The following is a 58,122-nucleotide window of genomic DNA, read 5'->3' on the forward strand; positions in this document are numbered from 1 at the left end:
TCTCATTTCAAACCCAACCTATTTGCATCCCTACAGTTACTTGTGCTTCATAGTTTATTTTTAATCTGGGTAAAAGATATTTTGGAACTTGAAAGGTTCATTGAAGGCTTCAGGGGCAAAATTGGAGATCAAAATTGTCAAATTCCAAGTACCTAGAAATTGATTCAATAGAGAAAATGAAAAATCTGATTACAAGTCAATTTTGCTAAATCTCCCATCAATCTTTGACTAAGATTTACTTACATTCTCTTAATAGTGTTATTTAATACAGGATTATAATGTTGCTATAACTAATAGAATATTGCAAAATTTTGCATAAAACCTGGGTTATTAGGTTTTACTTTTACCTGTAGCAAATTTTCATTAACACCTATTTATATTTTTAAAAGAATGGATATACAAAGCTCCTTTTAGTATGAGAATGAGTGTTATGCTTTATCATGCAAAATTGTTATGCCTATTTTCTAAAGATCAAAGCATGATCGTAGAACTTAAATTCATAAACTAAATCCAAGTTTAAGTGAACAATCATAATATATAGTTAAGATGGATTGAATTTTTGTTAAATTTAATTTGTTTATTATAACTTTAGTGTTATTTGAGACTGCAAACAGATCTTTGACTTTTGTGGGTGGTGTAGGTATTGGCTCGAGCTTCACAATATTGTTACTACTGCTTGGTAGTTTCTGGCTATACCAACTACATAAGAAAATAAAAAGTAGAAAAATGAAAGAGAATTTCTTCAAACAAAATGGTGGTTTGTTACTACAACACCAAATATCTTCAGAGGAAAGTAACGTTGAGAAAACAAAGATTTTCCTTGCAGAAGAGTTGGAGAAGGCCACAGATCACTATAACATAAACCGGATTCTTGGTCAGGGAGGGCAGGGTACTGTTTACAAAGGTATGTTAGTAGATGGAAAAATTGTGGCAGTTAAAAAGTCCAAAAAGTTGGATGAAGAGGTGGATAAAGATCAAGTTGAGCAATTCATTAATGAGGTTGTCATACTTTCCCAAATCAATCACAGAAATGTGGTTAAATTGTTAGGTTGTTGCTTGGAAACTGAAGTTCCTCTACTAGTATATGAGTTCATCTCAAAAGGAACCCTTTTCCAGTATATCCATAACCAAAGTGAAGACTTCATATTTACATGGGAGAATCGATTAAGAATTGCTATAGAAGTTGCTGGAGCATTGTCTTATTTGCATTCATCAGCTGCTACACCAATTTATCATAGAGATATCAAATCCACAAACATACTGTTAGATGATAAATATAGAGCTAAAGTTTCTGATTTTGGAACTTCAAAGTCGATTGCAATTGATAAAACTCATTTAACAACTAGAGTGCAGGGCACTTTTGGTTATTTGGATCCCGAGTACTTCCAAACAAACCAATTCACTGACAAGAGCGATGTTTATAGCTTTGGAGTGGTTCTTGTAGAGCTCTTAACTGGAGAGAAGCCAATATCATCAACTAGATCAGGAGAAGGGAAAAACTTGGCCAATTACTTTATCTCTTCAATAAAAGAGAACCGTCTCTTTGAAATCCTTGATGTACAGGTTGTCAAAGGTGGCAAAAAAGATGATATTGAGGTTGTTGCTAACCTTGCCAAAAGGTGCTTGAATTTGAATAGCAAGAAAAGGCCCACAATGAGAGAAGTTTCCATTGAGTTAGAGGGATTGAGAATGTCTGCAGGGCATACAATGATTCAACAAAACCTTCAACAGGTGGAATCCTTCATAACTGTACCGTCCAGCATATGGAATGGCGCTTCAACTTCAAATGGATTCAGAAGTTTAGAGAGTAGTGTCACAGTGCCACTAGATGACCAACCACTATTGTTTAACACTTCATCTTATTCATGCTGACTCGGTATTATATTTATTCTCTTTCGACTTCAATATCTCAATAAGTTGTTACAACATGGACAATTAGGAATGATTTTAGTAGTTTTTATTCATGAAATTCTACATTTACCATGTGCACGTGATATTCGGTTTTTTGTACTCACCAGCAAGCATTTGTGGGGATTCAAGGGTGGGGACAGAGTCGGGTGCACCTATGGCACTGGCCATACCACAGAGAGTCACAGTAGTTCAGTAGGTTTGATCCAGCTCACCTGTTACAATTTTTTGGAGTGAGTTCATTAAAACCAAGTGACTACGTACCTCAAGTACTGGGTCATTGACAAGCATGAGATTCGTTTAATCAACAGTTGTCCTCGTTTCTCTCATATGTTCTTCATATTCTTTCTTCAAATTCCCAACTTCCCAAAACCCGAATCTCTAAAAATTCTTCACCCAAATCTGTACCCTAAGCAACTCTGTAAATCCATTCAATTTCAAACAACCATGATTTGTTGGGTATCTTAATTAAGCAAAAAGGTTTGGTAATCCTCCTCCGATACTTTCGCTTTTTTTTTGGTCTCTTTTTTGTGTAAAAGCCAGATTAAAAAATAAGCTCTAAAGCACTACTATTTCAATTGTGGTCTCAGATATAGAATTTCCAAAGCAGCTGACCTCGTCAAACCTTATGAAAAAATTCCTCATATGTTAATTAATATCCAGCGAGTTAGACATCAAAACCCAGAAAGACAGAACCACTGGGCTTTGACGCTGTATTAGTATATACAATGAGTCACTGGGTTGGCTTAGCTAATCGTTGTACACTACATTCAAGGGGAAAACAATATAGTCGAAAGAATTGGAGACGTAGGAATATAGAATTTTGAAGAATCAAGCTGGCTTAGCTGCTCCTAGCTTTTTTCCATTGAAAAATATGCAAGTGCATTGCACATGATAATTTGAAATGATGATGGTAAAAACAACAACAATATATCAATAATAATTTAAGGGTTTTTATCATAGCCTATGTAACAAGGACAAATAATTTAAACATTGGGGTAATGTTAGATTTGTTGATTGTCAACCAAAAAAAAAAAAAAAACTAGCCTCAAATCTTCTTACTTGTAGTTTATATAAATGTTTTTTATCTTGCTTTTGAACCAATTTGTCAGATTGTTTAATCAATTAACCTATCACCCAAACAAATCTCTGAGTATGTTTCATTCCAATTCCCAAACCATTGTTGCAAAAAGTCATAGACTTGGTCAACAATCAACTGACCTTACTACTTAAACCATGGGCCTTTTTGATCCCAAGTCAATTAGACGTGGATAAGACATTAGTTCTTTTATTCTCTTATTTTATTTCATTTTTTTTGTAATTTTAGCCATTTCCATCATCGTTAATAATAATCATAATCATAACAACAACAACAATAATTTTCATGACTAATATAATATAATGGGTATCAAGTCTTGCCCAAATTTTCTATAAATTTTATATTGAACTTTTGTATTCTTTTTTAATTATGAATTATGTATTATTTATTACAATAACAAGTACACTTGTCTGATTGGGAGGGAAAAATGGTACCAATCGAATTTTAGAACAGGAATGAACAACATGACCCACCTCTAGTGGTACTCAAGACACAATTTTGCCCATAATTGATGTTAGGGGTATCAGTGGACCGGTTTTGGATTGGACCCCGTTCAGACCAAAATCAATTTGGATGAATTGGATGGACCAACAAGACATTGAAATGGTCGAAAGTATTTATTGGATTGGATTGGACCTGGTCAATCCATAATGAATTTATATTGGATTGAGTCAATATCTGGTGCATTGATATAAGACAAGAATCTAGGTGTCAATGGACTAGGTTTAGGTTGAAATCAATCTAAATTAAAACTAATTTGAACAGATTGGGTAGTCCAGACATTGAATTGGATTGGTTTGAAATGATCCAAAATATTCATTGGATTGGTCCTGGTCCATTTGTAATGGATTCATATTGGACCAAATCCAGTCTAATTGACACCCCAAACTGATGTATTTATTTATGATTGGGGTCTTGATTTTAGTGGGAATTGCAAATATCACTGTGTTCATACATGGAAAAAAGATCTTGAGAGAATAGGTCCTTGTTTTGTTGAAAATTTTTAAACGTCGATGTAGTAGGTTTAACATCCACCATGAAGATGCAGGGCGAAGCCAAATAAAGCTTCCATTTGTTTACGGGATTACAAGAATCCGTCAAGCCTTCCAAACTGTATAGTGTCTATGTCACACAACCCCAAGTATGTGTACTTGTAGAAACACAAAGATTCATCTTAATTAGAGTTTTACAGTACAGCTTATCGTCACCATGGCAATAAATAAAGAAATGGAGCTTGATGACAACCCTAGTTTCTTAAATTTCCTTCAATCTAAATTAATGGAATAGATAGCGACGCTTCAGCTAATCATTTTACTCTAATGGATAACAAAAGCATTATTATCCTTCATTAATTAAACTATGGGCAGTTTACATCTAAATGCCCATTAATTGAAATGTTCATTAATTTGTTCGTGGGATTATATAGAAGAATTTGTTGTGTGTCAATCCTTCCAAACAGACTCTGCGAACCCCTAGTACATTCTAAGCAAGCCTCTTATTACACAGCATATTGTCATCACCACGATGAAATATATAAAAGAGCTAGAGCTTGACATTATCTCAGGCATCGTTTCTTCAAACCTGAAAGAAGATGATAGAATACTGTTTACTGATACTTCAGTTTCAGCTAATCGCTTTATTCTAATGACTAATGCACATCATAGTTTTGTATATATCGCTAGCTATATATAGTCTTCAAAATTTGAGAATAGGTTGCACAATACTATGATGCGTCGTCCCTGGTTTCTTCCTAGCTGATCTGGAATAAGCAGAGCTGCAGACAACTGAGACTGATGGTAATGTCATTACTCCAGTCCAGGTGTGATATTATGCTAGTTAATGTTATTTCATTTAATAGCATTTTTCATCAAAAACTAGAGACAAGGCGAAAAGGGAATCGAGCAAAGTAGAGCCAAGCCAGTCAGATGGAAATAATTTATGGGTAAGAGGTTTTGCTTACCTCATTGTCCCTGATGGAGAATGTTGAACTAATGCATTTGTTTTTTGAAAGTACCCATTTTAGGTACCTTTAAATGTTCATTAAATTCAGATGGAGATTTACTATAACTTCCCCCATAAGAACTTTTTTCTTTTAAATAAAAAAACTCCCTAGGTTAAATTCAAAAGAGCAAAGTGACTTTACTTTGTAAACTCTTGAGAAGAACATTTGAATTATGTTGAGAGATGTCCTAACTAGCAATGTTGTAATTTTCATATCTCCATTTATTATTTTTTGGGGGTTATAACAGAGAAATTTTAGGGCCCTAATATCAATAAAAGTAATACTTTTAAAAGAAATTTAAAAAATAGTTAAAAATAATATCGAAAAAGGGTAGAGTTACTGTTCATCTTCTTCTTCCTATTGCTGCCGCTTCCAACACACCTCCGGTAACCTTTGCCGCCTCTCTCTCTCTCTCTCTAGAACACCCGGGCACACTTTTCTTACCTTTGGTTTGTTTGGGATTCGTCAGAGACTAGGATAGAAGCTTCTCTCCTCCCTAATAGAGGAGGAATATGCCTCTTTTGTTGTGGAGCTAAGTGTGTCGTCTGCATAGGCGTCTCTCGTTGGGTATGAAAATGTTGCACCTACATCGGCTCTGACGATAGCTCCACCTGGCTGCTGGCCACCCCGGAATAATTTGAACCTGTCCCTCGGATGTGCCACTGCATCCTCGCCGTCTATGAGGAAGACCTTCGCAATCCCAAAGTCCTTCCCAGGATAGATGTCGTATGAACCCGGACTGGGTCGTGAAGCGCGTCACATACGAGTAGACCCAGGGCCATGCTCCGCCTTACCTCATGTAGTCGACTGCAACCATTGTGAAATCATTCTCTTCATTAGAGGTTTGAATCTCGTCAAGGAGAGTGATTACAAGCTCTTGCTTGATAATAAATTGGGAATGCAGATGTTTGATGGCGGGTATGTTCACCATGGGTTGTTGAAATCGGCGGTTTAGTTGTTGAATCAGGAATTTGAGACGTTAAAGAAGTTGTGGGTTGATGATGGGTCATCGTATAAGATGCTCTTCACTGGGCATTCGTTGGGCTCCGGCAACCTCTGGAGGCGGAGACGAAGGTTGCCAGATGTGGGCGAAGGTGTGCCGGAAGCAGTAACGGGCAGATCTGATGAATAGTATAGAAGAAGAAGATGAACGGTAACTCTATCCTTTTTTATATTATTTTTAAAAAGTTATTTCTTTTTTGAAAATTTTTTAAAAGTACTACTCTTATTGATATTAGGGTCCTAAAATTGCTCTGATCATTATAACCCCTATTTTTTTTTCAACCCTTTTTGTTAAGGTGGAACCTCAGAGAGGTTTTTATGTTATACCCATAAATTAACCAAAATAAACAATTAATGGTGACTCATCTGATCTCTAATAGCTAGTGGTTGTCGAGAGCCAGATTTCCTACCCACATAACTCTACGTCTCTATTCACACTCCCGTGATTCCTGACAGCACGAAGCACGCACAAATGGGCGTCTCACGGCCTATTCACCCTGGATTGAAAACATCTCCCGTAAATAATAACTGAAATATTTTCCCATACATTTTAGGATGTGCGTGTGAGGCACCCATGAGACACCAGGTGTGGAGAGCAGATCCTGTCTCTGAAAGCACATAACCTGTCGTACGTGTTTGTTTTTAGTGGAAATCTGGAGTCAATTTCGACGGAGGAAAAATTAAAATATATAAAAATAAATATATTATCCCGTGGGCCGAGGCGGCATTTGTATTTATAAAGACTTGGGCCTTGTATCATCATCGCAGCATATAATTACTTCACAAGTTGCTCTTTTTTGTTTTCTCACCTGAAAGGAGGAGATAAAGGAGAAAGATGACCGCACGTATTCGACTGTGGCTTCAGTCGATCGTCGTCTTGTTGTTATCATTGTGGGCATCAAAAGCATCGGCGGCATTGACAGCAGAACAATCTGTGCTAAGGCCCTCCTGTCAATATATGTGCGGGAATGTCAGCATTCCTTATCACTTCGGCATTGGAGCCGGTTGTTTCCGAGACCAGCGGCTCCAAATAATTTGCAGCAGCTCCTACCAAAACCCCCCAAACCTTGCTTAACTACTCCCAACTTGCCGTTAGAGGTGGTAAACATCTCTCTTGGTGGCTACTTTTAAGTCAAATAAATATCCGGTGATTTCAATTTGCAACGATTCCTCTCTCAATTTTGTGGGAACCCCATTTTTCTTTGGACACCAAACCTTGTTGACTGTTTATGGTTGTGATTATATCGTTATAGTCAATATAGGTGACAGTATCTGATGGAGGGAGATTTGGCCCGACCTCTTGGCCACCTGACACGTGGAAGCAACCAAGGGTGACCTGGCAGGAGCATCAGCTCGGCACGGCAATGTGTTCGTGGCCCGAACTCCGAGAAGAGGAGTCCCAAGCTCCTCCAAGAGGAACCACAACCCGAGCTCCCCAAAGAGGAGCCCGAGCTCTCCCTTTGACCCCAAGCCTTACGAGGAGCACAAAGGGCAACAACCCGAACTGGTCCACCCCAAGACAGTTCGGGCCACATTTCTATCCGAATTCAAGACTTCACCTCGCACACCATTCCGGCACTTCGTCTCTAGGTCGCCAAACTGAACAATCGTACTTGACACAAAAGAAGTTCGTATCTTGAGGCAGTGCGCCTGACTGATTAGGATCTGACACTTGACAGCCGCCCTTCAACGGCCACCTGCCACTGCCACTTCAAGTTATAGAGACGACTCCGACAAAGAAAGCAGTGGCGGTTGTCTGCCCCGATAAAGGTGATGACACTCGAACTGGTAAAAGTGCAGACGTAATGATACCCGACCTGACAGAAGTTTGAGAGTGAGTGCGCGAAGTGATTATAAAAGCCCTCTTCCCCCCAAAAATAGAGGTACGTGATAACTTTGCGCCATCTGGTTTACTACTTGCCTTACACTAATTTGATTTTCGGAGCACTCTCACCGGGTTTCTCCCAGGAGACTTCTTATTCTCTTCCCCGTTTCAAGCACTCTTTATTCCATCAGAAGCAAGACTGTTGACAACTAAGACCAACCGGATCACACTCTATCAATCTCCCTATAGGTCGTGCAACAATCTACCTTGATACCATGAAGAAAGTTGGTTGTTGTCCCCACTTACACACAACTCTTGGATATCAACATCACTCGCTCCCGTAGCACTACAGGGGAATGCGTGAAAGCTTTAGTGAATTCAACAGGTTATTCTTATTCGAGTGGTGACGACTTGATTGAAGACTTAGGGAACGATGTGGTAGAAGTGATGTGGGAGATAGAGGGTGATCCCATGTCTTCCTGTGGCCCCAATTCATACGATTCTATTTCTATATTTTCAATTTCAACTAATAAATCATATGTGCCATGTTTATGTGATTCTGCATATGATGGGAACCCATACCCATACTTGCCCCTCCGATGCCAAGGTAAAAACTTGACCCTTTATTAGTTGAAGGATCAAATTTTATTTTTAGATTGATTGATTATGCAATTAAGTTGTTGACTCGTTCCTCCGCCATTTCATTTCCATGCATGTATAAGAATGCAGGACTGGATATGAATGGGAATGCAATCGGCACAAAAGGTTCCTTGTGAAAGTGGTCAGTCTAGGTCGGTATTTATTCTCTCTTTTACTTCAATTGAAGAGAGTCTCACATTAGAAAGAAATGAGGGGTGCAATATATTTCTATATAACCTAATAGTCTAATCTTTTGAGTCATGGTAGTTTAGTTTTCACTATTTAACATGTTTTTTTGGGAATATATATATATATATATATATATACATGAAGAAAGGGGTGTCTGGGAATATAGAAATTCTAATAATGAGCTCCAAACCAGTGGAAAAGATAAACATAATTTTAAAACAAAAAAAAATCTTTTTTTTGATCATTTTTATGGAAAGTTACATATAAATCCCGAACACCTAAGTCCAATTCAGTTAAAACTAACATTACAATGAAGGCAAATTTACAAAAAATGCCTTTCTTTAGATTTTGTTTTGCTCACTGCTCATCTTCTTCTACCTTGAAACTTTTAACCTAAACTAGCACTTAAGCATTTGACTAGAACGACAAAAACAATGGAAATATGGGCATTTGTATAACTTTGCCCTCACCTGTGTTAGTTTTAACAGAATTAAACTCAAACATATATTTCTAAAGTTTAGGGCACTAAAATGTCGCACTTGAAAATTCAGATCCTTGGTATCACTACCCCCCATTTACAACGTATGTTTCTTAATTACCCTAATTTTTATACTGAAACTAAGGTTTCTAAAATCAACCTGGACAACAAATCGATCAGGGGTCCAGTTCTTGGGTTGAACGGTCCCACTGTATGAACCGAATAATCGGCCCATTCTGACAAAAAATAAAAAATGGTTAAAACTGTTGAATGATTGAACAGTTCAACCGCCCGGATCAGTAATTTACTGATCAAATCAACGTTTTTTGGTAAAAAACCGATTTTGGAAAAAAACGAAACCAATCATCTGACCAATTCTCAGTTTTTTCAGTCCAGTCCAGTTTTGAAAACCATGACTGAAACATCTAATTAAGATAAGACAAGGAAAGAGAAGGCCCAATGCAAAATTATCATAAAGAAATATATTGGATATGGATTGCATCCGTTTTCGATTTTTTTTTTTACTATAATAAGATATTATTTATTAATAAAAATTCGATACCTAGCGAATAACTTAATAACACCTTAAAAAACAAGTCTAGATTCAATCCTACAAAGAATCGGGACTAGCCCAAGAGCATCCGAACCATTATTATTGAGTTCGATAAAATTATTTAAATGTACATGCAATATTATATAATTATATACAGACAAACACTAGAGGCTCGGCCTGACAAAGAATAGGAAAAAACATCCTGCGTGCCTGACCTTAGCTGAACCGATCCATACTGCATTTTGTATGGACTGGGCTTAATTCTGACTCTTATGCTTTGGGCTTTTAAATTTTTTGGTCCGGCCTAGACCAAAATTTTATGCCAACCCAAGATTAATTGACCAACCCAACTTGCCTTGAGTATGCCAAATTTTAGTTAGGGCTAGGCCAGGCTTGATTTCGGGCTGGGCCTAAATTCGAGCCTAGGTTCAATTCGTTGGGTTGCACCTGCATTGACCTTAAACCTGTCCAACTCGTTCCACTTTGCAGCCCAAACCAAAGTTGAGCATGCAACTTATCTCTTCCATAACTTGGTGTCAACATCGAAAAACACCCAAAAAAAAGGAAAAGAAAACGTTGTTTATACTTATTGTGCCCATCCAGTCCACCATTATCCTATTCCCTAATCCTCTTTCTACAGTCGATGTTTTTAGGCTGTCTTTGGATTAAAAATAGAAAGTTGAGGGAACATATATTTTTAAGAACTTTCCCTCAACTTTTTGTTTCCTTCTATCAAACCAAGCATAGCCACGTGGCTAATTTGACTTGGATTGTCTTCTACATCAATAGTCCTTGCTTCTTTATTCTAACAAGTTCTAGATCTCATTGTCTTTGAACAACCCAAGGCTGCGGTTGAGTATTTTCCTATTTGTCTTTCATTTTCTATTAGGCACACATCTATGTTTGGTTTGATTAAGAGAAGAGAGAGAGAGGCACTGAAAAGAATACTGAAATATTGCATTCTATATTTTGGTGTAATCCAGATCCCAATGGGCTTACCTTCTGACATAAACAACTCTTGTGCACCACAATATCAAGATGGATTATATTAGCTTTAGATTAGTCTTTCGATATTAGAAATGAAAACCATTGTTACTTGCAGTCGGAATCAGGTTCGTTTGTTTTGAATGGGCCACAACTTTTTTCAATCATTATTCCCTATTTCTCCTTTATTCTTATATTTTTATAAAGATTTTATACTATAAAAGACTTGAAATAAGAGATTTCGCAGAAGGTGATCGCATGTTTCGTTTAACAGTAGACAACGCTAAATTAGGGAGGGGAGATACAAAACTCTCCATTACTACCACGATAACTAGGGCTGTTCATAATAAGGCCCAATTGGAACTCTGAGATTTGGATTATGGAGATACAAAACTCTCCATTACTACCAAGATGAATTGGATTATGGATAACAAATCTTCCCTCTTGACTAATAAAATGGTTATACCATGACACTAGAATGAGCCAATTGGAACTAACCTGGATTTGCTCCTCACATTGTGTTCCTACCACCAATCTCATAGCACATCCCATGTGTGGCTGCATGGACGTAAAGGTTGGTTTGAGAAACAGAGATGGGATCTGTTCCTCACAGAGTGCATCTCACACCAACCTTATAGTATGTTTCAACCATGCATCTGAAACATTTTCCCATTTAAAAACTGGGAGAATGACTAATCAGTTCAGGTCAGAATTTTTTAGCTCCACGGTATAGAGGCGATGAATCCTAACCATGGATTGATGCCAAATCCATGGGTAGAATGTGATTTATAGGGGCAACTAGTAGATTATGAGTGGTTGTAATTCAGAATTCTGCATTGAACTGCAGTGTAATTAGAAACTATATTTGCTCCTCATACATGAAACCTCATACCAACTTGACAAGTACGTTCCACCGTGCATTGGGAACATCTCCCATAATTATGTGTTATTATTTACGGGAAATGTTCTCAATGCACAGTGGGATGTAAGGCACGAGGAGGAGATCCTGATCAGTGTACTTAACCCACAATGAGGAGCATGATGGAGGACCAGCGTGGGACCCACCGAACCAACTGGCGCCAGCTCAAGATTAGAATGACAGACTCCTTATGCCAACCGACCTCGGATGATGGTGAACATCGGACGGTGGGCATCGAAGGCATTGACATCGGACGACAAGTCACTTTTCTTACTTGTTTTACGAGTCTGAATTACTTAATTATTTTACTCTACGAGTCTACCAATGTCTATTATAAATACTCCGGTTTATGAGCCTTAATAACACACAAAATTTCTTTATTCACTTCTCTCTCTTCTAAGGCTCTACGCTTAGTTCCTTTTGCGAGGCTTCAAGTCCGAAGCCGACTCGATCGTCTGGGTGCTTATATAGATAGCCCGGTCGAGTTAGTCACGCTGCATCAGGTGGTATCAGAGCGGGAGTTCGCCCTGTCAGATGGCCAACCAAGAAGGTAGCAGTCGCAACCAATCCCGTGTCGGAGATCAGGGGTTACAAGCTGTTTGGAGAGCGATCGAAGAGCAGTGCACAATCACATGTAACATTGAGCAATAGTTGGCAGAGATCGCTCGACAACTGTGGACTTTGTTACGGGAGGATGTTTCAAGGACCCGAGATAACCCGTACCCAACCAGAGGAGACGACCACGGTAGACCACTCATCGATCCTATACCCCGGAATCCTATTCTTGATGATGATAGCGAGGACGAACTAGAACTCGGCGTTGCTCCAGTTATTCCCGGTGATGACAGAAACGGTAGGAACTGGCGAAATCCCGACAATTTTAATCACCGTTGGAATAATGATGAGTTTAAACTCAAGGTGGATATTCCTACTTTTAGTGGGGATTTGGATATAGAGGGCCTTCTAGATTGGATCACCGAGGTTGACCGTTTCTTCGAGTACATGGAGATCCCGGAAGAAAGAAGGGTGAAGTTAGTAGCTTTTCTACTGAAGGGAGGAGCATCTGTTTAGTGGGAACGAATGAGGGAGACTCGGATCAGAGAAAGAAGAGATACAGTTCGAACATGGAGGCGTATGAAGCAATTAATAAGAGGTAGGTTTTTACCCCTTGATTATGAGCAGTATATGTTTGAGTCATATCAACGGTGTGCGTAGGGAACAAGAAGCGTGAACGGGTACACCTTAGAATTTCTGAGGTTGGCTGAACGGAACCAGCTATCAGAAAGTGACAATCAACAGGCAGCCCGTTATATGAGTGGTTTGAGACCCGCTATCAAAGACAAGATTGGCGTCCAGATGGTTCTAAGTGTGCAGGAAGCAAGGAACTTAGCTTTGAAAGCTGAGTTAATGTTCCAAGAAAGGACCCGAGCCAATAACTATCAACAGTACAGTGGGAGCAACAGCAGACCGGCAGTAGTTGACAAGAGCAAACCAGCCCCAGGAGTACAACCCTCCCACCCGCCGAATACAGCTAACGCCAATAAGGCCGCCACAGGAGGAAACACTCAAGATAACACTTCAAATCCTCCTAAACCGAGTAATCCCTATGCAAAACCTGCTCCTTTTAAGTGCTTCAAGTGCAATGAAGTTGGGCATAGGTCTAGTGACTGTCCCAAGAGAAAGGCAGTTAACATGGTGGAGAGGGAGGAGGAAGAAGATGTTGATGATGACGTATATTGTGGACCTGATGGAGAGGATGAAGAAAGTCCCTATGAACATGAAGAATACACATGTGTTGTGAGGAAGCTAATGCTATCCCAAATAAGCAAAGATACCACTCAACGACACCGGTTGTTTTGCACTAGATGTACTGTACAGGGTAAATTATTTGATTTAATTATTGATAGTGGCAGTCAGGAAAATATTATTTGCAGGGATGTGGTACAGAAACTGCAACTACTTCCTGAGAAACACCCGAACCCGTACACAATTGGGTGGATCAAGGAATTCAGGGGTGAACAAGTGGAGGAACACTGCAAGGTACCATTCTCTATTGGTAAGTACACTAATGAGGAACGCTGCAAGGTACCATTCTCTATTGGATATGGATGCTTTCCATATTTTGCTTGGTAGGCCTTAGCAGTTTAATGCAAACGCCAAACACCTAGGTAGGAAGAATACATACCAGCTCGAAAAAGAGGGTGCATGCTATACCTTATTACCCATGGCAGAAAAGAATCCACTTAAGGTTCCAAAGGCAGAGGAGAAAAATTTCCTTACCATTATGCATCAGCATTCTGAGTTTCTAAGAGAATGTAAGGATACCCGTGAGGTCCACTTCTGGTAGTAAAGGGAGAAAGCATGAATAAATCACTAGAGGAGAACAGAATTCCAGTAGAAGTGCAGGGTCTACTCGATGAGTTTCATGATGTGGTTCCTGATGAGTTACCTAATGAGCTCCCACCCATGCAAGATATCCAGCATCATATTGATTTTGTCCCTGGTGCTAGCCTACCTAATTTACCACACTACAGGATGAGTCCTAAAGAAAACAAGATCTTATAGGAAAAGGTAGACAAATTATTAAGAAATGGGCATATCCAAGTCAGCATGAGTCCTTGTGCAGTACCAACATTATTAACACCCAAGAAAGATGGGAGTTGGTGGATGTGTGTCAATAGCAGAGCAATTAACAAGATCACAATTGGCTACAAGTTTCTCATTCCCAGGCTGGATGACATGTTGGACCAACTTGATGGGGGTGTGGTCTTTTCCGAAATCGATCTTAGGAGTGGTTACCATCAGATCAGGATCTGTCCCGGAGACGAATGGAGAACAACTTTCAAGACTAGAGATGGACTATTCGAATGGTTAGTCATGCCTTTTGGACTAACTAACGCACCCAGCACCTTCATGAGGCTAATGAATCAGGTACTACACCCTTTTATTGATAAATTTGTTGTGGTATATTTTGATGACATCTTGATTTACAGCAAATCTATCACTGAGCACCTAGGACATATCAGGGAGGTATTGAGTGCATTAAGGGAAAACAAATTATATGCTAATTTAAAGAAGTGCACTTTTATGAGCGATAATTTGTTGTTCTTGGGGTTCATTATAAGTAAGGATGGAATTAAGGTGGATGAGGAAAAAGTAAGAGCCATTAGGGAGTGGCCGACCCCAATAAACGTCACGGACGTAAGATGTTTCCATGGGTTAGCAATTTTCTATAGGCGATTTATCAAACACTTTAGTAGTATTATAGCTCCCATCACTGAGTGTTTGAAAAAGGAAAAGTTCCAATGGGGGAGAGGAACAAGAGCAAAGTTTTGCCCTCATAAAAGAGAAATTATGCACCGCTCCTGTCCTAGCACTACCAAGTTTTGACAAACTATTTGAGGTTGAATGTGATGCTAGTGGAGTTGGCATAGGGGCTGTATTGTCACAAGAAAAGAGACTCGTTGCCTTCTTTAGTGAAAAGCTATGCGAAGCTAGGAAGAAGTGGTCTATTTATGATAAAGAATTCTATGCTGTTGTTAGAGCATTAAAAACCTATGAACATTATTTAATTGCTAAAGAATTTGTCCTTTACACCGACCATCAAGCTCTTAAGTACTTAAGTAAGCAAAAATATATATGCAAGGTGGTCTACTTTTATTGATAAATTCCCCTACAAAATTATGTATAAGGCTGGACAACAGAACATAGTGGTCGATGCTCTAAGTAGGCGTGTAGCCCTCATCAAGACTCTCAGTATTGAAATTGTGGGCTTTGAATGCTTGAGAGATCTGTACACCCAGGATGAGGACTTCAAACAGATTTGGGAAAAGGGCATGAATCGACAACCAGCAGGTGGTTTCTACATACATGACGGGTTCCTTATGAAGGGGGACCAATTGTGCATTCCTTGCATCTCTCTACGCGAGAAGATCATCAGGGATCTACATGGGGGAGGCTTAGTAGGACACCTCGGGAGGGACAAGATGATTGAGGCTGTCAAGGGGCGTTACTACTGGCCTAAATTAAGGAGAGATGTAACCACTATTGTGAATAGATGCTATATATGTCAAACAGCTAAGGGACAGACCCAGAATACTGGCCTCTACATGCCTCTACCCGTTCCTACTGTGATTTGGGAAGACTTGTCCATGGATTTTGTGTTAGGCTTGCCAAAGACTCCAAGAAATATGGACTCCGTCTTCGTAGTGGTTGATCAGTTCTCCAAGATGGCTCACTTCCTCCCATGCAAGAAGACCGTAGATGCAACAACGACAACTAAGCTATTTTTCAGAGAGATTATACGTTTACATGGGGTACCTAAGACCATCACATCGGGCTGAGATACGAGGTTATTAAGTCACTTCTGAATGACCCCGTGGAGACTATTTGACTCATCATTGAATTTCAGCAGTACAGCCCATCCACAGACAGATGGACAGACAGAGGTGGGGAATCGGACAGTCGGTAACTTGATCCGCAGTATCTATAGGGAGAGACCAAAGTAGTGGGATTTTGCCATAGCACAGGCAGAGTTCGCCTACAACAACGCAGTTCATAGCTCTATAGGTAGATCCCCGCTTTCCATTATTTGCATGAAGGTAACTAACTATGCGTTGGACTTAGTGAAGCTACCCAAAGCACATGGCCTTAACACTTCTGCAGAGCAGCTGGCAAATCAGATCCAGTTAGTACAGGAAGAAGTACAGTAGAGACTAGAAAGGACCAATGCAAAGTATAAGGTTGCAACTAATGGGCATCGCAGGCACCAAGTGTTTGACGTCGGTGATGAAGTCATGGTGTTCTTAAGAAAGAAACGCATACCCGTGTGGAAACATAGCAAGCTACGGCCTCGGAAGTGCGGCCCATACAAGATTATTAAGAAGATCAATGACAATGCTTACATAGTGGACTTGTCGGATCACATGGGTATTTCCAAAACATTTAATGTTACTAATCTTCATCATTATTTGCTGGAAGCAACGCTTGTCTATCCTAATCATGACTCGAGGTCGAGTTCTTTCCAAGTGGGGGAGAATGATGGAGGACCAATGCGGGACCCACCAAACCAACCGGCGCCAGCTCAAGATTAGAAGGACCGACTCCTTATGCCAACCGACCTCGGATGATGGTGGGCATCGGATGGTGGGCATCAAAGGCATTGACATCGGACGACAAGTCACGTTTCCTACTTGTTTTACAAGTCTGAATTGCTTAATTATTTTACTCTACAAGTCTACCAATGTCTATTATAAATACTCCTTTTAATGAGCCTTAATAACACGCATAATTTCTTTATTCACTTCTCTCTCTTCTAAGGCTCTACGCCTAGTTCTTTTTGCGAGGCTTCAAGTCCGAAGCCGACTCGATCGTACGGGTGCTTGTATAGATAGCCCGTTCGAGTGCGTCATGCTGCGTCAGAGTAGTAGTTCCAAACCCTGAGAAACGATGCATAGGGATTCATTTATACACCAGATATAAACAATGCCTCCGTGACATAAGGTGTGACGATACTCGGTAGCATTGTTTCACAATCTTCAAGATGTACAGAGTTGCATTCCATGTTATCAAACATCGATGACTTGTTCATTTGGATGGTCAATGTCTGTGTATCAACGCAAGAAACCCTTTAATAGATTATAGCAAGTTGATGATAGAATATGGCATGGCCACAACTGTTGAGAAATTTCTATTGCTTATTTGCTTTACCCCTTGGTATCTCCCACATCACTTCTGCAAACTTGGAAGAATGGCGAGAGATGGAGAAGCCCAATGGCCGACGCTTCAATTCATCTCTTTGTCTTTATTACTTGTATTGCTAAAGGATGAATTAGCAGTGACAGAAGTAGCAGTAGCATCATTATCTCTGGCATTACCTGGGTGTCAGGACAAATGCAGCAACGTCAGTATTCCCTATTCGTTTAGTGTTGGATCTAACTGTTTCAAAAACTCCTGGTTCAATGTTTCTTGTGATTCAATTGCCGCAGCCGGTTATACCCCCACAATTAGCATTGGGTTACCAAAAGATTCGGAGGTGGTAGAAATATTGCCTGAAAACAAAGTTAAGATCATTACCGCCGGTCATCTAACCAAATGATTATACTCCTCCAACCTTGCTCTTCTGCCAATAAACAAGCTTTCCAAATTGTTTGGAAGTTCAACTTGAAGGGATGAGAGATCCATCATATGGATGGCCGAAACCTGCAGGAAGGTTGGGCAAAATTCCAAAAATTTCTCTCTCTCCCATATGGGAATCACATTCTTTATTTTAGAAAACTGCATTTTCAATGATCAATCTTGAACCAAACTAGACCAGATCTGAAACCAAAAGGGAGGAGAGGGATATACTTGATACGAAGTAGCAGTAACTCCCAATGAAGGGGTTCACACCCAAGGAGATAACCAAAACTTGCTTCCGTTGAAGATGACACAGTGTGAGGTGAAACAGGATCAGCAGGAAGACTGTTCAGCAAGAACCGAATTCTTCAGCAGAATGGAGTAGAGGGCTGGTGAGCACGACTTCAAATTGCTTATTTTACCAAGAAGCAATATCAAGAACAATTCTTGATCACTCCCACAAGTGGAGATCGAACTGGGTAGGGGCGACAAGAACAAGGAAGAACTCTGTAGATTGTTGTCTTGTATCTGGTGTCTTTTTCATGTCTGCCCTGCTCTCTTATTTATAGCCTTAAAGAGACAACCTCCTAATCTAATTAGGAGTTTCCTGATCCAAATCTTTATTTGGATCTGGACTCTTTAAATGATAAAAATAATCCCTTATCTTATCTGCAATTCAATATCAGCTTAATCCTAATCAAATTAGGAGTTTCCTGATCCAAATCTTTATTTGGATCTAGACTCTTTAAGTGGATAAGACCTATCCTATTATCCTTATCTACTGATCCAAACCCAGATCCGCCCCTATTTAATTAATCTAATTAACACAGTTCGAAATTGGGCTTTAGGTCCATTAAGTTTATGTGCTCACTTAACCTCTTAACATGCTACCTAGTTGGCTCTCTTTGTATGGCGTGGGACCCAAACATTGATCTACACATCAACCACATGGGTTCAACCCAGCCTTTGTTATAAGGCCTAGCCGAATTCACTATAGGAGACAGTGTACCCCTGAGTCCATCACTATGGACTCTTTATGGGCCCAACATTTACACTAAATGGTCCTTGGGTCCAGTCATCTTATGAAAACCCAAAAACTGTGGGTAGATACAAGATTAGCCCATCAAGTATTACCCTCAATGGCCTTACACTTAACCTCTCAATCCATAATGATCAAACATTGCCCGACAAGATATGGCATCTCCCTCGGCTGCAAGGAACAGTGGTGCACTCTCTACTCACATGGACTCTGGGAATTAAAGCCTCTTTCAAACATTTTGAAACCATAATATATATGTATATATCTATATAAATATATTTTGCAAAAATAAATTTCAACGGTTCAAATCAACTACTGACAATTTAGGTTTCTATCAGAGAGAGTGCATCCCCGATCATTCACTTTGTCCGACAAAGGGACTGATCCTATCACTATGATCACCCACTCAGATGAATTCTCAGATTGTCCCAACATACCTAGGTTTTGATCCCATCTAAAGATCTCACTGATTGGCATATCAAAGACAGTCCGATTCGACACCTAGTGCAATACCATAATCGAATATAGGGGTCAAGTGTAACATTCCAATTTTGTCCATCTATCTCCAAAGTCCAAGGCAATACTGGAATTTTGGTCCGATTCAGGGTTTCAAGAAAACCCACACTGCATGTACCTCATGTCTCACCCTGATAGCTGAGACAAGCTACCCCAATCAACTTGGCGGTACATCAGTGTCAGCCTTGGCAAGATAAATCTCCCCAGATCTATCCAATAGCTGTGAAGATTCTAAACTAACACGAGTATCATAAGTGCCCAGTTTAAGAGTATTATACAGAAACACACCACAATGACATGAATCAATTATGTACTTTATTCATTTACAATAAATGTCAAAAGATACATCAATCTGATTGAACCTAAGGGCATAACTATCTAGCAACTTCCATAGAATTTGAAGCCTTGCCTAATCTACCCCCTACAACCAATTTTGTATTGTAAGGTCCACAACCATCATTAGTCCCCCATTACAAAGAAGCACTATACACCCTTGACTAGTCCAATCTTCTTGTATAACATTATTAACAGACTTAGAAATATAATCCAAACTCTCCTCTTGAATCTGAATTACATTATTAAAACAAATAGAAGGAAATCTAAAACTAAGTGAATTTAAAACAAATAGAAGGAAATCTAAAACTGAGTGAAAATTAGAGCATGAAATATTCAAACTCCAATGACTAGCAAACAAAATAGCTCTTGCAAAAGGACAATAACAAAATAGATGAATAATGGACTCCTCACCTTCTTGATAAAAAACACAAAGATTGTCTGGAATGAAACCTTTTTTCAAATAGATTTGTTTAATACACACAAAACTACCGCATATTCTTTATAAAAACACATTAAATTTTGGAGGTATTTTTAGATTCCAAACTTTCCTAATAAGACTTAATGTCGTTGAATTTAGTTGAGAATGATTTTCATCCCATTATACTTTATATATACTTTTGACTGAAAATTTACCATTACTAACTCCTTGTCCAAACATACTTATTATGATCACTTATAAATACACGAGTATTAACAATTTTGTCCACACTAGCAACTGGAAAGATTTGATTCAATTTAGTTCTGTCACAGTTCTTAGAATTCTGATCCATAAAGTCTCTAATTAGAAAAGATTCTTGGCTCTTATTCATAGGACCTAATGGAAACTCAAAAGTATTATTATTCATGACCCACATAATAAAAGACCAAATATTTAAATTTGATTTCTAATAAACATACACACCCAACTTAGGAAGCATCTTATGCAAAGCTTTAGAATTAAATCACTTTTCAAACCGAAAAATCGCTATCCAGAATTCGTTTAGGAAAATTTTCATTGTTAGAAAGATACTTACTCTTTAGCAGTCTAACCCGGAGAGCATTCTATTCATTGATTTTAAGGTGAGTTTTTAAGTGCAAGTTTGATCGAGGAAAATCTTAATAGTTATTTTCTACAAATGGTACCAATTGTTGCTGTCTTGAATGGGTTGAGGGCAACAAGTAGATTCGCTTCCGAGCCGAGGGCTGATTGATGAGTCCGAGGTCCACTGTGGCCAAGGGAATGTAGGTCAGTCCTGTGAAGAGAGATAAGATGTAAAAGGCCCCGGGTGCTAACCCGAAGCGGGGACTCCAACAGTCAAGTTAGTAAGGGTGTGGCGAGAGATGGACAAAGCCTGAGTTAAGAGTGCTCAGATGAAGCCACAAGGGAGACAATGAAATTCTCAGTGGTGAAGAGTCTAGATGCGCACCTTGGGGGAGGGGGGTGTCACCCCCTATTAGGTGGGTGCGAATGGCTAGAATGTAGTCTGGCCCTGAGGGCATGGCCATTTGAGGTCGCTGCATCCGGTCGCGCCATTGGTCCCGCATTGCACTCTGGCCTCTGCTTTGCGTGACGCTCCCATTGGATCTGCTCAACACACCGCATTCTGCCACGCTTGGAAATGCCACTGGTTTTTGCTATAAGCACCAAACATCATAACACATCATCTTATTCACGCTGACCGTGTATATGTATTCTCTTTCTACTTCAATATCGCAATAAGATGGTTATAACATAGACAATTAGGAATGATTTTAATAGTTTTTGTTCGTCCAATTTTAGATTTATCTTGTGCATCATGATATTCCTGTTTTTGTACTCAGAGCAAGCATTATTTGTGAGGATTCAAGGGTTGGTGCACCTATGGCGCTGGCCATACCACAGTCACAGTAGTTCAGTAGGTTTGATCCAGCTCACCTGTTATAATTTTTTGGAGTGAGTTTGTTGACACCAAAGTGACTACCTCAATTACTGGGTCATTGACAAGTAAGAAATTCGTTTAGGCTGTGTTTGGTAAGAAGGAAAAAGTAGGGAAAGGAAGGAAAATGTAGAAAAACTTTTACAAACAAACTTCATATACGTTTCCTTGTGTTTCTCTTCCTTTCCCTACTTTTTCCTTCAAACCTAACCCAGCATTAAGCAACAATTGTCCTCGTTTTTCTCATATGTTATTCATATTCTTTATTCAAATTCCCAAGTTCCCAAAACACTAGAATCTCTAAAAATTCCTCACCCAAATCTCTACCCTAAGCAACTCTGCACATCCATTCAATCAACCATGATTTGATGGTTATCTTAATAAAGCAGAAAGGTAAGGTTCGGCAATCCTCCTCCGATACTTTCACATTTTTTTGGTCTCTTTTCTGTGTAAAAAAAAAAGAAAAATAAAACTCTAAAGCACCACTGTTTCAATTGTGGTCTCAGATATAGAATTTTCAGAGTAGACCACATCAAAGCTTATGATAAAATTCTTCATTTATTGATTAATATCCAAAGAGTTAGACATCAAAACCCAGAAAGACAGAAGCACTAGGCTTAACTTTGGATATTTTAAGAGCCTTTGACGGTGTATATATAGTATATACAATGAGGCACTCTGGCACGGAATTGGCTTAGAGGGACAACTCTATCAACCAAATTTTTATTTGTTAGCAAGTCTCCGACCATGCAACTCTGTAGGGGTGCATACCCGTTTTGAAGATTTTACGTTGCATTAGGCCCAGGTGTTTCATCTCAATTGGTTCAAATTTCGACAAAACCCCAATTTGGGGTTGTCCAAGGTGCACCCTTGCAAAAGAAATGAATATATCCAGAAAAGAAATCATTAATAAGGTTCAAGATTTTGTGAAGATAATGCTGCAATTTCCTGTCAAAAAATTCCAAAGATCCTGTTTCGGCATTTACGTGGGCTTTTGCATCCGAGTTAAATGGTGAGACTGGACCACCCATGATACTTGAAAGAAGCTTTGAAGAACCGCGATACATTCCGCTTCCATGGGGCAGCTGAAAACATTAAAAACTATGGCACCCAGAGCATATAAAAAATTTAAGTCGTTATCCAAAATATTTAGACCAAAAGAACCTTGATTATTCATGAGGGTACCACCATCACAAATAATATAGAGGGCCGGAGCATAAGTCCTTACAGACAACATCACTGTGATGTTGGGGAATTGTCATAAAGGAATGCGAGTTGGGAGATAAGGCATTACACTCATTAAGCAATAAATCAAGCCACAATATGTGGATTTATCTCCTGGCCGTCAGCATTCTTGTCTTTTCACTTCTTTTTCAATTTTGCTGATGAAGAGAGGACTTCATCATCGGGAAGTGCATGCCAAGTTGCCAGCTTAAAAGAAGAGTTTGAAAAGCCTAAAGCTATACTGGTAATATTGGGCCAACTTTGCTATACCATCTCAGCTTGCACATTGTATCATAAATGGCCCACTATCCTCAAGTTAGTTCAATCTGGATTTGAAACATGGTGATGGTAAAAACAACAACAGTATATCAATAAATAATAATTTAAGGGTTCTTATCATAGCCTATGTAACAAAGACAAATAATTTAAGCATTTGGGAAATGTTAGATTTGTTGATTTTCAACAAAAAAAAGCCTTAGCCTCAAATCTTCTTACTTGTAGGTTATATAAATGTTGTTAACTTGTGCTTGAACTAAATAGTTAATTGTTTAATATCGCCTAGATAAATCTCTCAGTATATTTCAACCCAAACCATTGTTACAAAATATTATTGACTTAGTCAACAATCAAATGACCTTACTAGTTAAACTATTGACCTTTTTAATCCCAGATTAAGAAGTCACGGCTAAGATATTATTTATTTTTTTCTCTTCTTTTTATAATGTTAGTCATTTATGATGAGGGGTAATTTGGCCCTCCAATGACGTCATGTCACGTGGCACTTTCAAACCGTTGCATAATACCTCGATGCCATGTAGGTAGTGATGTGTCCTTACCAAGTCAGTCAGAATCACCTTGAAGTCACCTTGGACACATGTCAAATGTCTTGAGAGTGAGTGCCTAGCATCACCTTGCTCAAGGGGAGCACACCTCGGCAGAGCACACTGGCAACCTCGGCAAGGGCAGGCCTAGGACATTGGGCTGTCAAGCACTTATCGACTTGACCGAGGCCTGAGGTGGCATCCTACATGACATGGTGACCGGCTTACACTATGTGGAACTTCTTATCTCCCAGTCCTTTAGGATCATGCCACCTAACCGATAGAGTTGACTTCTGTGCCACCCTTTGGAAATAATCAAATAAGCTTTATTGCTATCCGTGGAAACCACCTCTGAAGGTGACAGGCCAATAAGCCACATACTTTCAAAAATCTTGGATGTGCTACGTGAGGCCCATGCCTATATAAAGGCACCTCCTTCAACCACAAAAGGTATGTGCTATTGTGCACTCAAACTCTCTTGCTTTCTTCGCACTCATCGTTGATTTAAGCACCGGATTGCCCACCCTATGTAAAGCACTCTAGATACTCTGATTATTCTCTTGCAACTCAGCCTATCAATCTCATCAACTCGACATTCAAACTGTCCTCCAGTAGAGAGCTACCAAATCGTGCACCATCAATTTCCATCATTATTAATAATAATAACAACAACAATTCTCATAACTAAGATTTTATTAATATTAAGTCTTGCTCAAATTTTCTATAAATTTTAAATTAAGCTTCTACATTCTTATTTTAATTATTAATTGTGTAATGTATTACATCATATACACTTGTTTGATTGGAAAGGAAAAGTGGTTTCAATCGATTTTTATAGCAATTAACAACATGACCCACCTCTAGTGGTACTCGAAAACACAATTTGCCGGTAACTGATGTATTTTTATAGCAATGAACAATATGACCCACCTCTAGTGGTTTAAATCATTTCTTTGTGCATACACAAAGACCAAAGTCCCATTGAAATGTTCACTTGTTCAAAAATTTTGTTCTCTTCTGTATACACACTTCTGCTTATCAACGGTGAATGACAAAGCTGGATTGGGATCATCTACCAACAAAACATGTTCCAAACCCCTACTATCAATTTAATCTAACACCACACATCTCACCATGATATGTGCTGTGTGAGATTATATTGATAGATTATTGGAATGCATTTTGTTGGTAGGTGATGTGGGAGATAGAATTGGTTGCTTAGGCGTCGGCTATTTCCAGACCTCGATCTCCACTTACACACAGCTCTTGGATATCATCATCACTCGCTCTCGTAGGGAAACGATGTGGTGGAAGTGATGTGGGAGATAGAGGGTGATCCCATGTCTTCCTGTGGCCCCAATTCATATGATGGGATTCCTACGATGTCTTCTATGTTGCCAATGACAAATAATAAATCATATGTGTGTTGTATATGTGATTCTGCATATAATGGGAACACATACTTACCCCATGGAGTCCGAAAGTCAAATTACATAATTGGATCGGGACTAGCCCAAGAGAATCTAATCCATTACGATTTAGTTCGATAAAATTGTTTAAATGTACATATATTATATAATTATATGTGCACACAAAAACGAACAAACATTAGAGGCTCGGACTGACAAAAAATAGTCATTGATTCTTTATTCTCAACTTTCTGTTTCATAGCCGTAGTTTGGCTGGTTTGGGTTGCCTTCAATATCAATAGTCCTTGATTCTTTATTCTCACAAGTTCTACATCTCATTGCCTTTGAACAACCCAAGGCTGCAGTTGAGCATTTTCCCATTTGTCTTTCATTTTCTATCAGACACAGGTCTATGTTTGATTTGATGAAAACTCTGTTTCTCTTAGGGGGTGAGAAAAAAACTGAAAAAAATCGATCGAAATCAAATTAAAAAATTGGTTAACTGAATCAGTCGGTTCAGTGTTTTTAAAAAACCATAGGTATCGGTTCAATTTCGGTTAATCAATATAGAAAATTGGCAGTTAACCAGACTGACCGGTATACATATATTTCTATACATTTTATATATATTTATATATATATATATATTATATTATATATTTATATATATATTATATTATATATATATATTATACTTTTTATATATTATAAATTAATAAATATGCATTATATATATAAATATATATTATTTGTTATTTAAAACATAATATTATATATATATATATAAATTATTTCCTATCAAATGAAACACAACTTTAAGGTATATATGTTGCAGATATAGGTCTGAAATATTGCATATATCTGGCAAAAAAAAAAAAAAAAGTTGGGCAGCACATTGTCAAGATGGATTGTATAGCCTAAGAGTAGTCCTTGGGTATGGGTACTAGAAATGAAAAAACTGTTTTTAGGTACACAAAATTACCTTTAGTTACTAATTCTATTTACATTACAATTATTCATAAATATTTGAGATAATATAAGAAGGCTATTACCCAATGATGGTTCCAACTATCTAAGGGTCTTGAGAGGGGTACATTGGGTGTGATCCTAATTGTTGCCATTTTTAGTACAAAGTAACACCCTCAGATAGAATAGAACTTGATGGGTTGAGAACACATGAAGGGCATTCTCCAATTCAACAAGATGATGAAAAAGTGGAGTGCTTCGTCACTGAATCTTTGGGGCTATGGGACTCAGGTTCAACTTCAATCGAGCGTACAAGTTTTAGTAATGTCATATTGCCACATGATGTTCATCCACTATAGCATGATCATGATACTTCTTTCTAAATCATCTTTGATTAAGAAGGGTATCAGAGGGAATCTGCTTTCAGTTGAAGCAGTATTGCCTGATAATACTCTGCTATGTATTAGGAATGTTTAATTATTAGGTGCATCGTATAGTGATTCATTCATGTCGTGTACTCTCTTGTATTTTGTAATATATAATTTAATGGTTTTATAGCTACCTCTGAGCTATGTGATTTAGGGTGGTACCAAGGTTTAAGCAATGATCTAGATGATTTCAACTGCTTTTAAATGTCAATAGGTGATAATGTATCTATTGACAAATTACCATTCCAAAAGAGTAAAAAACAAAAAAAAAAAAAAAAAAAAAGCAAAGAGTTTCCATGGAATGGAACTCTCTATGTGCTATTTTAACCTACTGTGAGTCGAAACTTTGAACGTTGATTGGTATCAAGCTTGTAGTTGGACATCTTCTTTATGCCCTTATAATACCTTCCCAAGTTATATAATATTTTACATTGCTATCAAACAAGTCAGATGGAGATCAGGATCCAAAGGCTTGGGCTTGATGTTTATTTATGATCTTTAGGTTCTCTTCACTTTCCGGTAAGTTATTTATCCAGGTAAATGTAATTATCTGGGTAAGTTTTTCTTGGGAAACACTTACTTGGGTAAATGCATTTACGTATGTTCTTTTATTTTCCAAGTAAATAAGACAATGACCATTTTAACCATAGAAATCTATTATTAAAAGGGGCATTTTTGTCCCATTTAAGTGTTGGTAACTTTCCCCCTATCTCAGAAAATTATTTACCCACCTAGAAGATGGGTATCACTAACCTAGGTAAATGATATATAGGAAAATAAATTTTCCCTGGTCTCCACATAAAACTGAAAATAGAACATGGGATTCATGGTCAATAGGAACCAAAATCCCATTGATCAAATTTTCCCCCTCTCCAAATCCAAAAAAGAGAGTGCCCCCTTAAAGTTCCCTTTCCCTAGACTGCTTATTTGCTATGCAATTTTATTTGCACCAATTCAATTTTGCATTTGTTCACTTGTTTTAGGTTTTGTTTTACCTTATTTTCATTTGCACTTTAATGCTTTTGTACCAGCACACTTTGAGCTCACTGTATATAGAGAGCATGGCTTTAGAACCATCGTTGAACTGAATGGTCAGACCGTTTGGCCTGGAAGCTGTCCAGCCAGTCAGTTCCATTTCGCCCCTGAACCAGAATCTTGCTAAAAAATGTTGACTTGGCCTGTGACCCATTGACTTGGATAATTGATCGGTTGGTCCATTTGATTCAGGTAATGGTTTTTAGCCGTTTTTATATATTAAATTGAATGAATCATCTGTTCAAACCGTACAGCTAAACCAGTGGTCAAAGCGGTTCTGATTCTAAATTGATTTTTAAAACATTGATAGAGAGAACAAGTTGGGTACCAAATTTAAAGAACATACACTATATTGGGCCCAGGCTTCCGGAATTGGCCCATTCAAATCTGGCCTCACCGGCCTGTTTGATTTTGGCTGGCTTGGTTCCATCCCACAGGCTTATAGAGATATCCAGCTAGGTCCCCTCTGATATATTTTTGGATTTTTAAGGCCATTCGGTCTTGTATGAATTTATTATACAAGTATACGTGTTATATGCACACAAAGATAAACATAACATATTTAATAGAGGAAAGAGAACTCCATGGACAGAACACAGATCTAGCCTGAGTAGTGAATATCCCTTGAACTTCAAATGAATGAGCGCACTTCTTGCTTTATTTGATGGGAGATAATCTCGATCTAAGGTTATAATGGGTGTTCGAACGGGCTTTGCATTGACTGAATGTGGTTTCAAATGAAGCTATGGCTGTCAATGATTTGGGCGGACCCAAGAACAATGATAGAGAGAACAAGTTGAATGATCGTTACCGTACAAACAATTAGATTCCTTTTGGATGGCTAAATATATATGGTAGACAGTCTGGAAGAAAAACTTTCGGCATCATACATTGATTGACATCTCTATGAATCATTGCCGTCCATTGCTTTTGTGGCATCACATCCTGATCAGACTGGATTGGTTTATTCGGTGAAGCGGATACACTTCTCTGGCTTTGGAGTGTGTGTGGCAACTAGCCACTCACTAATCAGACCGGATTTCGGTCGGATGGACAGATGGTCCGACCAATTGATTGCCCTACCACCGCCTTCTCTTAAAAAGTTGTTCAAGGTAACGATTCCACGGTCATCTTCTTCCTTCCAACACTAAAATCGTGAGGAACTCTGAAAACCCTATAAAGAAGGAACATTCCTGGGTCCTGAAGCTTTCTCTACTTTATCCCAAGGTGCTACGATGACTCAAAAGGCCAGTCTCTTCAAAGGGCAGCAGAAGAAGAAGACAATTCCTCCAAATCGCCATGGCAAAGCCGCTGTCACTCGCAAAGGTAAACTACACCATCAATTTTCCATCGCCCTCTCTGTTGTTCTCTTTCAGCTTATCATTTTCTTACTTTTCAGGGAAGAGATCTGTGAAGCCATCAAAGGTTACTAAGGATATGGATGCTGATCTGGTAATCTCTCTCTCTCTCTCTCTCTCTCTCTTCTGCGACCAGAAATGTAAATCTAAACTTATAACGAGCTCTTCTTAACTAGCAGATGCCTTGTACCTGTGAAAAGGTATCTACTAATTTGCTAGACGTATTGAAATTAAGTTTCTGAGAAAAAGTGTTTTTATTTGTTTTTTTTGACGCCCTGAGAAAAAGGGTTTATGTTTTATTCTTTTATTCTAAGTAAATGCTACTCATGTCATGGTCTGTCCCGTTATATTTCCTAGTAGACTCGATGCCACGTTCCAAGAAATGTTTGCAAACAAAATTTTTTGGCCATTAAGTACAGTTTCTTCAAATGTTAGGTTGAATCTTGCACATAATGCACTCCTTAATTACGGTTTCCACTTATATTTAGGTTGAATTTTGTACGTCATACACACCTTTTGGCATTCCAACAGATTTATTAGCTCAGACCAATTTCCTTCCTTCAGATGATACAAATGCTTAGGAAGTAATGCATTTACTTCTTGAAGTCACTGGACCACTGTTGCATCATTCCATCTTGGTAGCAAGCCAAATATTTTGGTTCTGAGGCTTGAGTAGAAACCCTTGTGCTTTAAGTAAATAATGGATAGTTCTTCATGGCTTTCTGATGTATTTGCAAAATAATCTAGGTTTTTTACTTCATGATAGTAATGGTAGTGTTGGAGAACCAAACCCATAATCATTATCCCAAACTTACATATTTATACTCTAACTTTTGTTCATCTAAGTAAATCAAGTTTGGTAATAGTTGGTTAGTAAGTTGATTTGCAAATACAGACCTTTTAATTGTTATTAAAGGTGTGATTTGATGGGGTATTATAAAGTTAAACTTTTTAGTGTTGCTTAACTTGTTACTGTCTCTTGTTCCCTAGTTTTTCGACTGTCAACACTCAACATACCATCCTTGCATTTTTTTTTTTTTTGTTAGAAACCTTGTGATCGTCATCAATTGCTGTAATCAGCATGTTACAGGTAGTGTTGTGTCAAGCATCAAATGGTATTCATGTCTTGACATGTCTAGACTTATTTAGTTTGAGAAACTAAGTTGTTGTGGTACCATAATTTCTGTGATCTCCTAGGGACTTCTGTTTTTGATTCATAAGGCATGTATCCTTATGACAAATGGGGTCAATTCAAAAATGTTCATATGCATGAGTGCACACTTTACCACGATACCACCTAAACCTCCACTAGAAAGGAAAATTATGGATTCCAAACTTGAGGACTTAACATAACCAATAATTGCATTCTTTGAAGTCTTTGGGAGTGGTGTTCCCTGAACAAAGAAAAGTCCTAATTGAATTAAGGTGTACTGGGGAGGTGTTCCCTAAGAAACTGATGTGAACGCAAAACAATAAGGGTGAACTAGGTGGCTATGCCTTCCTATATCAACCTAAAGGGTGCTAGGCACGGTTCTGTATATCTACACGACAATTTCTTTTTTATTCAATACAATTTGATTGTTACTGACAAAAATGGTGGTGGACCCTAAATTTTGTATTAGAAATGGATGTGATGGTTATGGTTGGGTGTACAGGGTGAATTAGGTAACCATACAATGATTGATAAAACAGAAGTTTAATAGAGGATAGAATGGAGAAGAGAAAATGAATGATAAGTTAAGTTGCATATCCTAGAATTAGAGCCTTCTTAGCCTCACCTGTCCTTCAATTTGGAGTATTACTATGAGATTTCCAAATATTAAATGGTTAATGGAGTTTCTCCATTAAAGGAACAAAAAGTGCCAGAGTTGACCAGTGCTAGTTGTTTTTTCTCCCTTCCTCTGCCCCCTTGTTGCCTTTCATTTATTATAAATTAAAGTTAGATGGTTTTATATAGAGGGTACAGAATAATGCTTATAACTTACAAGTAATAAGTAATAACTAATTGATGGAAATTGATGGCAGTCCTTCTCATGCTAATGAGGTTAGGTGCTGTGGTTCTCCACTTAACCATCCTTCTTTCCCTGGGTACGTGGCCAAATAAAATAGTTATTGGCATTGGCCTAGGTATGGATGTCTCCCTGGGACTAGGCCTGGGTTCAAGTATTTAGATTTTTTATTTTTAATAATTAAATGTTTGGCCTATTTTGGACTTGGCAATGGGCTTTGATTGCCTGTTAGCCCGTTTTGTAAGTCTTGCTATTGATCTATTCTCTTCTCTTTAAGCCCCATGCAGCATGAAGTGGTACTGTTGAGTTGGAATTATTGACATGTCTTGTAGAGTTCCTTGTCATGTTGTGCAATAAACATTGTGATCCATGTGCAATCAGAAAACAGTTGCCCTTTGAATTTTATCAGTAACTGAAAAATACTCGTTTAAAATAAAAAGGAAATTAAAAGGAATAGAGGAAGAGGAGAAGTTAACTGCATCAGCTATTCCTTAAAACAAATCACTCCTCATAACACCACTCCTTGCAGAGCTATTGATAAGTTAAATGGTAGTTGAAGTTCTTTTAGGAAGGCTGGCATTTTAGTTCAGATGTAGCCCCCTTCTCCTCTGAAAGGGGCAGGGAAGATGAAGGGCCTATTCTGTACCCCTCATCTCAAGCTTTAGCTTTTAAGGACATTGTTTCTTAATGAACGGTACGAAATATATCCATCGCAATTTTGTAAAATAATATTATGGGTGTCTATGATTGACAGATTCACCACCAACTTTGCCGATACACTTTAGTACATTGTCTATGATGTCTGCAAAATTTTGAGCATAGCAGTCCACATGAGTCATACCATGTTAGTGGGGATGGGAGCCAAATTTTCCTTTTTTTTTTTGTCATTAAAACATTAGAAACTGAAATCAATTTCTGTTAATATCTCTTCCATATTTTGATTGAAATTGATCATATCAAAAAATTCCATGGGAATCATAGCTTAGCCAGTAAAATTAATTTCTATCCCTTTAGACTTAGGATTCCTGTTTCAATAGTCTCGAGACAGAGTATTTGTTTTCCTTCATCTCCTTTTTAGTTGCCATGCTATATGAATTCCAGAAAAGTGCAGTCGAGGGGACTCACTGGATATTGACTGAAAGATACACCCTTGTATTTTTTTGATAATTGAATGATAATTTCATTAATCAAGAGAATAAACTTTTACAAGCATCCCTTGGAGAGGCACAAGGTGCAGCCTCTCCTAAAAAAAATGTTACAGGTATTCAAAAAGAAAGATTACAAAGCTGCCCAAAATAACATTTCCCTAGAAGACCTTTGTAAAGGTTTACCCTTGTTGGTACATCTTTGAGATTCTTATCAATAAAACTCATGTCTTTCTAGCTGTTTTAGATTTTTAGTGATTCTTCTCAATAGAATGGGGCATTCTTTTTGTAACCTTTTACAACTATTACTTAGAGTGCATATGAATTCTTTACAATGATGTTATTCCTAAGCCAAACATTCTTTTTGTGTACAAACTAAGTACTGACATATAAATAGCATTTTTTTTGCCTCATTTATTTCGTTTTCTTTTCTGATTTTTAATGGCTTCAATGCTTGCATTTTGAGTAGTTTGAGGTGGTTAAACTGAAAGACTGGAAAGTATGTTCCAGATCATAAGATGTTACCTTCTTAGATGTTGTTTGTCTACTAGTTAACATTTTTTTTGTCAACCGTAAGTGGTATATTGGTAATAACCATGCAACATAGGGGCCAGAGCTCCAGGGTATAAACAATGTATACATAGTTAAGAGAATAAACCTTATCCCTTGTTATTATAGAATGGCTTTGGTGGTTGCTACACAATGCAACTTAGTATGTTGGTTTTGGTTGGTTGATGTGCATGTGGGCAGCCACTTATGCATTCTGGTGGGTAGTGGGCTAGTGGCTGCTTGCATATTAGCAGCAAAGGCAGTATCACAGGGTGGTGGTGGGGGGGGGGTTTGTTAGTTGTAGGCTACCTTCAATTGTATAAGAAGGGATTGCTGTCTTATTTCTGAATTCATTCAGTTAGGGGTATGAAAGAAAGTGAAGAAATCCCTTTATGTTATCAATGTTATTCACTAAATGTATACTTGGTAGCTCTCTGGACTGCATTACTGGTGGCTAATTTGGTCTTTACCATAGACCTAATTATATGGTAAAGCTGAATTAACTATTAAACAGAGTGGCTATAAAGGATCATAATTCATAAAAGAAGGCCATTACTCATTGCTGGCCCAGATATCAGGGTCTTGGGAGGGGTGGAATGTACATGGACCCAACCCTCGGCATTTTTTGCACTAATTGGCTGTTTTCAGATTTGAACGGGTTCTCACACTTGTCAGTTCAACGTTTTACCATTGCTTTGCACAATTCTCAGAGAACCATTTTGGATCAGTCTACTATCCTGACCCTTGTATCCCCTTGGTCTTAGTAGATAGTATATCATAGTAACTAGTGGTCTGGGCTTGTCTTCTTGTTGTTTGTACGCTCAGTGATGCCACACTATCTTAAGGTGATCTCCATTAATCTATTTAGTTCAGTATATTTCTTTATAATTTGATTTTATTACTTATGAAATATCTTATCATTTGTTAGTTTGTTTCAGTTAATGGTAGATAGTAACTAGTGGCTGGTATTATTTTGGCTATTCATGCATCGCCATGGCTATTTTTGGAATGGGAAGAGCTCCAATGTTTATTACTTTTCAGTTTTTGGATTATGAAATGGGAAAGGTCCACAAAGCTGTACGTCTTTGTTTCTAATTTTTCTGTCATATAGTTTCTTTGCAGCACTGATAAATTATTATTTTCTATGTTATGATTCCAGGAGTTAACTAAGTTCATAAACCATTGCAATGAGGTGAAGGCTGCCACTGTTGCTAACAAAGAAGGTGGGCAGCTTAGCATTGTAAAATCACCACCAGAATCTACAAGTGGTTCAAAAAAATAATAGATGCTTGGACTGCAGATGGTAAATATAGAAAAGCACATATAACGTGGCGGCATGTGGTGTAAATTAGCCTTCAAAGTGACGAGTCATCTGGGAAGTAGAAATCCATTTTGATTGCCTTTTGTTCTCTTGGTATTATCTATGAATTTTGATGTTCAATGCTTGTGAATCCTGCAAGAAAAAACACATCGAGTTTTTGTGTTAGTGGAGCTTGAAGAAATGTAATGTTTTGCATTGTCCCAGCTTTTACCAGCTACTGCCTTTTTACTGAAGTCAAATTAGTCCTAGAACCTCGGCATGGTGAAACACCCCATGAACCAAGATGTTAATCACTGGAGATCCTGAACTAAAACAGGTCAATATCATGAATTCAGGATCCAGGAAGAAATAGTTCCGGAGCCAGCTTAACATTTAATAAATGTTTATTCTAACCGGAAAGTGGAAACCATGGCAATTGTCGAGGTTCCATAATGTCACGACCATAATTTTGATATTGTAGAGCTTGAGGAGCAATTCTGGCCATACGGGTGTGGTAAAAACGTGTGGCATATTGGCATATTGCTATCATCACGATTAGACCTGTTCATGGGTTGGGCCGGGCTTTTATTCTTCATTAATGAAAATTTGTTAGGCCCGAGCCCGGTCCGACCAATGGGCCTATAATTTCGGACCAAGCCTGACTCTAATAAAAAGTTCGAAGCCCGAGCCTGAGCCTGAAGCCCGATTGTGTTCGTTGAAACTGAGTTCACGGTGATTGTGGTTTGTGAGCTGTGAACTACGATTTTAAGTTTAATAGTGATTAGTTTGCGCAGAGAGAGAGAGAGAGAGAATTCACCGCTGCCGTTGGTGCCTATATTCGTCGCCTCGTCATTGTCGGTGTCTGAGATTTGAAAGAGATGAGATTTAAGAAGAGAAACGAGAGAGAGAGAGAGAGAGAGAGAGAGAGAGAGAGAGAGAGAGGAGTTATAACTGACCGTTGGGGTTGTTGTGTCGGTGAACGTTTGTCGCCTCGCCGGTTGTGTGGCTGCCTGAGAGTGAGGATGACAAATATGGAGGATGTGGAGAAGGGAAAGAGGCAAAGAGGTGGAAAAAAGAGGGGGTATTTGACTAGGCTATTTTGGCAAATCCTGAGCCTGGCTTAAATTTATTGCGGGCTAGGATTTTTGGCCCGAGATTAAGCTTGCGGGCTTTTATATGCGTGTTTAAGCCCGTTCGGGGACCGGGTCGGCCCATCAGGCCACCCGGCCCATGAACAGGTCTAATCAGGACTAACATGGCTTGTCACCATCCATAATTGCTTTGATGGCATTCAATTTGGCCGTTGCCTTTAATGCTTTGGTTCATCAAAGAAATGCAGCTATTGTAGATTTGTAGGGATATGAAGCAAAAAGAGACGCTCAATTTAATTTCTTAGGCTGAGTTTGGAAGGAATACAAATGCAAATATGTAGCGTAAATATTAAATACATACAAAATAATACAAAATACAAGGTTTTGTACTCTGCATCTTTGTATTTGTAATCCAAACAAACTCAGCTTAATAGCTTCCTATTTATTCATGTGCTCTGTTTTGGTTGGGTACAAAACAAAGCTAGGACTTTGAAGCATGGTTTTCAAAACTGGACTGGACCCTGGACTGGACGGTCAGACCAGAAAACTGGGCCTGACTGATTCCGTTTTTCCCAAAAACTGGATTTCCCCCCAAAACCATTGATTTTGGTCAGCGAATCGTTGGACTGGGCGGTTAATCATTTGAATCGTTTGAACGGTTTTAACCATTTATTTTTATTTTTTATTTTTTTGGGCCAAGCATTCGGTTTGAACAATCGGACTGTTCGACCCAGTAATCAGACCCCTCACCGATTCGGTTTTGAAGTGAGCCTGATCTCTTATTTTATTCTCATCTTTTATTTTCTTTTCTTTTCCTCCTTTTTTATCCTTTCTTTTCTTATTTCGATCTCATTTTCAGGAAGCAATAGGACAAACAACTCAACGATATGAATTATCTTGTTAAAAACAAATTCATAAATATTGGTAAACACCCACTTAATAAGTAAAGTTGGAATCTGGGTTCTTAAAGGGAAATTTCCTTGTCTTGTATGAAAAACACAAAGTAGGATGCTAGGGTTGTGTATAGGCCATATCTATGATGTCGGAAAGATATGATACCGAAACAACTTTGACAGATCAAAACACCCCATGAATAGCCCTCAGGACAAGTGATCTGTTTTTGAGTCAAATTAGGCAACTCATGGTCTGACGTGGCAAAATTAATAATATTCACCGGGCAGATCATTTCAAAATTGCTCATATTAAATTGTTGGGTAACATCTGGTTAATAGGAGATTGAGGTTGAACATGGATGACTCATCCATGTAGAACGTTCCTAGTTTCCTTTTATTTTTTTTCAGGTGGGGATTTAAATAGGATTATATTTCAAATGCAAAAGTTGGACTTAGTTCCGCATCATACATCATCCTCGTTATCATCATCCATGCCTTATTCCATTATATGGGTTTTCTTGGCCACATGAATCCTGTTTCATCTTAAAACTCCACATCATACCAGGGCTAACCAGAGCTCAAACTTTAATGGCCCAGGCTCCCAGAAACTTGTGGGACCCCTGAGAATTCTTGACCACAACATTGCTGAATAATGTTTGGTTGCAGATACAAGTATATAACTAAACGGAATGAGGTTGGTGGAACTGGAAAGGAACTTCATTGAATTGCCATTTAAGTAATTAGATAAACTTTCTACTCTCAAATAGGAATCAATCCATTATGTTGCGAAAATCACAACTGATCTATTAACCGTTTAATATTACTAACAAGTAATAAATTAATAGAGTATTTTAGGTTGACAAATTTGGATTTTGACATTAATTTGGGTCTAGGGATTCAAGATTAGGGTTGATGTTTGGGTTTGGTCTTAGGTTGGCCCTAGTTAATGGGATCTAATTCATCTACTTTATATCCCTATTTTATTAAAAAAAATTAAAATGATTAAGGGATATTGAGAGGAAAGTAAGGATTTAAAGAGGGAAAGGAGAAGGGGGGATAGATATTGCATAAACTGAGTATCAGAGAGAGAGAATGTGTGTGTGAGAGAGAGAGTTCTAATAATCATCTTATTATAGTCATGATGGATTTTATTAAAAAAAAATATAAGAGCTGAGAGGGATTTTATTGTGACTTTTCATATTTTAATAATTTAATTTTAAAATAAATAAACACACCTGTAAGAAATGAGAGGAGAGGGAGGTCTTTGTAAGCATTGATCATTGAGGTTGATGACCCTTGGCCTTCATCTCTCCTCTATATACTATGTATATAGAGATTACGAGTCCGTAACTCTTGGAAGTAAGAAGCATGCAAAAATGCTGAGAACACGGCATCCAGATGCACATTGGGAATCTATCTTGTACTTATGTGTTAAGCTCATAGAAAGATGTTCTCATGGATGCCATTCTCTCGGCATGTTTGTATGTGTTTCGCTTTCAGGAAATCCCATCTTGTAAATTATGATTTTTCCAAAATCTACTCTCTTTCTCTCATTAGGAAAACATGAAAAAGCAGAGTACACCGAAAAGTATAATAAACTGTGAATAATGTTATTAAACAAGTGAGTTTATGCAATTCTTAGTTCTCCCAAAAACAAAATTAAACGAGACCCAATAATTTCCTGAAATGTCCAATTCTTGTCTTAGTATATCCTTCCATGGATGCTAGTTTAGGACAAAGTTTACAAGAGTTGCACAAACTCACTGTTTATACTTAGAATTATTCCTCTAAAAATAAAAAGGACCCTTAATTTTATGGACACTTGATTAGTGATGTTGAACTCTCTGTGATTGGCTAAAGTGAAACATGTAGAAGTCAAATTCACATCTTGTAGGGAATTCCCCAAAGATGAAAAAGCAGCCTACACCCAGATGCACAAATTCTGTGCAACTTCTATGGTGCAAGTTACCATCAGAAGCCCCTCCCCAGACATGGGAGATTGAGACTTGAGAGGATAAACAGCTGAATATTGTCTTCTCCTTTTTGTATGTGCTACTTCAAGCTCCTTCCCAGAGCCACATGGAGATTCTGGCCGGCAGTTGATTAAAATGGGATTCTTATCCCAAAACAGCATTTGGCAGCCTCTGATTTGTCAAAACAAGAGAACTAGTATTGCCACTCCTCAGCTTTAGGAGTGGTCACGAGTCGAGCTTCTCACAAGCTATTCAAGCTCGGCTTGTGAAAAGTTTGGTTTGGCTCGATTTAAATCGAACTTTGAGTCGACCTCGAGGTTGATATATAGGCTTGCTTGATAGTTGAGTCGAGCTCGAGCCTAGTGAAGTTCGGCTCATGAGGCTCGTGAGCCTAATATAATAAATAAATATTTTTTATTATATACATACATACATATACATATAAATATATATAATAAATAATTTTTATTTTATATAATAATATTTTTATTTTTTATGTATAATAGTAAATAATTTTTATAATTCTTATTTGTTTGTATGCAAAATAAAAACATTTTTATATGTATATTTTTTATTTTTTATATGTATAATAATAAATAATTTTTATATGTAAGATAAAAAATATTTTTATATGTATCTTTTTTATTCTTTTAAAAAAATTGGCTTGCAGTCGAGCTCGAATTTGCGAGCTTTGAATCGAGCCCAACTCAAGCTCAAGTTTTTAGCTCGAATCAAGCTTGAGCCTAACATAGTTTGAGTGAACCAAGCTTGAATAGCCAAGTATTCGGCTCAGCTCGGCTTGAATCCACCTCTACTCAGCTTTCTTTGAATAGAGACCTAACCTTATTATAGCTCCAACCTCCAAGGGGTCCACTGAAAAATTTTACCAAGAAAACACAAACACCCAACAAGAGTGAGACCGTGAAAGTAGAATATACATGTTTAGCAAGGATAAGGAAATTAGAAAACATATCCAAGGTAAATTAATTGAAACTTGATGAGGGGTAATTTGGTCCTTCAGTGATATCCTGATACTTGACATTGTAGAATTGCAGAATGACACCTTGGCACCACGTAAACAGACCACAGGAGCACCTCAGACACTTCACAACTACACTAATGATCTCAATACCACCCCAGTAGGCTGAACTATAACAACTAGGCAAGAACTCAGGTTGGCATAAGAGGTGACTTGCTTCCACCAATTTAACCCAACTCTGGTTAGCGACATGTTTGAACTCTGACATGCCTAGTGACTTTCCCCTTAAGCAGATTATCGCCTCCAAATTCTCCGGGATCATGACACCACGTTGGAAGAGCTGGTTATCACCTCGACCGCTTTAAAGAAGATTGAATAAACATTACTTGCTTACACAAAGTCCACCTCTAGGCATGAAATCACCTCCAAACCAAACGGGCTGGAGATTCCGGATGTGTTTCGTGAGGTTCAAGGCAGCTCGCAAGGGCCTCACGACCCTCACCTCCAATCTCATAAGGTACACGTGATTTAACACTCAAGCTCTCTAGCTCTCTCTTGTTGTCTAGCTCTCAAAAAATTCCACACTGGGTAAAGTAGCCCAGATATTCTGATCTTTTCTCTCTTTCCTTACAACTTGACTAAGCGACCTATCTAGTATTGTGTCCGAGCTGTCCTCTAGCAGGGAACTACCAAATTGTGCACCATCAAAACTGTATGTAATCTATTACTTTTATGTGCATGTTTATCCTTTTGTAAGAGAAGGATTTAGTCAAACCCTATTTCTTAAGCCAGCCATATGGGCTTAGGATGCATTTGGGTAAGCTTTAGGATTTGTGCTTTCAAAGCTTAAAATCATTAAATTCCCAATTTTCACTTTATGCTTGGGGGCATAAAAATTTTTAGGCTTTAGATTGTTATTCTTTTGCAAACAACTCTTACCAAATGTTTAAAATACTTGTTGCCTCAGTTTTGTTTATCACAGCCCAAAACTTAGTGTCCGTTTGGTGAAAACCATCCCAGCTGAGAGCTGAAAATGAATATCAGAAAGCCAATCTGGTGAGCTTCTAATTTCAATGAACCCAGATCTCTTGCCAATAAAAATCTTTCCCAACACATTCATTCCAACCTGCAGACCTGTATCTGCACATCATGTGTGGGATCTACCATAAGTGGGACCCATCATGTATGTGATGTGCATAAATCTATATATCACGTTGGAATATGTTGGAAAAGAATTTTGTTAGCAGGAGATCCCGATTCTCTTTCAGTGGATTCTCCAAAACAGCACAGTGAAAGCAACTCAACCAAACACTCTATCCCTCCCAAACCAGTCCTTTAAGAAAAAACTTATCCAAACAAAGCCTTAATAATTATCTTACGATGATAAGACAGTACCTGAGAGCCTCTTCAATTGACAATATGGATGGCTTTGGAGAGAAATTTCCCCGAGGTCTGAAGCTTCCTTGCATTCACATCTTGATTGTGGCAAGGATGTGTAGCCAATCTAATGGTTCCAACCATGATGATTTCATTGCCCCTTTGGAAGAATACCTTGACTAAAAGAGGTTGCTTGACCACCTGCTTATAGCCAACCAAAGATACATCTTCCATTCATTTCTAAATCCTTTTAGCGTAAGGAATTCCACGCCAGGTCCAACAGATACCTCCAAGGAATTTGCCTGAGTGAAGCTGCAACGACATTTTCTCTTTGTTTGGTTTTACATTTGCTCTGGAAGTGGAAGCTTGTAATTGGGGCGTTCTTTTGGAGTAAGTTGCATGAAGGTTTGTCTAATTTGTTCTTTTGCTCTTGTTTCCATTGCTTGAGAGCCCAAAAGCTTTAGTTTGATGCACAATGTGTTGTTCAAAATGGAACTAGCTTTGTCTTTGTCTTGCTTTGCAGTATTCAGTGCTCCATAAATTTGACAACTTAGAAGGCTCCACAACCAACCCAACTAGAATTAATATTCTAAAGATTGACCCATTTCTCCAATTAAAGCTTTCCTTCTCTAGCTCCATAGTCCAGACAACTAAATTATTAGTAGTAGTGCAAAACAACACATAGTATTCTGGGGAATAGATGCAGTTAATTATTGACAGAAAAGAGAGCTGCCTTTTTGACCTTTGAGAAGAGAAGAAGATTCAAGGCATTGATCCAAGAGCAAAAAATTTCTTTTTGCGCATTTTTAATAGGTAATGTTATATTTTCTTTTCAAGATAATATAAGATAGGAGTTCGCTGTTATTGGGATTCATTTGTGAGTGGATGGTGTCCCACATTGAGAAGAAAGCAATGAACTTATATAATATAATCGCCCCACAAGGCCACGACTTTATAACTTAAGTTTTTGGGAAAAGTCTTGGTCATTTTTCAGTAAATGGAGGCAGGTAAGTTGATCAAGACAAGAGTTGATTAATTCACCTACATTTTGTGTTTTGGTATTAGTGGGTCCTATGAAAACGAACAATTCCCAAGTAGCTTAGTTACTTGAGTAAGTATCACCCTATATCCACTTAAGTAAATAATTTTATTATTTATAAAAATAAAATTATGATAGAACAATATTGCCCTTTCGCATTTAACAAGTTAAATATATATATATATATATATACACCACTACAATACAATTTTGAACCTTGCTTTCATTCAAGAAGATTTTTGGGGGAGGGAGAAATTCTAAGCGAAGAAGGTAATAAAACTAGTTATCAAAGACCCAAGGCATTAGGGCACTACAAAATTACAAGTTTACCTCTCATTTGCTTGTTCTATACTTCCATACAAATTTGAATCCTGTCTCTCGACTCATTCCACCAATCCACTTATCTCATTTACAAATTCCTGTGGGCTGTCTTTCATTAATCAAATTAATTGAGCTATCGCCTTCGAATGTTTTACTTTACTAACTTAGCTTTATTAACTCTCAGTTAAAACTTAAAAACTAATTAATTAATTCTTAACTTATCCAATCTCAGACATCTAACCCTAATTAGTTTTAGTACTAATAAATATAGTGGAAGTAGTGCCTTGCACGCCCTGAGAAGTTAAGAAATGATCCATATAGATTAAATCAGTCGTTTTCATGGATCACAAGCTAACTAAGAATAATTGTAATTCCCTACATACTTCAATAATGTAAATACAATCCTAGCCGTCCAACTTATCACCCACTTCATCTTTCTATTCCAACACTAAAGTCCAACCACCATCCAATCTTAATCCTCCAAACCAGTGATCTATCATCTCATCTATGTCCGACACCATCCTTGCGAATTTCGGGCCTTTGGGGTTCCGGTTCGGGTTGAATTTGGATTTCCCCACAGTTGCTAAATCACCATATCTGTCAATTAAGGTGGGTCCCATGGGATTTCAAGTCCTGATGGAGGAAGATTTGACCCGACTTCCTACGAAGGCGATACGTGGATATGATTCGACATAAGCGACAGTTCAGCGTCGTAGTCTAACTTCAACTGAGTAACGAGTTCGTCAATACCCTCGCAGGTCAACTCGCTACATGACAACTCACCCAGGGACCAGCTCGCTACAGCGCGAGCTCAAGAACCTTAGTATGCTGAAAGAGAACACTCCAAGCTAAGTCTATCCCAACTCGCGAGCTATAGTAATCAGCTCGCTCCAATCCTTAGGCAAAAGGATGGCCTTAAGGGCAACCTCAGGCAGAATCACCTCGGGATACATCCGGGAACTCACTACAAAGCAGCTCGCTAGTGGGAGGTCGCTACAAAACAGCTCACTAATAAGATAGCTCGCTATTGAGCGACAAAAGTGTTTTCAGGAAGTTTCTATCTGACAGGACCGTATCCGTCAGACTGCACCACGTCCCCTGACCGACGGCGCAGTCCCTGCCAGTCCAGCAGATTGTACCCACGTCCATCGACAGGTGGCGGCGTGTCTGTCCTCCCTGGGTCGTGTCTCTCATCTGATTGGGTAGTACTCTACAACAGTTACCTACGCAGCTCTGGCAATAAACGACTGCAACAAAAAGCCAAAGGCGGTTACACCCGATTTGGCAAGAACACCAGTATTTGAAGGCCCCGATTCCCAAGGGGTAAAGGTAATAAAAAATCTATCTGAACTTAACTTGACTTGAATTGATCTTGTGCTATCTACACTCTTAGCTCCCTCTGCATTCACTACAGCTCTAACTTAAACATCAGAATATTCCCACCGAACGAGCTCCCCGGGAATTCTTCACTTTCTTCCTCTTCTCAGGTACTGTTTATTGTCAGCTAGGAACGAAGCCCCCGCCAGCTAGGAATGACCGGATCACACTACATTAGACAATCTCTGATCTCTCCCTCCCAACAAAAACCTACATCCTTAGAGGATTTGAACATGTCTGTTTGGACTTTGGATCGAAGACTTTTGGACCCGACTATCTTCTAAGCCGATTCGGACCAATCCACCTACCCACATATTTTGTAGCCCAGTCAAAGTGGGTCTCGTAGATACAGCCGAGACAAGTTGAAAATTAGAACAAGAGAACAAAGAAATAAAAGAAGCTGATGAGTTGATGGCTAGAGCAGAGCTAACGACATCAGCAATAAGAAGTAAACGATCGCCATCGGGGACGACGATACAAGGTTTACAAGAACAAATTCCAGACTTCTCTCCACCATGGGCGCTGCAGAACCAGTAAGAACATTTAAAACATATTACTCTGATGCCTTCGTTTTGTTTCTGTTTTCCTGGTTCGCTATAGTTGCAGAGATTTTCTTTGTTCTCAGGTAATGGAGGAACAAGGTAAGGAAAATGGGGCGAGAGAAGAAGGTGAGAAGGAGAACAAGGTTAATAGAGATGCAAAGGAAACAGATAAACAAGAGGTGGGTATTCAAGAAAAAACGGTGGAAAACTATACTCAGAAGGAATTCCATGTGTCCAATTTGAGAAATTTGAATCCATCAAATCCTCTGAGGATTGTCGTTCAAGGTGGTCGAGTTCCAAATATCCCTCGAGGTCCAAATGCCACTCGAGTTGCTGCTCCCGCTCCTGCACAGACTCTCTCAACTCCTCAAGTAAGTTGCATAGATTGGGAGTGAGAGGAAGCTTAAATTTTCTTTCATTTTGCAACATATTGACTTTTCATCTTTTCTGGGTTTATCTGATTGAATCAGCCACCGTTGAATACACTGAGTTCAAGGGCTTACACGAATCGAATCTCTCTGTTTCTGTTTCTTGTACACATGGTTGCTGCAGTTGGGCTGGTATCGTTTCTTGGATTCAAGGCGGTTCAAGGTCTCTTGAAAACTGGTGACACTCGAAGAAAAGAGAGAAGGATATTGGAGTTCTGGCTGCCACAAGTTGAATGTTCAGCTATTCTAAGCATCGTTCTTGCCTTCGTATGGCAAAAGGCAATCAGAGAGTGGCCTCGATTCATGATCAAATTCATAGTATGGAGCAGCTTTGCGACATCACTATCTGCAGGGATTCTCCTCCTTTGCTTCCAGAGGGCAACGACGGACGGCGTTGGTGTTGCCCTTATCGGCTTTGCGATCGGCAATGGCCTCTATGCTTGTTGGGTCGCACAGAGAGTTGGGTTCTGTGCAAAGATATTTATAAAATCTCTTGAACCAGTCTCGAAATTCCCCGATCTCAATCAACCCACTTACTGGATGCTCGGAATTGGGTTCATGTGGATTTCTCTCTGGGTTTTAGCAGTTATTGGAGCCTTGAATTTCTACTTCCCCCCTTTGATCATAATTGCACTGATCTTGAGTTTAGCTTGGACAGCTGAAGTCATGAGAAACGTAGCAAATTTAACAGTTAGTCGGGTTATATCTCTGTATTATCTTAGAGGAATGCAATCTAATACCCAATTTTGCTTCCATAGAGCCATGACTCTGAACCTTGGAAGTGCTTGTCTGGGTTCTCTCTTTGTGCCGGCCATCGAAACTATGCGAATCATTGCTCGGGGTCTCAATTTACTGGAAGGCGAAGATGAGTTCATGTTCTCCTGCGCCCATTGCTGCCTCAGAGTCATGGAGTCCATCTTCCGATATGGCAATGGCTGGGCCTATGTTCAGGTAAAGTTGCCTTATTTTTTCACTTATTGTAAGCAATAACTTCAGACTACAAATGCTTGCAAGCAACCTTCTAAATCCTTTACACTATGGGTCCTACTTGAAAAATCACAACTATACTCCACATCATCATCATCATCATTTAAGCTTATCCCAATTGTATGGGATGGGGCTACGTGAATCCTGCCTGATTCACCATTCTATTATTCTGTTTAGTGTCATATCCATTATTAATTAGGAGCCCCAAAATCATTTCTTACTACTTCAATCCATCATTTCATTTTGATCTACCTCTAATCCTGTTGGCCCCTTCAAGTTGTATTGTAACAGATTGTTTCTTTCTTAATATGCGCTGTAGATGATTTTCTATGCCCTTGACCAAACCATCTTAAATATTAAGTGGGGTTAATCTTATAATTGACCAAACCATATCCTATTTTGTAATTGTCCAATGGATTTGATATGGATTGAAAATAAATAAATAAATAATAAAAATTGGACATTGGGAGTTCATCCAATGAAGTTGAGTCAACATTGTTTATAGAGATATTAGATGGGGTCTCTCTCTCTAATAATACTATAATAGTTTAGTTAATTACTGTACAGAAGAAATTGGGGTTGGAAACTTGGAATGAAATAGGTATTTGTTACAGATAGCTGCATATGGAAAGGGATTTGTTGAGGCATCAAAACAAACATGGGAGATGTTTGAGAGGCAACAAATGGAGCCAATCGTCGACTCCGACATAACCAGCGCCATTGGCTTCCTCACCGGAGTATGCAGCGGCTCCATCTGTGTCCTTGTCACGGCTTCTTGGACTTGGGCGGAGCACAAGAGCTTCACGGCCACGGTCTCGCTCATGGCCTTCTTCATTGGCTACCTCTTGGTTAGTATTACTTCCCTCACTCACAACTCACACTTGTTTATTAATCTATCAAATGCATCAAGCAAGTGCTCAACTTAATTGAATCATGATTTGAATGAATTAATGCATCAGACTCGGATCGGAATGGCGCTGCCACACGCATGTGTGAGTTGTTACTACGTCTGTTATGCTGACAACCCCCAAAACCGGCTCTTCGACAATACCATACAGAACCGGATCGAGTTGATAAAATCTTGTGGAGATGTCGTTCCAACTCCCAGAGTTCCGGTTCCTCGTCGCTTCACTGTGTAGGACGAAATCTTATCTATATGATACAACGGCTATACAAATTATATGAGATTGTATCACCACCGGCAATCAATCCGATCGAATGAGCTCAACCAATGGAGCTCTTGGGCCACACCCAATTGACACCGAGGGCTCAACCTAACCCGGACCAGTCACATGACTGAACCAGTTCCACAAAGACACAGGAGAGTGGGGGACCCCTAGCCCTAAATTGTTATGGTAATAATGGTAATCACATCGTTGATGATGACCCTGACCCATTAATTCTTTATTGGATTTTTTTTTTTTTTAATCATCGAAGAGATGAAGGGGGAGTGCGGGACCCACAAAGATTCTCATCTACAAAGCTGAATGGTGTAAAACAGAAGGGTCCTTGTATTACATGCGATATACTTTTGGGATATTCTGTTGTAATAAGCCACTTTTTATATTTTATTAATTTCAATATCATCTTAAGCATCCCAATCAGAAAATTTTGGTTGAATTGGACATTGGGTTCGCGTTAAGATTACAGTATTACATTGTCTCCATAACAAACATCATCTTTTTCTAGAGCTGTTAATGGGCCAGTTCTGCCCGACTGACTGAACCAAACCGGATCAATTATGTCCTTTTGATTCCGTGATTTTGTCAGGATTGGTTTCAGTTTTTGCATGTCTCAAGCTAATTAAGACCTGGAATTGATTATTATATTAAATATATATATATATATATATATATGATATTTTTTATAATTTTTATCATATTTTATGTTTATAATAGTAAATTTGAAAGATAATATTAATTAAAATATTTAATATATTAATATAAAAATAATTTAATATTTTACTATCATTTTAACACTATATTATCGAAATTTAAAATTTCAATTATCATTTAAATAAATAAATACAATTTTCAGTACAATCAAGTCTAATGGATCCAAACCCAATAGGCTCAACTACTAATTGGGATGATTTTGAGTCTATAATTTTGTCCTGATTAATAATCCCTTAATTACTGAGACCACCCTATCCCCAATCCGGACCCGATTCTTCACAGCCCTTTCTTTTTGTTTTTGTAAAAAAAAAAAAAAATCTTACACTCCATTGAATCGGAATAGTTGCAATTTGACACCAAACCTGACAGTTATGGACACTGTTAGAGCACGCCGTGAAGGCACAACGATCAGTGCTCATTTATATATTTCCACCAAAGCATGCAAGAAAAGAGAAGGAAGATCCCATTCCCCATTCCATTTGTAGGGGGTAGAAGCGTAGAACTACACAAGCCTAGACCGACGTAGACACAAATTCTATTTCATCACGTTTCATTGTGCAGGTGGGGGTAATGGGATGCGTCCCTGCGCAACCTGACAGTTCCGGGTCGGGATTTACTCGTCATGACTCACGATTGCAGGGGCTGCAGGGGCGCCAAAATCCGGGTCTCGATGACCATTTCTCGACCCGTGTGAATTTTACCCGACCCATTGCCCATTCGAGGGTAAATTGCTTTGGTTTCTGAATCTGTCACAACTTGGCAATTAGGGATGACAACGGGTTTAGAGAGGGTTTAAAACATTTTAGACCTTACCTGTCTTCCCAAACTTTCCAATCCGTATTCACCGCAAAATCTATAATAGATCGGAAGGGGTAGGTTAGGTTTAAAATCTATACCTAATTTTTTATTATTTTTTATCATACATAAACAATAAATAAATAACTCAAATAAACAAAAAAAATTCTAATTATTTAATTAAGATATGTAAAAACACATATATCATCAATTGTTCCTTACATAAAATTTAAAATATTATCAAATTCAACACCTAATACATAAATTTATATGTTTTTCAACAGTATGAAAAGGGTACCATACGTCCATACCCTTTTCATATCGTATGAGTTATAGAACCTCAAAACCCATCTTTCAAATTTCAAACAAAAAAACAAACCACCCCTACAACTACTACCAGCTGGCTAGAAATTGCTATCCCTATTGGCAATTGGCTAAATCAATCCACTCATTAAAGCTAAAATTTTGATTGAATAGCGTCTACTGCTAAACCATCCGGTCTCTGGCAATATGAGGACCTGGTTATTGTAGGAGAATAATGACAAACATCTGGTGTGCAGATATTTATGTGCATTTGTACTTTTCGGTGGATACAAACAAATTGGATTTCGTGAGGAACCTCTAAATTGGAGAAGGCAACAAGCTTGAGCTTTGGTTGTACGTTAGGTATGGAGTTATTTATCTATCCATCACTGCACTGGTGTATAATACAAAGCCTCTCTTGCTACACACGTTTGATTTATCCTATTCTGAATTTGATGGCAACTCTATTCATCCTCATTCATTTGCCTGATTAGATGCATATATTTCTAATAACTTCACATCTATAGTCAAATGGGAATTCTAGTTTAAGGTTTGAGAGAAAAATTAGGTACCAAACCCCAAACTGATATTCTATTTGGACGAATTCACAACTCTATCCCACAAGGAGTAGCCCCATAATGGCCTACAGCACATCCACACCATATATTGAGAACATCTCCCAATGATAATATCAGTTTCAATGATGTCATCATTAAGAGATATTTCCAATACAAAGCGGGGATGTGCTGTAGGGCATTGTGGGGCGGAGATGTAATCTCCACTTGGACAAGGCTGAAGCTCATCTCTGTCTCTTGGCAAAGAAGAGACCATGATGGATTTGCTTTTAGTTACGTTGAACACTTGTTTACTTGGGCTTGATGTTGATGCTTACACTGCAAATGACTTCAACCACTACTCCTTGATGGCTGACGGCTTGCCCCATGGCCAGCTGTCTGTTTAAATAGTCTTTAGGCAGTAACTTAACGTTATGTTTGAACAATGTTTAGAATTTGTGCTTTGGATTTAAAAGTGTTTTCGGTTTTTGACGATAAATCTTATCAAACACTCAAGAACATTTCATTTTGATTTTCACAGCCCAGAGCTCAAAAGTGAAAAAGCTTATCCAAACAAACCCTGATTTGTTACGTTAAGCATGAAAACGATGTTCAGAAGAGCTTAAATTAAACTTGGCTTCAATATTGGACTGGACCCCTTAGAAACTTACTTTATTTTCATAAATAAAGCCTTGAGATATCCAATTAACTCTATTCTTTTCCACAACTTTCCATATAGACTACTTGTTTGGTTCTTTATGCGTCCTCGCTTGTACAAACAGAAAATGGTTAATTGGGAAGAGGATATAATGACTCATTGGCACGTATGAATGGCACTCTGGTCAAGATTGAATACAGGGAAGAGGAATAAAGAAATATATAATATATATATATATATATCTGCAAGTTGCAAACAACCCAGGTGTTGTCTTCTTGTTAATAAGCACGATTGATTCATTAATCAATTAATGTGTGGACTGCGCATAAAGTATGACGATGTGTTCAAACTCGTAAGAGATGCATTAAACAAATTGAGCAGCCTATGCCTTTCTTGGGGAGTGAGGAAACTACGTGGAAGTTCTGATTGTTGGCGATTGATGAAGTCAAGGCGGGGAATATTTAAACTTTAAAGGGATCAAATCACCCAGGTGCAGGCTATATATAGAAAGTGCTTCACCTTTCTACTGTTTAGACTTGGATGGGTGGAAGGCCCCAGAGTGCACTTTGCTTCAACTGCAATTCCTTCTAAAGTGGAGGCTCAAGCTCATTGAAAAGAAGAAATGAAAGAAGTAAAAGAAGACCATTCTTCCTTACAGACCTAAAACTTGGTAGTTCTAAATTTCTAATCCTAATTAGCAAAGCTCATAGTTACAATGGAAAAAGTCAGCAATAGAGGGTTAAAGAATATGGAGGATTTTATTTTTATTATTTTGTTATAATAAAATAATGGGAGAATATTAGGTACTCCTCCTCTACTTCAGATATTCCAGTACAAGCTATGAATATTTAAATTAGTTTGAAATATTCAATATAGATGGTAGATCCTACCTTAATTTGAAGATTCTGAACCTTTTTTTGGTAAGATCTGAACATAAAAACTATGTATTCTGAGTATTAAATAATCTGGGAAACTACAAGCACCCAATATCCATTTAATTTAATGGCTAGTGATGCTCAGCAAGAAGCCAATGCGAAAGAGAAGAAAAAAAAAAGGAAACAAAAAGAAATTCAGCCAAATTAGTTCAACTTTTGCCTGGTAAATCTTCTTCATTAGGTCTACTACCTGAATAGGAGAGTTTATATGGAAAATATTTCCACCATTTGCCTGAAATGATCCAGCTGGTAATCTGAGACCCACATGATTTACCAGATAAACAGTGGCAACCCAATGCAACCATGTGTCCAATCCTCCCTCATAAAATAATATGTAGTTGAATCTGATTTCAGCTCATTAAAACAAAAAAAAAAAAAAAATACTGACAGGAACCACAAGTTTCTGCACTTGCATTTATTTTATTTATAACCTGTTTTGCTCTGTTTTTATATTAAACTTAGAACAGAGCAGTACAGGACCTGTTTTTCCTTCATGATTAACCCATGTGCCAAATTGCTTCAAAGTTCAAATACTTGACAGTTACTTGGAGTATGTAGTTTATGTACCCAATACAAAGGTACATGTTTAGAGCAAGAAACAATGGCTTAGGCTCGAAAATTGAGAGAACTCTTGTCCAAGTGGATTAAACTCAGTTGTATGAAAGCCTTTGTCTCTTTACATTGTCCTTCCTAAAAGTAAATGCAAATATAAAGATAAAGTTAAGCAGGGGTAATTAACTTGGAAATCATCTTGGGTTATTTCCATCCAATCAGCTGGTTGGTAAGGCTCCAGGATTCCCACGCCAACTCTAATGGACAGAATCGTGTCAACCCTACTCAGCTCAGTTGACGAAAGCGTTTCAATCCAATAAATGCGCCTGCTGTGTCCTGTATGGAATGTGATTTTTAAGCGTTCAATCGGTGTCCAGAAATCATTGTGTTAATTATGGTGAACAACGTTAGGTCGAATCTAATTTCCTTTCTATAGAATAAGGGAAAAAGAGGTGGGGTTCAATTTCGTTCCTTCCCTTCCAAACGTTCGGGATAGACAAATAGGTAGGAAGGTCTCTTCATACTGTATTTTGGTGATGTTTGGTATCGTTTAAGTTTACGTTTATTCATTTAGGCACCATCTCAGCATTTTCTGCTCTTTTACATATACATGCCAGTCATTTGTAGAAATTATTTTTTTAAGCTTTCACAAATGACCAGGCGTTTATTCACTCTTACGCTGAAATGACACCTAATGATGCCCAATTGTCATCAAAGGTTGCAATTATTGTATTTATTGGTTTTACCAACAAATAAAATATAAACATTTATTCAATAAACATAAACGGTACCAAACACATATTTTATGTATCCAGTTTCAGTCCTGAGCACTTTTAATGTGGGTACTGTTGCAACTTGAGTTTTCCCCGAAAATAGTAGAAAAGGGTTAGGATTAGGTTGGATTGAGGATTTGGTTAAGAATATGACAAAAAAATACTAAATTCCACAAAGTTATTGAAATGAGAGAGATGATGGTGATTTGTGTAATTTTATTAGGATAAATTGCATATTAATACCCTATACTCTATGCTTAGTCTCACTTTGCTACCTGAAATCAAAATGTGTCAATCCAATACCTGAACTCTCAAAACATTCTAATTTAATCCAAAATAGTTTACCACCATTAAGTGGCATGTGAAACAACACAAATGCCCTTTTGACATCATCTAACCTTCTTTATCAACCATCTAAATGTCTAAACTCAAGTGTCCGTTTTTCACCATTACTTTAGTTCAATCTTAATTCTCGAGGAAAAAGATGATGAACAATAGTCTTATTTCAAAGGATAATTTTGACATTTTAAAAAATTTAAGTTACACATGTCATCATATGATACAAATAACTAGAGATTAAATTGAGATGTTTTGAGAGTTCAAGTATTGGATTGGAACATTAAAATTCAGATGTCAAACCAAGACTAGACCCAAAGTATAGGGCCGAGTTGGGATTGAGAACCTTAGAATTGAAAATCATGTTTGGCTAGTTATAGCTTAACCCAAACCAACCCAGCACACCCTATTGGATCAAAATCCCGTCTCTATTTTGAATTCCCATATCAGGCCCCTCTGTACATGTGTCTACCAATGAATGAATAACAAGGATATATAGCCAAGACAGATAACATTGATAAATTTATAGGAGTTCCATGAGCTAAAGGGGAGTGGTAGTCATACTTCCCAAACAGGAATTGTTTGATTTATTTAGAAAAGTTCTAAATATTTTATCTCATACTTGTTTGCCCGTTAAAGATTTCATGATAGGCTCAATTTATAAGAAATAAAAAAATAAAGGTCGAGATTGAGACTTCATTCTTCCGAAATTGTTAGTCTTTTTACTTTAACCAGCAGAAGTCTAACTTACTTGAAATTCCTCAGAATGAGAAATGAGTTTCATAGAAATTTTATGAAAATGAAGAAAAAAAAAACTGCCATCCGATCTCGCACGAATTACTTATTAACTTCCGGAATAATAATGCTCATGTTACAAAGTTTTCTTCAAAACTAGAACCCAAATTTCATGTAGCCGTTTCATCACATAATTCAAGCGTCTATAAATAGAAACTTACCATTTACAGGAATCTTCCAAACTATGCAGTTTTCGTTACAATACGGCATGCTATTTACTGAACCTCGAAAAAGATCACACTATAACTGTTATCTGAAAAGGGAATAATTTTTTTATACCCAACCAGGGAAGAAGGGAAAGAATTTCGATCTAGTGACAAGACCTTATAAGAGGAGGAGGCGCCTTTTGGACCTGCAACTACCGAATTGCAATCCAAACAGAAACCTAAAGAGCCAATAAGGTTGTGTTTGGTAACATTGCTATTTCTACCTAAAATGTTTTGGGTTGATCAACACAAATTGGCATACAACTGTTACTTGAGGATGTTTATCAAACTGATCTTTTGGGTTGATCAACACAAACTGGCATACAACTGTTATTTGAGGCTGTTTATCAAATTGGTTTTTCTACCTCCAGGGAGGTGAAGTCTAATCATTCTTTAAACACACCTCTCACCAATTTGTATTGATCGACAAAAACATTTCAGGTAAACAGTAGTGGTATCAAACACAACCCAAATTATCTAAAATCAGCTCTTTAAACAAATGCAGAAGATCAGAGGATGGGGCAAAAACCCTGGGTTACTCATTACAAAATGGTATGCAGAACACCAGAGGACGTTTTTTTTGTTTTGTTTTTTCTTAACTCTTAACATAAACTTATTCTTTAAATCTCAAAATAAATTAAAATTCCCTAGCATATGCTTGACAACACAATTTCATAGAACTTCCATGCAAGTTGAGTTAAAAGTTATCAAATAGAATGGTAACTCTTTAGTTAGTTCATGGAACCGATATACAACAAAGCTTTAACATTCAGAACTTAGAATCCCAACCATATGTGAAGTTTTTAGTTAATGAATGAAGCTGCTTCTTTGCCAAAAAAACAAAAAAAAAAAAGGAAAAACGAAAAAGAAAATTCAGAACTTAGAATTCCTTTCCAACCTTCTACAAAACCTTCTCACCTTAATCCTATAACTCATTCACAAAATGAATAAACCTTCTCTCCTCCTCCTCCTCATCATCATCATTATTATTAGATTTTTTTTAAAGCAGCAAAGTGGGAGGCTTGCCTACCCATCTCATGACAAAATGGATAGAGAACTTTATTATTGCTGTTGATGATGGCAGTAATTTTTTTTTTTGGAAAAGGTAATGTATTAAATAAGGCAAAAAAAGATATACAAAGCCCTGCTCAAAAAGAAATTGAAGCAGGGGAAAGAAACTAGAGAGCTGATTACATCTCTGATAATCTAGATACAAAAAGATTTTTATGGTAAAAAAAAGAACCGAAAGAAATATCCTTTAGTTGTCTATGCATTGCAGTCCATGAGTAAATTCTTCCCCATAAGTTTTTAAAAAATGTATCCTCTGTATTAATTCCCACAAATTCTCCCTCTCTTGGAGAGACCCTTAAGCTGCTAGCACCACAACAGCAAGATCAGGTCTTTTGGGAAACAGAAGCTAATTTCGAACAGTGCCAAAACTTTCCCCCAGATCATACTAGCAAGCTTACAGTGAACGAAAAGATGCGCTTCACTCTCAATATTCAACATCTGTATGCTTTCTTGTTAATATTATGCACATTATTGCTCCAAAGGAGGGTGCTGAGAAAGGGTGTTAAGACCAGCCCCAATCTAGCAATTTTCTCTCAAAACATTCTTCACATTTGAACTGTAGCAATTGTATTTCAAAATTCAACAACATTATTCATGATCTTTGCTGTTTCTCCTGTTACTTTGATTCAATAATCCATAATAAGGGAGAGCTTGAGGAAGATGTCACCCCATAAAATTAGACCAGGATGAACAAAATGAATTAGTGCATTTAGAACCTTACATGGTAGCTAAATACCATTCAGATTAAATGGGAAATTTTATGAAATGGTTGAGGCCAGCAATGTATTATGGAATAGAGCATTGCATTCAAGAAACGTGTCCAAAAAGTGGGTTTGGTAGAATTTCAAATGTTGAGATGGATGAATGGAAAAACTATAAAGGGCAGGGTCAGAAATAAATTCATTTGATGGAACCTGGTAGTGGCTACAATAGGTGATTAAATGAGAAACTTGTAATAAGATGGCTTTATCACATGCAGAGAAGACCATCTACAGCAATTCTAAGAAGTTACCTGTAACAAGTTGAAGGGGCTAGAAGAGCTAGGGGCAGACCAAAAGGACATGGGTTCAAGTAGTAAGAAATGATTTAATCCCTCATGATTTAACAATAGATATGACACTTAACATAACAGAATGGAAGAACAGGATTGATGTAGCCAACCCCATATAGCTGGGACAAGGCTTGGATGATGAAGATGATGATGATGAACTAACTATGGAATCTCTATCAAATTTGATCATCAAATGACACTCTAATCCTATATTTGAGCCTCATGACTAAGTTGTAAGATCTCGAAGTACTTCAGTTTTCTCTACATCAAGATGGGGTCTTTCCATTAGAAATTGGCACATATTAGATAACAATAGTAATGTGAATTTGCAGATATCAATTGACAGTTTGAAACAGAAGCACGACTGTTGTATCCACTGAAAAATGGAGGCTTCCAAATGGCCAGAATTTGTTATTTGTGTCATGAATATGAAGGTGTGAGGCATTTACTCATTACTAGCAAGGTAGCAGATTTTCTTTGGAGGTTCTTCTCTTTAGGAATGGCAATTTCTACCCTACCCGGTGGGTACCCGCCCCAATGGGATGGCTTTTTATGCTTGAAGGATGGCTTTTGGGGCAGACACGGGGGTTTTGAGATTCTACAACCCATATGGGTACGGGTAGGGTACAGTCTTAGGCTAAATCCAACCCTCATCGACCCACATATTGTTGGAAAGCACATAACTTTATGTATTATGTTTTGAATTTTATGTGAAGGATAATTGATAGTTTATATGTTTTGATTAAATAATTGAAAATTTTGTTGTTTGTTTGTGTCATTTTATTTATTCATCACTTGATATATAACAAGAAATAAGAGAAAATTATATGGGGTCTAGAGATGTGGGTAGGGTCTAGAATTTACAAAACTCTCCCTGAACCCGCCCCCGTTGCCATTCCTGCTTCTCTTATTTGCAGTTCAGGTTTTCCATCTTAACAACCTGGGTGAGATCAACTTATCAAAAAAAAAAAAAGAAAAAAAAATCTGGGTGAGATCTTCACTAACTGAATGAAGATTATGGTAGCAAGGAGGCTGGCATATATTGGAGTTGCATTCCAGTCACTATATGCCGGGAATTATGGAAAGAGAGAAATATAAGACCGTTCAAAGATAAGTCTAGACACATTGAAGGATTAATTGAAATTGGAAAGTTGATAGTGGATTAGCTGATCATTTTACCAGAATTTTCATAAATCAAACGGATCAGATTTTGGGGAAAGATTTTGAGAGACTATTGATTGGTAAGATGATGTACCTTTGAATGTGTTTCAATGCTATGCATTTGGGGGATAAATCATCACCCTATTTCATCCTTGAGCCTTCTCATATTTTCTCAATAAATTTTTCTTTCTTTTATGTTAAAAAATCTGTTAGATCCACTGAATATTCAAGAGAAAGAATCTGTACCCTGTGTTTAATTCGATGTTAAATAAAATTTGTTTTTTAAGGCACGATCAGTTTTCTAAAGTATTGCCACTGGATGATGCACATTTTGTATCAGATAATCTAGCATGAACTCAATCTTCATTTTTCTATGCTGAAGCAACGAGAGGTGAAAATTTGTTAAATTACAAGAAAAATGATTCATATGATTTTGGGAAATTGTTCGACACAATAATGAAGGTGTTTATGATCCTGATAGAAGCATAACACATCTTTGAGTAGGACCACAAAGCTATTGTTAAGGAAAACTGAGGAGACAGGTGTCATTGAAATGGTTGACAAAAGTTCCAGATAAGAAAGTATTCTAAGGAGCCAAATTAAATCAAGAAGAAAGTTCGGGAGAAGGGTTCTATCCAAAGTTTTAACAGAAATTCCAAAGAAACATGTCAAGGAGAAAACTAATGTAATTGCACATAATGGAATCAGATCATATATTTAGAGACAGTATTTACAAAAGCACTAATTTGGATAAGCCGTTACAATAACCAATATAATGTTTAACCAGAACATTAGATTGGCATAATAGCTATTCACATAAAACAGCCACCCAAAATCTAAACTAATTTACATGCTTAGTACCATTAGTCCTGACCTCAAGTTCAAATTCATATTCCAAAACAGAACAACACTTGAATCAACTGATGGAAGGATTTCTCCATGTAATATAAAATTGCTGCCTCTATAACTACTCTCCACTCACAATTTCAGTCAAGGTTCAGAAATATGAAGAAAATGTCAATAGTAAAGAACAAATTGACAAAATACATAAATAGCATTACCGAGAAAATGCAATGACATGGATTCTCAAAAGAATTGTTCACCAGAATACCCAGTTTGCATTACATAGCATGCCTATTTGAATTACTACTTCGATGTTAAATAATAAAAGCAAGATAATGGCAATCTTCTGAAGTAGATTTATCCATAGAATACTAAAATACAAGATATTACCTCATTAGCATTTTCAAAATCACAAATGCCCCAAACCCCAGTTCTCCAAATCCTAATTACCTCCGCCATCATCCAGCTGTATTAGCTTTCGCCTCCTCACTCTTAGCCTCGCCCGGGCAACAGCCCCCATGATGGTGTGATGATGATGATGATGATGATGATGATGATGATGATGATGATGATGGTGTTGATTCTGCTTTCCCTTGAGCTGCTTCCTCATATCGTAAGCATCCTCTCCGTCAGCATAGTACTTGGCCTCAACGTCATGAATCTTATACCCAAGCGTCTCGGTATACAAATTGAACGCAGCACGATTGCTCTTGCGGACATGAAGCGACACGTACTCCGCACCGAAGACCTGCTCCATGGCGTTCTGGGCAGCGGTCATGAGCTTGGTGGCGAGGCCAAGCTTGCGGTGAGTACGAAGAACGGCAAGAGAGGTGATGTGGCCATGGCACTCGGTGCTCTCCTCCTCCATCTTGGCCAGAACGTAGCCGACGATGCGGCCGCCGTAGTCTTCGGCGACGTAGAGGAGCTGAGGCCAGGAGAGGATGTGATAGAAGTAATACTTCATCTGGTAATTCTCAGGGAGGCAAAGCAGGTTGCAGGCCTGCATCGCGAGAAGGTCGTCGATGGTGGCCTTTCTGATGCAAACCATGATTTCTGGAACCCGAGTTGCGGTTAGGGTTTCGCTTGTTCTTCTTCCTCTGGTGCTTTGCTCTGCTTCCGCAGCTACAGTAGCGGCAAGTGGAAGGTGTCAGAAACTTGTGCTTAAATATTGACCTCATCTTGGGCTTGGGCCTCAGCCTTGGGTGTCGTGTTGGTGTTTGTACAATTGTACCTAGTACCCAAGACCAAGCGAACAACAGTGGTGCATGAGTATGACAATGAAATTCAGGAACACAATATAATGATGGGCCACTAGATTTCAGGCCCAATCCAATGGAGGAGGCTTCGAACTTGGAATATCGAAGAGCAACAAAAAGTTCAAAAACATATGGCAATATCAAGAATAAAACATATAGGACTGTTGACATTTCTCCTGTCGTAGA

The 58,122-nt window shown here is 38.1% G+C and overlaps 3 protein-coding genes and 1 pseudogene across 3 annotated transcripts in view; 3 read left to right on the plus strand and 1 right to left on the minus strand.

The window, feature by feature from the left end:
- LOC148844921 (wall-associated receptor kinase-like 8) overlaps window positions 1-2,014 on the plus strand; it is a 15,401-nt gene extending 13,387 nt beyond the window's left edge. Inside the window, exon 3 of the mRNA XM_088956225.1 lies at window positions 641-2,014. Within this exon, the coding sequence (XP_088812351.1) occupies window positions 641-1,872 (1,232 nt within the window). The 3' untranslated portion in view covers window positions 1,873-2,014. The remainder of the gene's footprint in view (window positions 1-640) is intronic.
- A 26,286-nt stretch (window positions 2,015-28,300) lies between these two features.
- On the plus strand, window positions 28,301-33,979 carry LOC148844922 (2,3-bisphosphoglycerate-dependent phosphoglycerate mutase). The gene is made up of 3 exons (XM_088954200.1): window positions 28,301-28,710; window positions 28,784-28,836; window positions 33,605-33,979. The coding sequence occupies exons 1-3, from the start codon at window positions 28,620-28,622 to the stop codon at window positions 33,725-33,727; spliced, it is 267 nt and encodes an 88-aa protein (XP_088810326.1). The 5' UTR covers window positions 28,301-28,619; the 3' UTR covers window positions 33,728-33,979.
- A 9,049-nt stretch (window positions 33,980-43,028) lies between these two features.
- LOC148844923 (uncharacterized) lies at window positions 43,029-46,353 on the plus strand. The gene is made up of 5 exons (XM_088953360.1): window positions 43,029-43,328; window positions 43,421-43,708; window positions 43,808-44,716; window positions 45,367-45,600; window positions 45,712-46,353. The coding sequence occupies exons 1-5, from the start codon at window positions 43,311-43,313 to the stop codon at window positions 45,889-45,891; spliced, it is 1,629 nt and encodes a 542-aa protein (XP_088809486.1). The 5' UTR covers window positions 43,029-43,310; the 3' UTR covers window positions 45,892-46,353.
- Window positions 46,354-56,872: 10,519 nt separating this feature from the next.
- On the minus strand, window positions 56,873-57,813 carry LOC148844924 (N-terminal acetyltransferase A complex catalytic subunit NAA10 pseudogene; annotated as a pseudogene).
- Window positions 57,814-58,122: the final 309 nt, after the last annotated feature.

This window comes from Nelumbo lutea, chromosome 7, assembly GCF_056320005.1.
Source record: "Nelumbo lutea isolate HS-2025 chromosome 7, American lotus-T2T, whole genome shotgun sequence".
NCBI lineage: Eukaryota > Viridiplantae > Streptophyta > Magnoliopsida > Proteales > Nelumbonaceae > Nelumbo > Nelumbo lutea.

Coding starts and splice junctions, on each gene's coding strand:
- LOC148844922 (XM_088954200.1), top strand. CDS start 28,620: ATGACTCAAAAGGCCAGTCTCTTCAAAGGGCAGCAGAAGAAGAAGACA. Junction 28,711..28,783: donor AGCCGCTGTCACTCGCAAAG/GTAAACTACACC, acceptor CTTACTTTTCAG/GGAAGAGATCTGTGAAGCCA. Junction 28,837..33,604: donor AGGATATGGATGCTGATCTG/GTAATCTCTCTC, acceptor TTATGATTCCAG/GAGTTAACTAAGTTCATAAA.
- LOC148844923 (XM_088953360.1), top strand. Junction 43,709..43,807: donor AGACTCTCTCAACTCCTCAA/GTAAGTTGCATA, acceptor TGATTGAATCAG/CCACCGTTGAATACACTGAG. Junction 45,601..45,711: donor TCTTCATTGGCTACCTCTTG/GTTAGTATTACT, acceptor TTAATGCATCAG/ACTCGGATCGGAATGGCGCT.